At 44.5% G+C, this 72,089-nt stretch overlaps 1 long non-coding RNA gene across 1 annotated transcript in view; it reads left to right on the forward strand.

The window, feature by feature from the left end:
* LOC142578122 (uncharacterized) overlaps positions 1-1,890 on the forward strand; it is a 5,720-nt gene extending 3,830 nt beyond the window's left edge. The window contains exon 3 of the long non-coding RNA XR_012827177.1: positions 1,837-1,890. This is a non-coding gene — a long non-coding RNA (uncharacterized LOC142578122). The remainder of the gene's footprint in view (positions 1-1,836) is intronic.
* The last annotated feature ends 70,199 nt before the right edge of the window (positions 1,891-72,089 follow it).

Genomic DNA, 72,089 nt, shown 5'->3' on the forward strand with positions numbered 1-72,089 from the left:
CTTTCCTTGGAATCATGTCCTTAACCCCTAATGACCATCGGTTATCTTCCCAGCTCATTACATGTCCTGCCCATGCCCCCCAATTGTTTTTCTTGATTTCAACTAAGATGTCATTAACTCGCGTTTGTTGCCTCACCCAATCTGCTCTTTTATTATCTCTTGACGTTACACCAATCATTCTTTCCATAGTTTGCTACTTTCCGTTCGCTTTCCATTGCTATTTTCCATAGGGCTACTTTCCATTTAAGTAGCAACCTTGCCATAAAACTCCAGTTTTCTGCCCTGTACATGAGCTCGGGTGCTCCTTTCTGAACACATGTAAAAGGATAATTTGTTTTTCTCATCCATCAATGCACCGAATTTCACTAGGTTTATTGCATTTAAAAAAAAAACTTAAAATCTAGTGACTGTTGGTTTCGAATTTTCGATTTTGGTCGACAATATTTTTTAATATTCACAAAAATCAAAAATTTTCAGAGAAAGAAAGTATCATGTTTACAACTCCGTAACTGAGCAATGAAAAAAAGATATCACAATTATGTGAATTGCGTCTAATAGTGCTTCTATAGCGGAAAAAATTGGTATGTTATACATGAATCTCAAGAAATGTCATAATATGTAAATACAACCTTTACAGAACCCTTGTACACAACGTAACGAATTCACGTAAGACATCTATTGACAGAGAATTTGTCCGCTTTGAATGCTATAATAGATGCCGTTTGCAGAACCACGATATCTGTTCTTGATGCAGAGCTATTAATTTACAAGCGGCCTGCTATTTTTTTCCCGGCTTCCGAATTTTTGAAAATTGCTTTAACAGTATTCAGGGCCTAAATTGAAAATCCGTGACCAACAGTCACTAGAATTTACCTTTATCTTTGAAGTGCAACAAATTTCATTAAAATCGGTGCAGGGGTTATCTCACAGAAGCGTTTCTGCGTTTTACATGTATTTGAATAGGCCGCATCGGAGTTGGGTCCGAGCTGAAGCTTCCTCTTAAGTAGTTCCTTGAAGTAGACTCAGCGGCGATGTATATCGTAAAGCTAATGCTGGGAACTAAAATGAAAGGAGCGTAAAATGCACACGTGGAGTTTATGTAGATGAACGTGTTCAACCTGATTTGTTATGTGTAAACGTTTTCTTTACTATGTGCAATGCAGTGGCCGAACTGCAGCATATTTGGAGTTGCCTTCGGTAGAAGATTCTTCGGCTGGGAAATGTCTGACGCAAATCTAACGCCGGCGAAGCGGGCGTTGAGCAGTCGTGGGTTCTTCTGCCGCACCTTATGTTCCTGGCCTATGCAATAGAACGCCGAAGGTAAAAGCTTATTGCTAGCTTGTTTGCTACTCATTGCATCTACAATGTCTGTCGCGCCACAACGGGTATGAGGCCAATGATTGCGCAAACGCCCAGACCCAATAAGCAGAAAGAACTTTAACGCATACCGAAAAGATAAATAAAAAACATTTCACCAAAGTGACCAATAAGGTTTTGCGTTTCCACGCACAAGCCGTCTTATGAGTCTATGCCAATTTTTCTCACTCTTTTCCCTGTCGACCTAACATTACAAAGCACACGTTTGATACTGCGGTAAATTTCTACTGTGACAGAGGACAACCAACATTAAAGAAAATTGGAAAACATTTTGTAGCCAACAGCGTGTACAGTGAGCCGTCTTTGTATTTTCAGTAAAAACTGGAAGTTCCTAAACAGTCCCATGTGGCACAACTACAATCAGCTCTTTTCTTAGTAAAGTTCATGTCTTTTGCCAAGTAAAGCCACATAGAATGTGGCTTAATATAAGAATAAAATGTGTTTTCTTTTCCTCCACAGCACCGTCTGCACGCTCATGGGAAAAGATGGGAGAGGATTCGAGGTGTCCCATGCTCAGTCACCTCAGCCTGTCACTGACGCAGCGTCATAAATACAAAATTTGTGTCGCACATTTTACGTAAACAATACCCAGCAGACGTCACTGTCTTGCGACTTACTGCAAGAGCTCCCCTGTCACAAAGTTTTTCCAAGTGCAGCTGCTTCCTCTGCACGAAGTACTGAGGCAGATACACTGCCTGTTGCAGAAACACCGAAGTCGGCAACAAACTTGTAACAAATTTCTTGCATGTCGCAGGTTCACCACATCGCTCAACTTGTCTGGAGAAGTTTCTTCGAAATAAAAAAAAATTGTAAGCAAGCTCACAAAAAGGAAAAAGAATGACCTTGACGACTTCACGATATCTACACTTAGAACAAATCAGCAGCGGCTGAATGAATTAACGGCCGCTGCGGTGTCTCTACTAGTCAATAAACACTTCCTAATGAGTTTAAAGGGTCCTCGCGGTAAACACTATGGTCAGAAGGAGGAGGAGGTTAAGCTGCAGATTCATAGTTGAGGCAGCATTCCATGTGAAAGATGCAGTGTCCTGAAAAAAAACTATGTCAATGACACTTCATTGCAGCTGGTTGCTCATTTGGTGTTTTGTGCTTCGTGCAGATATCAGGACTCAAGGCGCTTTGTGTTGAGAGCCAGTTATAAAGTTATAAAGCAGTTTCGTTTTTATAAAGTTCTAAAGGAGCAAGTTATCTAAGTTATAAAGGAGTTTTGCGTTAAGTGCTGGTGATCTGACAATGCAGTGCTTTCTTTCAAGTGCTGGCGATTTCAGAACACAAGGCGCTTTGTGTGAGAGCAGCGGATCTCAGTCTTAGGGGTGTTGCGTGTTAACTGCTGGTGATCTGAGAATGCAAAGTGTTTTCTTTTAAGGGCAGGTGACCTCATAACTCAAGCTGCTTTCAGGAGATAAGATGCATTCTTATTCTATATTTGCTTGGGTTGCCACGTAACTGAACTTACCAATGAAGTTCAATGTAGGTTTCATTCCCTGTTGTTTTGTAAGCGTGTCTGAATGCTTCAGTCCCTGTCATTGTTTATTATATATAGGTTGTAAAATGTACTATCCCAACACTCAAACAACGTGCAGCGCGCGGTCATCTCAGTGAAATAAAGAATTATAAAAAAAAACAATTGTGTGTGCCGAATGTTTAACACCGCTGACATCACATTGCTTAAGAAATCCAGCCACTCTAAACAAGCGGTGAGCAAGATGACACTTTTTAATGAAGGCTTCCATCGAAGGATTGGCGCAGCCGGAGGGGTGCGAACACCTCGAATTTTTCATTTTTATTTACTTATACACACACATATACAAACACACGCACGAACATACATACAGAGTAGTGTCGCCATCGATTGCTCGAAATAAAATCCTGGCTGCGCACGTGGCTCGAACAGCTCGAAAATTCGCGTGCAAACGCGCATTACCTTGCAACAAAAAGTGGTGCATTGTTTTTCAGCATGCATATAAAGTTTACTCGAGCAGGCCGGAAGGCTAGAAATTTTTTAAAGGGTGTTCAAGGAAAACTTCGCACACGTGTGGTGAACAATTAGCTGAGCACTTTTTGGATGCCAAAATCAGATGAATAATCATGGCCGAGAAAAGTATCGTTCCTCCAGCTATGTCAGTGGCCGTTAACCATAACCATCATTCATCACTAACCGTCATTCACACCTGCTGCACGTTTTAGATATGTGCGGTGTAGACACGTACATTTAAACGCATTTCAAATGTTCACATACGCCCACTTCATACAAAGCTTATTTTTACGATTTATACCGCAAGCTTAAGAGCTGCTTCGTAGCAGCAAATATGCATGTGGAAAAAAATCCGAGGTGCGCGAGCTTCAAGATCAAATTTATTTTGTACAAGGGAGTGGATGAGCAATGGTTGGCGGAAGCAGGGGATGAGTGCTGGTTCTCGGAGCCTTGCGGGCAGAATTGAAAGCCAGTAGAAAGGCAACAAGTTATTAAGAATAACAGGTTATTTTTATTGTGCTAATCACATAAGATGGCAAACTTGCAAAGTAATTAGTCACTCATTGCTGCTTGTAATATGACAACGCATTTTTGTCTATCTCTTCATACTTCTCACGTTAATTTACTATGACAGATCGCTTACTAACGAACAAAAATAATTTCCCATTCCTCACATTGATTAAGGCTGATCGACCAAGCAACATGCTGCGGGCAGTAACTGCTCAAGCTATCACAGCTGTCTCATCAACGGGAGCGCACGATGTTTTCGCATACTACAAAAGATGAACGCGAGTACAATAATCGACCTCACATGAAAAGTGAGAACGCCGAGAAAAAAAAACAACAGCCCGGATGCAGCGGGAAAATTGTATCTGCTAGTATTTACTCTGTTTTGAAGACACTCTTATAGAGCCGCATAGACAGAGCAATCGTACAAGCTACAAAGCGAATTCGGCGAGTTGGGAAGTTAACATGCCTGCGTATATGCGCAGTGCAACACAGACGTGTCGCCCATTTTTTGTCCCGCATCTGTGTTGCGCTGCACACATAAACACAAAATTGCACAAGTGAACAACGTCTCATGTCAGGCGTACGCATTTCAGCGTGTACAGGAATGTTACCTGCTTTAGTGTAAACAAGGCGAACGCACCTCGCATATCCTGGTCCCTGCCGGAGCTGGCCGGTCTCGTCCGTCCTCACGGCACCTCGTGAAAAGCTTTCCTACCTTTCCTGCGATTTGTGCAGTTTGGTGCGCTGCACCCCATCATATTGGAATACAAGCGTCAAATTATGTGTTTCGTACCACTTCTCCAATGTTATTAACTTAATATCGTCGAATACCGCAGCTGCAGCCCGGAGCCGATCAGTGCAACGCATGATCGATGGTCCGCTGCTTGCAATTTCGATGGCACTTACAGAAACGAGTCGAGTCGGCGTGGCGTCCGTGAAGTTGCCTTCGCAGCGGCAAAGATGAAAATTTGACGTCATTTTTTCACCACGTGATAGCGCTCGGCGAATAGCGCTGCGAGTGGTGCCGGGAAAGTTATGCACAACTCTGCTTCCTAGGGGAACATGCAGAGGAACAATAGAGCTGACTGCGCGAGCGCGCCACTGCTCTTCGCAAGACGCGCCCCGAGTCACGTGATACGTTGTGGTCTCTCTAGCGCTCCTTTCTACCTGACATCTTGTTTCCCACGTATGCCGGTTTCATGAAATGTATTAACATAATAATTACCTGAAAAATGGTACTTTTTCTCCTCCAGCCATTTGACATCGTTGCTTGTTCATCGTCTGAAAGTTTGGGCATACGTGACTGCAAGAGCAACGCATACTTGGAAACACTGCTTCCGAAAACAAGCCAAGAAACGCCTTCTACACCGTCACCACCGCTGATCGCCACGTGTTCATGTCAGCTATCTGTGAGCACATGCTGCCTCATTAGCCCCCCCCCCCTTTTTTTTTATTACTGCCACTCCTCTCGGCAGTGCTTCTACGTCTCTGAGAGTAAGTGAAATAAAATCAAAAAGATATCGCTCCCGTGTAAAGGGAGGGACAAAAGCCGGCGGCACTCTGACATTTTTTTCTCATCCACATAAGCGTTCCCCAGCCTTGTTCGTTCTGTGTCGAGACAACAGTGTCAGCTTTCCAGCACGGCCGTGCCAGCCGGAGACGGGCGACACCGCAACCGCGTCGGAACGATCCGTGCGTTTGTTTTGTGAGCCATGTGAGCCATTTAGTCTGAATGCACGCGGTGATCACGGATTATGCGACGAGGGCCGGCGGTTTGCTCTTTAACGGTTTCTTTAGAAGCGAGATATGAGAACGAATACAACTGACTGGTTCGCATCAGCTCCTTTGTGCCCGTGGCTTTACCACACTTCTATTTTCAAGTCCCCAACACTTGCGTAGCTACTCCTCGTTGCTGCTATTCTCGTTCTATCTCCTTGCATTTATTTTTCTTCTCGCTTAGCGACACATCATCGGTATGCTTATTTTCTAGCGCGTTGCTGTGTTTCGTCATGAAATGAATCGATATTCGCCGCTCTTCCTGCGTAATGTTGAGTATTGTTTCCTGAAACATACCCACAACGAAACATCGAATAACTAAGTGAACACTTAAGTAAACAAGCATGCTAAATTCCAAGAATCACGCAAAAGAAAAAGTAGACAAAGGATGTTGCATCAGCCAAAAAAGAAAAAGGAAAAGAAAAACAGCGACGTGTTGTAAGACGAGAGATGCACGACAGCTACCACTCGAAGTTTTCAGACTGCATTGCTTACGGCGCGGAAGAATGCGTATTTTTTTTATATCTATTATTTTAAGGAACAACACGTGATTTGTTTAATAGTGAGCGATTTAAAGCTGTGAAAAGTTCCTAGCATCGCTCCCATGCTCATTTCTTACGATGATAAGGCCGCTTTTCGTAAAGCTGCCATTTCATGCAAAAGGGCACGTTTCTGTATCACGCCTTGCCTTTTTCTGAACCTTATACTTTCGTTACCGTTATAAAATGGCGCCTTTTAGCCTTAACATATGGTCGATTTGTCAATACGGGCATAAGCAAATTATATGGAGTGCACAACATACATATGCTTACGGCAATTTTCCTTTCACACACGAAGTGTCGGGAAAAAAGTATTATCCTGCGGGCCCTAACGGTTTTTCTGCATGCGAAACAAACAAAAAATAAGGCTGGGACAAGTGCCAGGATACAGTCATAGCACGGATAGTTGGCGCCCTTCACCTTTGCGGCACCCATCTGTACTGGAATGGTTTGCTTTTGTAAGTAGCGCATGTTTTCGTAAATTTATACACATGTCTTCATGTGAAGCAAATAAGGCATCTACTGTGGACGACTCAGGTTCATATCTGTAATGAAATGCTTTGCTTTTGTGCATTGTAGTGCATGGTTCGTAAATTCATGTACATTTCTACACGTGAAACAAGCACGGTTTGTACAGTGGCACTGGTTTCAGGACTGCGACCCAGGTTCATATCTATATTGGAGTGCTTTGTTTTTGTGCATTGCAGTGTGTTGTTTCGTTAATTCATATACATGTCTACACGTGAAGCAAGCAGGGTTTCTAAAGGCACTGGTTTCAGGACTGCGAATGGAGCTAAGGTTCTAATGAAAACTGTACTCTTGCTATGTCAAAAGACTTCTGATGGGACGCTGGCATCCTTACGTAACTTTCACTTGATTCTTCAAAGGGTAATTTGCATATGCTAAGGGCGTTGTAATAAAACAAATGTAAAATATCCGCAGCTCATGTCTTTATTACGAAATGTTGTTTTTTTGCCAATAAAAATTCCAGTCATTTTCTTTTTTAGCAAAATCTATTTCCTCGTCCGCTACGTCGCTAAATAGAGCACGAATGTATTACGTCGTAATGGCGTTACCGCTAAGCGCATTAAAAGAAAAGACTTCCTAAAGAACGTGACCACAGTGAAAACACCACTGTGTTTCTCCGACTCAATTTTCTAACACCCAAAAAAATATTATTCAATAACAATGATTTACAGGTAGCAATTACGTGTGAAGAACGCGTAGAAAATTTCGTCTATGTGTCGGAATTATCGGAAGGCCATATAGAAATTGGTGATGCAATATTTACAATGTATTTATTGAGTCGTTGATAGATTGAAACATTTATCAGAAAGGATGGCCTAGTTGCCTAGCATCTCGGAAAGGATCGGATAAAAGAAAGGACGTCCGCCTCCTTAACCTTGGACAGCACAGCGTGAATTCTTCTGGTGGCGTCTCCTTGCGTTGCGAGCCAGTCGTCGTACGACGCCACCCTTTGAGGTTGGGTGTGCTTGTCCCTGAGGCTGGCTGTGGCAGGAAAGCACAAGATCAGTTGTTTCATGTCGACGTTGGTTACAAGGCGGTTGGGCCATTCCACTTGTGTTCCTCCCGACTTGTTCAGAACATGCGGTCGAATAGGGGTTGTAGCTCTCGCCTTGAGTAAGAGAACCCAGGCTCCTCTGCCACGGCGAGTGCGAATGGGAGGAAGGACTCTAGGAGTGGGCGCCCGTAGTAGAGCTTACTCTCGTGGTTCAGTGATGCAGTCGGTGGTATGGCACAGTGATAGTACGGGGAGGTATGGGTGCGTTCCAGCAGTGATGGGCTCACGTCAATGCTGCGATGGCAATCCCCTATAATTTTCTCGCCGGAAGCCTCATGGGCCGCCAAGTTCCTCGCTCTGCTCAGGCTGATGCCTGGCGTGCAATGTGCGATAAAGCCTAGGCATTTGTTATCCCGCTTGTGGCAGAAGCTTGTTTTATGCGATGCGCTATTGTAGTCCCGTAGAATCGGGTGTTAACTTGCTTTAGGGTCTCTTGACTGTCAGTATAGAGGTGAACGATGGCTTTTTTTGCGCTCATAAAAGATTTGAATTGATTTTTCAATGGCTTGTAGGTCAAGCATGGTGGCGGTCCATTGAACAGAGCCGCTGTGGTACGCGGCGTGTGCTTGTCCGTTTTCTGTGCAATAAGCAGTAGCGGCATACATTTGACGGGAACCTTCGTCGTATTGTAGGAAAGCGTCAGTGTGCAATTTGGTTCCTTGAAGATGTCCTCGTGCGTCTATAAGTCTCTCGTTTGGCGGTGTGCCCTGCTTGCGCCTTTGTTGTTTGTGAGGATTGGTTTGGGTTCCATAACCTTGTTTATGTTCGAAGGACAAAGGAAGTTATTCAGCTCTGGCAGATGCAGGTTCGCGCCAGGCAATCCAGATAACAGTCGCTGGCAATTCCACGTGTTCCTCAGCCTTGATTCATTTACTGTAGGTTAAATGATACCGTACGTTTGAAGATGCCTGCGCAATTTGCCGCCACCATACTGAGGGAAGCTCGGTACGGCGTTGATTTCGCGTCTCCTTTGGATCACATCTCATCATCTGCTTGTGTGCGTCTGTGCAGAAGAGCAAAATGGCGGCACCTTTCTAGTTGTCCATTTCAATTCATGGGCGCCATGAGGAGCATTTCCTCGGGAGTTGACTATATTACATCTACAGCTAAACGTTTCAGACTTGCTAGTGTGCCATTCCACGTGCTCTTCTGCCTCGATTCGGTTAAGGTTTATTTATTTATTTATTTAATTAATTATTTATTTACAAAATACTGCAGGCCCAAGCTAGGGCCCATGCAGGAGGGGTATCAAAAAGGTTTACACAAGCACTGGTAAAAACATCAAACAGAAATCATCATAAATCATGAAGAGAGAGAAATAAATATTATATAAATAAAGGGGACACATAAATGAGCACCTTAGGGCCATGAAAACAATTTTGAACATTGCAACTTTAGGAAAAACAGGTCTTTGCAAAAAAATAACATCAAGAAAAGCGCTTCACGTTATGACGTCAATGCGTCGAATGACTCACGGTTTTGAAGCATACATAGCGGCAAAGCGTTCAACTCTGTAATCGTTCGTGCAAAAAATGAAAACTTGAATGTGTTAGTACGTGTTATAAACGGTGCTATCGATTCAGCATGACGATTTCGAGTCAGTCGTGACATCTGAGGTTGGATGTGCGAAGCAGCGTCTAATGCGAGATGGTTGTTTTTCAAGTGAAAAAGAAACTTTAATCTCAGAATTTTGCGACGTAGCTTAAGTTCCTCGATATTATTTATCCAGGTGCGTTGAAGGATGCGTTCACAGACGCCTGAACAATTTGGCGCTACCATACTTAGGGAGGCGGGGTAGGGCGTGGATTGCGCGTCTAGTTGGAATCATCTCATCGTCTGCGCATTGCGCGTGTGCGTCTGTGCAGAGTAACAACATGGCGGCGCCCTTGCAGTTGTCCATTTCAATTCATCGGCAAATTTGCTGCCACCATAGTGAGCGAAGCTCCGTAGGGCGTTGATTGCGCGTCTCCTTTGAATCACATTCCATCAGCTGCGCCGGTTCGCGTTTGCAGGGTAGCAACATGACAGCGCCCTTGTAGTTGTCGATGCAAATTCATTGGCGGCATGAGGAGCTATTCCTCTGCCGTTGATTATATTAACTCTGTGGCGAAGCGTTTCAGACTTCCTAGTGTGATAACCACCGCAGTAGAATTCTGGCTAGGGAGTTGGGCTACTGAGCTTTTTAGCTGTGTCCACGCGATATCCGTTTATTCTGACGTTCATTGATTCTATCGTTTTACCGGTATATTGTTTCTTACGGAAGCAACATTCAAGCATAATAATGACATCGGAACTAGTGCAAGTAAAGCTAGATTTCACTTCGTGTGTATAACTATATTTACGGTGCCCTTAATTTCAATGTCACTTTGAAAGTGCCCGCAGGTTTCGCACCATGGGTCACATGTTTTTATTACGGGGGAATGATGTTGAATGACTTTTCTGTGCACTGACATGTCCTTAAAGTTTCTGTTGGGGCAATTGGTCCCCCATGGTACAACCGGGAACAATATTCTCAGACGTCCTTTACTTGATAAAATGGGTTGGTATCTTCGTAGGATGTTGTTTGTATGGCAGGACATTACAGCATTTTGTTATAAAGGCTGGTGGTCAGCCAGGTTCTGGGGTGGGCTGTTATCTAATTCCGATTGCCTCACCAATCTTGATATGTCGTCATGGGCTCTATCGCGCAGAACTTGTGAAATGTTAATTTCTGCTAGCGTTGCTTTAACCTCATTAGGTGGTGGATATAATGGTTGTCTTCGTTTCAAATTCTTATCATTTGTTTTCTTTGTCCGACAAACTTTCCTTGGTTCCAGTGTCGCGGGGGATAACTGCTGTAGCCTAAATATTGCTTGCTATCTGTAGTATTCCGATAAAATGTCGCCTGTGTTCTGACTGCGCCTCTCTAAAACTGAATCAAAACAATCACAGCGTCTCAACGAGCTGGCTTCCCCGCGAGGAGTTCACAATTTGAAGAACTGCTCAGCGGTGTTCAATTCGACATTGATGCTTTCGCATTCACAACTCATAAGTGCTTAGGTATCTTCCGAGTTTTTTTAATATTCCTTGAGTGAGGGTACGACTACCTCTTGAATTGATACCACGCAATTACTTATATCATCATTAAAGATGAAAATTCTCGATTTGTCTGCGATAAAATTGAGGTCTAGTTGAGCCGTTGCATTGTAGCCTATATTCGTGAATCTGTAAATTTCTTGCATTGTTCGCGAGTAGCATCATGTCGTCCGCAAACATCAGCCCAGGGACCTTCTGTTGTACTTTTGGCTCATTACGGATGCAAGATAATTCGACACCTGATTCAATGCTTTCCAGTAGGCTTTCTATGCCCTTAGCTTAAAGCGTCAATAACAATGAAGACCTATGTCATCCTTCATTCAGCCCTCGGTAAATGTCTACTAGTTCATTGCATTTCCGGCTATGCCATACAATTTGTACAATGTTTTTTCATTATATCTCCCTCAACATATCTGCGAACTAGTCTTCTTTGGCATCGTGCTTTACGCGATCCCATAGCAATTCGCAGTCTACGTTGTCTTAAGGTTCCTGCATATTTCCAAATGCTATCCATAAGGGCCTATTAGGAGCTACCGGTATCTTTATGCATTGGTTTCAAAATTATAATATTCCTTTCTTTGTTTCTTCAACTTGCGACATTAAAATAATAGGTATTTATGCGACTACACCCCACCCCCTACAAAATGCCTTATAGTCGCTGTGTTCTTGTCGAATTTTCCGTAGGGTCTGAACCAAATTACTTGATGAAGAAGGATGCAACGGAAAATAAAATGGTGGCCTTTACTGCAGGATAATGCTGCTTCCGCACAAAATGAGTTCACAGCCGAAGGAATCATGTAAGTCTCCTTTCTTGTTTCCTCCTTTGAAAACGAGTGGCCTGACATTCTTCGTTTTTCACACTGCAGATAATGAAAAGAAAACGGTAAATACAAAATGCATACCGCTCAATAATAATATTTTAAGGTTATTGTCGTAGGATAGGAAGTAGCGAGAACGTCGAATCTGTTGAAATGGCGCTACTGCATTTGGCTTCACAGCGGATATCGGCATCTCCAATGATGAGGACACAGTGCAATTACAGATTTCATGCCAATAGTTTTGTAAGGGATGCCAAGTAACAGCCTCCCCAGCGTTGTCATCATTAGAACTGCAGGAACGGTAATATTTAGGTGAAAAGAACGAAAGAAACACCGCAAGAAGATATTTATTGTAAGCAGCGAAGGTGGCAATATTTAACAATAGAAGACGACCTCGCTCCACCAGGACTTCGCATGCTTCTAGAAATGTCATCTCGTTGCACGAATGGTAGTCACTATTGGGCGCCCGCGGTATGTAGTCTCCTTTCGTCCATGTTTTTTGCGCTAGCCTCAATTCAACATTGAATTGATAGGTTGCTAACAGCAGATGATAAGAAAGAAATTGAATACAGGAACACAAACATTTGCATTACACTTGCCCGCCCGTCGTTCTCCTTGCCCGATAGCTTCTATACGTCCTCGTCTCTATCATATTACTAAGGCGGTAAAGTTTGGCCAGTGAAGCACGCCTGTTTGGGGTCAGCGCAAAAACGACCACAAGATGGAGAATACAAGGCACAGAACCTTGTCACGAGGCCTCTTCTTTCTGCTGCCACCGTTTCTACCATATATTTCGAATGCGAGCATTTCGCTGGTCCCTGCGGCACAGCACTAACGAATGAAGAGCTTTCAGATAAGGTAATGTGTGCGCGATGCAAGCACTCGGGCGCAGATACAGTCCCGCGTAACGCGAGTGTGCGCCACGCAGGTGTAGTTACGCTACGATTGCGCAAAGCGGACACTGTTTGTTGTGTAGCGCCACCATGCAGTCTGCGTGAGTGGCGACACTTCGCTTGCTTTGGCATGGCCAGCGCCGGAAAGCATGTTGCATCTCGCGCTTGAGTCGCTTGACCAGAGTTCATCGCGCTCTAGCTTTACTGGCCGGCCTAAATTTCGGGTACAATGAAGAGGTTTCGCTGAGTTAGTGCTCTTGCAAAAAAAAATAATAATAAAGCGCTGGGTAGCCGCGACGGTGTGCGCATGCGCTGAGGCAGCAGCCCATTGCCACGCCGATGTGAGCCACGTGAAAGGCGCTGAACTGCACAAGGAACCAAATTTTCGGTGATCCTAGCGTAGTTGGCGTGACGTATCGGACCCCAGCGGCCGCTGCCTGGCACGAAGGAAACGCCGGCCTGTATCCAGCGCTTGAAGGCCCAGCCGTTGCGGCGGCGCTGCTTGCAAGCAACGCTCAGTGATGAACACGTAATGGAACGACGTAGTTTTTGCAGCGCCCGACCCACGAAATGTCAAGTGCGCCTCCTCGCGTCGTGTGCTTGCGGGGTCTGAAAGATCTTTTCAGATGGCTGGTGCACACGTAATGGCGCACCAGGCGTTCTACCTTGCGTCTCTTCGCTTTGTCGTTGTCATATGCCCAACCACGAAGTGCGATGTTCATTATGCCTCCTCTGATGCAGTGTGTTCGCATGCCACGGCGTGAAGGCTCGGCTGGAGCTATACTGACATTTTTTTTTAAGTTCCGAGACGAAGGAACACGGCCCCTGTTATTGGATGATGGAGTTTCGCGCCAATATTGCGACATAGATAGTCATTCGATGGTGAGTAAGGCTCGGCCCACGCTGGCTCCTTTTCTTACGGGACATATTTCGTTCCCGTCGAACGCCTTCTATGCTGCATCCCTTTTCCAAACATACTCGCGTGCAACTTGCAGAGTCGTGTCCTTGATGACCAATCCGAAATTCTTTGCAAGAGTGGAGCAGCCCAGTGCGCGGCTGCTCTGCTCGTGCGACAATCTAGGGACGGACCATTAGAATTACTTTTGAAGATACATTCTTCTTTAAATTTGTTCCTTTTATTTGTTAACACGTAGATACACTTTCAGGCCACGTGAAGTAACATGTTTAAAACCGAATACCCTATGGGAGGTTTTTATTATTTTGTCCGACTTGTGCAACCTATGCTTATTCGCGATTTTTCTTCGGTGCACATGGCACATAACTCCAGAATGTCTGGGACACGAATAAATTAGAGAGTATTTTGTCAACTCCAAATACCCATTTTAATGCCGTGTCATTGATGTTTTCAACTGCCTAGCATTTTCAATAGATATCATATCGGCAAAGGTTCCAAAAAACGGAATGTTTCTGTCTTTGACGCATGTTCTGTAGTACTGGGACAGAAGAGGTCTTTAGTACGAAATTATATATTATCGTAGGTTAGTGAGGTCTAGCGTTCACCTCCGTTTGAACAGAGAAAGAGTAAACTTGGTCAAGAAGAAACAGGTCAACCTTGAAGCAGTAAGGGTAAAAGCAGAGAAATTCAGGCTGGTTCTTTCAAACAAATATGCAGCCTTAGAACAGAGGGACGAAGATGACAAAGAGTTAATGAATGAAACCGTAACTAGGCTGGCTTCAGAGGCAGCAATTGATGTGGGAGGCAAGGCACGAAGGTAACCTGTAAGCAAGCTTTCCCATGTAACTAAGGAAATAATAAAGAAACGATAAAGAATGACAGTGTCCAATTCAAGAGATAAGATAGAATTCGCGGAAATGTGAACACTGATCAACAAGGCCAAAATAAGTGATATTCGAAACTATATCGTGAGAAAGAGTGAAGCTGTAAAACGTGAATGCAGCCTAAAATCAGTGAGAAGGAAACTTGGCATAGGACAGACCGAGACGTGTACCGTGAAAGATAAGTAGGGTAATATCGTCAGCAATCTCGAAGGTATAGCAAAAGTAGCGGAAGAATTTCATATTGACCTGTACGGTGCCCAGAGGAGCCAGGATACCTACATTAGAAATAGTAATGAACAGGATACAGCAACAAGGTACTGGGTACCAAGACGACGAGAGGTAACATTTGAATAATTAGGTTTATTAGCTTGGCATTCACTTTAAGTTTACACTGTACACATATTTACGCACAAAACGACATGATAGCCGTCGTCGACGGCTTGCCTGACCAGCGTGGTCTCCTGTGGTGAAGTGGCACCGTAGTCCGCTATCTCTTCGCTCACCCCAAAACTACTCAGACCCTTTCCTTAAGTTAGTTTTCACTGCATCCAAAGGACCCGCGTACCAGCGGGAGGCGGAGACTTCTCCTACTCCGATCAATCAGGCAAGCCGACAGGATCCAATAGAAGCCAGAGTTTAACCGGCCAAAATTGGTCGCGAACACACTCTGCCCACATAACAAAATCGACCATGACTAAAAAAGGTTTGCCAACCCTACACAGCGGACCGTGAGACAACCGCGCGACATGTGCATGAAGTGGCTGCCAGGTACGGCGGCGTCGGCCGGGCGAGAGAACAGGGCCGAGGCGCCGTCGCGGTCATTCCCGCACAAATTCTCCCTCGCATCGACGAACACACAACAGTTACGGAAAGAAAGAAGGCGCCCGCGGTATACTTTCTTCGCGACGTCAGTCTAAAAGGCATGAACGAAATAATTTATACGAAGTGGACCGGAACATCCTAGTCAACAGTCTGCGTCTTCCCTTCACTTTTATTTCTGATTAGACCCTCGCAATATATTGCCCCTATATTGTTATTATATATATATATATATATATATATATATATATATATATATATATATATATATATATATATATATATATATATATATAATATAAAGAGAGCGAGAGCAACTTTATCTCTCTTTTTAGGGGTGGTCGGAACCCCTCAATCAAGGGCCCCACTTGACTCTGCCGCCTGACTTAGCTAACGAAGGACTTTTGTCTTTTCAAGTGGGAACGGGTGAGCTGTGCCTCCCACTGCTCCATTGTGTTATTGTTATTTGATCTGTGCGGCGCTTAGTGCAATCCCAGGTTACATGTTTTAGGGTGGGTATGCCACCGCACCACTTGCAGGGGGCCCTATAGCGAATGGAATACATGACGTTTAACAGTTTAAGATGGGGGAATACCCCAGTCTGTATTTTCCGCCAATCGGTTAAGTTGCCGGTGAGGCGGCGGGTATTTTCGGTGGACTCCGCGCTGATGAGGAAGGGTGCCTTTCGCATTTAAATTGATGGGTTTTCAAGAGGAATAGTGCCAGTGGTTAGGGTTATAAAAGGACGCCTTCGGCTCGGTTGGTGCACCTTCGAGCTAACACGTTAGCTTGTTCGTTCCCATGTACACCCGTGGTTCCCGGGCACCAGAGTAGGCGATGACGGTGGTTGAAAGATTTGGGAATTATCGCGATGCTAGCCGGGGCTGTCACTTGCCCCTTGAGAAATATGCGACGTGTCTCCTGGGAGTCCGTGACCGCAACCGAGACCGTTTTCGAACGCTCTGCGTGAGCGAGAGCGATCTGCACTGATTAAGCGCCGAGCATTTTCATGCTTAAGCGCGGGCGTTCTGTGCTCTCTTTGACTGCCCCGGCTGACGTGGTAGCGGACTTCGCGCGTGATTTCGGCTGAGGCGGGGAATGCGCCGTGCCCGACACGGTTATTCGCTTCCGGCCGATCGCGTTCACGACTGCCAGGGCGTACCTTTTGTAGCGCTGCCCGGTCACCTCTGCACATGCAGCTGCGTCCGTGTAGTACGTATAGTACCTGTGGTTATTAGAGTACATCGATTGGAGATGTTGAGCGCGAGCTTTGCGCCTTTCGTGGTTTTGCTGCATGTTTTTGGGAATCGGAGCTATTGTAATTTTGGATCTCAAGAAAGCAGGGAGAGGTGCGGTCTATTCGGTGATGAAAATTGGGTATGCTGGGATATTTAATCCAACCAATATTGTCCTAACAGTTTTTGTGAAGCTGAGGCGTTCCCTCTGTCGCATCAGAGTGGCTTGCTGAGTTGATCGAAAATATTCTGTACTCCCAATGCTCCGTGCAGGTACATTTAGGCAGGCCCAGGGCCGTCTTGAATACAGTTCGAATATTCGTGTTCGCCTGCCTCTCCTCTTCCCGCTTCAGGATTTGGCGAGGTAAGCCATACGCGACTCGACCAATTACTAAGGCCCGTACGAGCCTAGGGTATCGTCTTCTCACATGCCCACCTTTCAATACGTCGCTCGACGTATCATTTGATCTATGTAGTTGGTTGTGGATTCGGGAGTTTTGGAAGTCTGTACTGCATGCTCTCCCGTCGCTCTGAAGCCACAAACCCAGGACTACTATCGCGGATACCGCTCGGACTGTGTGGCCCTCAACCACAATGTTAATCGACCCCCTGGATTCGTAGCCCTTCGCCTGTATACGGATGACCTCGGAAATTTAGTGCACCCAATTCAGCCCGCTTCCTCGGGAAATATTCTCCACCGCTAATACTGCGCTTTGAAGCGTATATTCTGTATCCCTTAAGGAACCTCTGCTCGCCCAAATTATGATGTTCCCCGCGTGGAGCGTGTCACCTAGGTCGGGTATCCGATCCAGATCACGTGGTTAGCGACACATCGCCATATTGAAGAGCAGAGACGATATTATCGCTCCTTGAGATGTTCCTTTGCTAGGCATTTTAAATATCTCCGATGTGACTTTGTCAATAGTGATGCGGTCCTCGCGGTTGGAAAGAAACGCCCTTGTTTAATTGTAGGTGCACTCGCCGCAACCGGCAAGTTCGAGTTCCTTGAGTATTATGGCGTGAGACGTTGTAGAAGGCTCCTTTGAGGTCCACTACTATCGCTTGTGTCTCGTCGCCGTGCGGTACTTAGATTTTCGTCTCTATATAGGAGAAACGCGTCTTGACATGATAAACCCGTGCAATGTCCTATCATGCAGTCGCGGAACCAGTTGAACTCTTCCAGGTATTGGTGCAGTCTGCTATGGATAACCCTCTCATAGATCTTTCTCAGGCAGGACTTAAGAGATAGCGGCGGAGTGCATCAAACGAGGGATTCTTTTTTGGGTTCGGGATCTTGATTATTTTAGCCAATTTCCATTCTTGGTGCTGGTCACCCTTGACCCAGTACTCGCTGTTGAAATTCTTGGTTATTTTAGCTAGGGCCACCGAATCAATGTTTCGAATCATTGAATTTGTGATCGAGTGTGGGCGCGGTGCCGAGTTCGTAACTGCTGCTTGCGCCACCTAGTACACGTATGCGGGTTTTATTTCTTCGTCTAACTTAGGGTTGGCTTCTCCCACGTATGGTGCATGGCGATCCTCTCGCGCGTAAGCGTCCTATGTATTTTTTCTGAAGGGCGTCGAGTTGTAGTTCTTGTCATGTACCCTCGAAGCTTGTTGGTATTCTCTGCACGCGTGCTCATCGGGTCTAGCATGCTCAGTAGCGTTGGAGTAAGGTTGTTGTTTGAGCTGGCAATAACAAAATTTATTGAATTGACAAAGACTAGAAATGCGGCAATAGAGGGAAAGAGAGGAAAATGGCGACTGTAGCTTGTGAGATGATACACTTATAATGTATGAGTATGAGCGACGAAAGAAACGAGCGGCTCTGTTTTCCACGGCTTCTAATGAATCAATGAGGTATACGTGTCGTAGATTTCAAATGGCGGATGCATACTCGAGTTTTGGTCTCATCGATGATTGGTTAGCAATTTTACATTCACAGTAGCGTCGCGAAGATGACGCTTGAGGAAGCCCAGTTTTTTTTTCTTCCGCAAATGAGATTACGTTTGTTACAGGCCTACGCCACGATAGATGTTTACTGATAGTGATGCCTAGATTTGAATAGAACCGGAAAGTATAGGACCGGAAAAGTTTGACAGGAGAATGAAATACCGTGTATGTGAATAAAAGCGGTTGACGATGGCAATGAAAAGACGTGAGCTTGTATATAGTGGGATTAAGGGTTTCCAACCGAAGATTACGCCATGGTAGAAAACATTAAGGTTGTCCTGGAGGAATTCCCGAGCAGTACTATTAGTAACTGGGGTATAAATGACGGAATTGTTCGCGAACAGGCGAACACAAGACGGCACAATCTGCGGCAAATAATTACTATATGTTGTAGCGTTCACGGCAACAGAAATGACATAATCTAAGTGAGACGGGTGCCATCCGCCATTTTATTGCAACTTCTTCCTTTTCACTTCTCCCCTAGCCCCTTTCTTCGTCTTCTGTCATGCGTCCAGCGCAGACCGCTGCATATGTTAGAAATAGGAGGGGTCCGAGCAGAGTTCCTTACGGAACACCTGATGTTCCCGGTGATCTGTTTGAGGAGTCGTTAGTAATGACAAGACTGTGAGCGCTTCGTGAGGAATACCGTTTTCCATGCGATAATATCTGGCTGTAAGTCAACTTTTGAAAGCGTTAGGAGTAGGCGTTTGTGCGGTACGTTATCGAATGCTTTGGCAAAGTTCCGAAAGTTGGCATCAGTGGGTTACTTATTATCAGGATTAGAATGGAGACTGTGAAGAAAGATGGCAAGCTGCGTATCGCACGACAAGCCTTTTTGAAATCCATGTTGGGATGGAGCGAAAAGATTCGTCGAATTTAGATGCTCCATACACTGAGAGTAGATGACGAGCTCCATGAGTTTACAAGAGATGGTAGTTAGGGAAATGGGTGGGTAGTGGAGCAGGAAATTTTTGTCACATGATTTGAACTCTGGGACGAGCTTTCCTATGCTCCATTTTCTGGGATACCCGTGACGAGTGACTGAGCAAACAACACAGAAATCAGACGAAATGTTCTTGGTATTCTTTAAAAATTTTGCATTAATTTCGTCGGTTCCAAATGATGATGAAACGCTTAATTTGTCGATTATACACGAAACGAATTTTTCAAGAGAACTGATGGTTCGTATAGCCGACACAGTAGTCGAAGGCAACGAAGGAAGTGCTTCTTCATGTTCACTTGTGAATATCGATAGAAATGCCCTGTTGAAAATGTTGGCACAAAAAGCATTGTAGACAGTGTCACCGTTATGGTTGGTTAGGTTATCCTTGGTTATCGTTTTGGGTAAACCTTGGCGAAGAAAGGAACGTTTCGTGCACCGAACCGAAAATATGTATACATCTTCAGTCGCATAGTAAGTTTTCCACGCAACGGAACCCGCCCTAAAATTTGGTACGCGGAAGAGCCACTGTTTCTTGTTTTTAATCTCTTGAGAGAGAGAGAGAGTGAGAGAATGAAGAGGAAAGGCAGGGAGGTTTACCAGATATGAGTTTGCGGTTTCCTACACTACACTGGGGATGGGGGATAGGGGTTAGAAAGATGACAGAGAGGAAAACGCAAAAAAAAGAAAAAAATTACTCACACGTGGAGACGCACACACAAAAGGCGTTCCAGTTAAAGTCGTTCACACAGGCCGGTAGATCGCAAAAAGCGCAATAGCGCTTGCACGGCCTTCTTCTGTGACGGTAGGTCCTTTCGATGTTGTAGAATTCTTGTTTCGGATAGCGGTTGGTCGTCTAGTTGGTCAAGTTCGTGGCGAAGGCATGCCCTCCGTGGACGGTACTGCTGGCAGGCGCACAGAATATGGCCAATTGATTCTTCATGGCCGCAGTGGTCACAGGTTGGGCTGTCGGTCATCCATATGTGGAATGCATAGGCTTTGGTAAAGGCAATTCCCAACCAAAGTCGATATGATGGCGCTCGAAGCTGTGATGGCGCTCGAAGACTTAGTGTAGGATCAAGTGAGTACAGTCGCGTATTTCCTAAATGTGGCTCATTCCATTGCGACGCGGTGAACTGCCGAGCAAGTAGGCGGAGCTTCCGTGCGGCGTCAGTTCGAGAAAGAGGAATTGGGACGTGGCGCTCCTCAGTATGGGTTCAGCGGGCAGCCTGATCCGCCCGTTCATTGCCCTTAATCCCGCAGTGACTTCGAAGCAACTGAAAGGTTATTTAATGGCCTGCATTACTTATATGTTGTAACCTCTCTGTAATATGGAATATTAGTTGTTCGTGCGGTCCGCGTCGTGAAGGTGACAGTAGAAACTGCAGTGCCGCCTTCGAGTCACAGAATCCCTTGAGTTTTTTCGTTAACTAAGGAATCTCGCCATCAGCGTTCATGGTGCAGCTTGAGATATACCTATTCGTTAGACTACTAATTTTAAGTTTGAAGGTTGACCAATTATCGTGAGTTGTGTTCTTACGGCAGTGAATTTTGAAATCTGGGAAAAAGAGATTTAACTGATCATTTCTTGCTATGTAGTCAGGCATATGACGTATTCTTATATTTTGGAAACGCTCCTTCACTCAGGAGTAATGTTGAATGCGGCGTGAGTTACCTTATGGTCTATGATTTCTCTAAGGCAAGTAATCGAAGCTAAAATCTTAGGGTGTCTAGTTAAAATGATATCTAGAATATTTTATGATGTCTCTGTGACGCGTGTTGGCTTGCTTATTATTTGGCAGTAACTAAAGTTAAGACATAGGTTGACAAATTCGCGGATTCCTGAGGTAGCAAATCATGAGGTAGATAGTGCCAGCTAATAGATTCATAGTTAGTCACCAAAAGGAAGAATTCGCGCGTTGAGATAGTTTGATGTTGTTCGTAACAAAACATTGTTCAGTTTGCGGGAGAAGTGGAGACTATCATGAGGCGGTGGATAGCAGGCACCAGTTAGTGTGGTTATTGGCGCAGAGCAGCATAAGAGCCACAAAACCTCAAGGTCCAACGAGATATTAACGACTAAGAATGGTAGTTCAATTAAAACACCTCTCCTGCGAGAACCGAGGCGGTAATTGTGGAAAAGACAAAAATTCAGTAAATTGCGTAAAACATCGCAATCCCATATGGTTATGTTGAGCCACATTTCAACTAGCACGAGTATGTTACTGTTAGATGATGATACGAGATAGGATGTAAGCTGTCGTTTCCGAAGGCAGCTCCGTGTGTTTGTAAAAATTATCCAAAACCAAGACCTGTTTGGTGTTTGGTTCTCGGACGAAAATTGGAACGTGGGCACTTTGGAGACTGACGAGCTATGCGATTTGTTTAATTGATTCAGACGCGTCGTCATAGAAAAAGCGCTTGGGAGCAATACGCAGCGTCGTATACCGGAGCAAAAATCTTGAAGTTTTCTATCGTAAAGGCAACGAATTGCTCATGAATGTCTTGAACACTGTGAGAATAATCTTTGCCAATGGTAAAGTGGGGTTCTTTTTCTTTAAATGTTGGCTCGTTGTAAAGAGGAGCGTCTTTGGTCTTGAATCATGTGAATTTGGCAATGATAGGATGTTGGTGGTCAGGGGTATGACGACCGAGTTTGTGGGGGCGTTCGATACCTTTAGGATACAAAGTTAGTTGGATGTGCTGAAGACCGTTATCGACGATAACCTTTTCAGATTCGGCAAATGCTCCAAAGGGTATTATTCAAGGAGACCATAAAAATTAGGTTATTTCTGCCTGAGCCCTTTTCAGCGTCGTCAAGACGAAGCTCTAGGTAGTGGGCCAAACACTCTGTGTGCTTAGCGGTAGACTGAAATGTCTTAACCTCGGTCTGAATTATGGGCGGAGCCTGGTAATGTTCTTGAAATGCCGTGAGGCGAGTGTTGAAGTCTGATATCGCTCTCTGTACGGAAACCGTGCGTCCCTTGATTTCTTGCAATTCATTGATTGGTGTTCTCTGGCCAGCAGAGAGCTTTTTCCATTAATCAAAAGCATTATCCAACTTGTCAGGTTCAGGGTCTATTTCGATGTCACGAGCAAGTAGTAACGAAGACTGTACACTGTGACAGCATTCGGTAGCAGCAGGAATCAAGCATGAATGGCTTGTCAGTTATATCAGGAAGTTATTACAGGATTTCTTAGTAAAAAGTTTGTGCAGCTGACTAAGTGGGGTGTTGAAGAAAGCCGGATTTAATAAGTGTGCCGTGGCACAGCCGCCGAGCCAAAAGATTGCTGTAGGCGATTGCTGGTCGTTTCTGTGTAGCTGGGTGAATGACGTTGTCGATAGAACTTCCGAATTCGTGTCGAGGATCCAGCGGGTCGAGCGCACTGGGCAGGCAGAGGCTGGAGGCACTGTAGAAAGGTGGATGCAAGTCGGCGGCGTTGCAAGAAAACTTGACTGGAGCCTAGGGAGTGCTTCGGGTTAAGATAGTGTCCAGGTACACGGCCAGCAGAAGGCAAGTGAAGGCAGGGAATGGCATCTACATGATCAAGGAAGTGGAAATGGACAACTATGCTCTGGCAAAGGCGCCGACCACAGGCGCCTTTGAGGCGAGCGTTCTAACGTTCGCGGGACCTGACACTCCGCCATACCTCTGGCAGTACCGAGCGTAGTACCGATGCACCTTGCATAAGAAGACCGTGCCTTTCTGCGGGGTATGCTACGAAGTGGGACACTGCGGCACAGCCTGCCCACGAACGGGAACGTGACGCTGCCATGAGTGCGGGATGCGAGACCCGACGGAAGGCCACTCCGTGCAACCACGGGTGTGCGAGGGCGAGCTTCGTGGTTCTTTTTTCTTTCCCCAGCACTGCTTGTGTCGCCGATGTAGTGCATGGATGGATGACTGCCATGAGCATCCCTTTTTGAACGGGGCGGTGGGTTGCGCCACCAAGGTCCTTTAAATATATAGCGTAATCTCCTATCAACGTTAAAAGAAAGGAACAAGAAATTAAAAAAAAAGAAATGTTATGCAGATTCCACGCACTGTGGGAGTCGATGTAAGCGAAGGTTTCTGTGCTGCTTGCTTCGATTGACGATAACTAGCGGTGATGGTTAATATTTTCAAAGTTTAGTCCAATACGAGAGTGGCGAGCTGATGTTGGACGTAACCTTGCGTACACCACTGCTGTTTATCTGCATGATACACAGAATGCACAGGAAGAGGTCCTTGCATGAGGATTTGTTATAAGCCATGCTTCATAACCTCTGTGAGGGTTGAGCATGCCACGTTGCATGGTGGCAGAATTGCTAAACTTTAATTGAATTATGGTGCTGTACGTGTCAAAACTACAATCGGATCATGAGGCACGCCGCAGCGGCAGACTCCGCATTTATGTTGACACGGTGCTGATCATTAACCTGTCCTTAACGTGTACCTAACCGAGTGTTTTATTTTCGAATTGCGACTGCCGCGGTCTGGATCAAACCCGTGACCTCGAGCAATGCCATAGCCGCAAAGCTACAGCGGCGGGCACAGCACCGTTCATTTGACGTGCGACCGCTTCTGTAGCGTCGCTTAGACACAGCAGAGTACTTCACTTAATGCGGCTCTGCTTACGCACGCCCTGCGTAAGCTTTCCGTTTGACAAATTTTCATGGTGTTAATTTTCAGAAATTGCAGAAGCTTAGTGTAACGTACATAGAACTTAAATTTATCTAGCTGCTGGAGGGCTAAGCATGAGGTCGCAGGATCGAGTCCCGGCCACGGCGGCTGCATTTTGACGGGGGTGAAATGAGAAAACACTCGTGTGCTTAGATTTAGCTGCACGTTAAAGGACCCCAGGTGGTCCAATTATTCCGGAGTCCCGCACTGAAGATTGTGCCTTCGGTATGTTAAAACCACATACTATTTAAATTTATCCGGTTTGCCCGCAACCCTTTCGTGTCTACAGCAGTAGCGTTTCCTTGCCTTCTCGCGTCGCCCTCCTCCTCCCCCTATTAATGTATAGGAGTTGAGAGAGAAGAGTGGTAAGACTGTTATTCACTTGCTTCGCTACTGCGTCGGTTCAACCTAATCTATCCCTCTTCTCCCCTTCCTCTCTACCATTTCTATTGAGCTTCCCTCTGGACTAGCACGTTGGTTCAACGGCAAGCGCTACAGTTTATGGTATACTGTTGCTGGGGGGCCACACAAAATTATAGCTGTCAAGACGCCTATGTGGCGATGCCCAGCGAGCTTCAGAGAACATTGTGCACATGTAACGCGATGGAAAGGTCCAAAATGCTTTCTCGCGTTGTCTTTCCTCTCTGTCGCGTATGCACACGCTCTCAACGCCCCCCCCCCCCCGCCCCCCCCCCGCCCATGACCGGGCTTTCCAGACGCCACCGCCTCAGCAGCAGCAGCTAGAAAGCGGAAGAGGCAAAGAAAGCACCACTTGAAAAACCTACGGAGAATTCTGATCCCCTTAAGTTATTAACACAGAATCAAAAGCAAACTTTCTCCGTGGATGCGCAGAGGCCAGCGCCATCTGGTGATGGTGCGAGGGAACCTTGTGGTGTGCGTGCTCCACTTTGTTTGGTTGGCCTATTCGGCAAGAAAGCAGCCAGGCCTCAGCCATGGTCATGAAACCCGGCGTGGTTCGCTAAAAAAAATTTCGTTTTTAAAAGGCACGGCTCATAGCATGCTCACAGCTGTAAATATATGCGGAGCCTCATGGCGACGCTGACAGCGAAAGTTCACTTGGAGTGTCCATTAATTCACTATAGCAATAATAAAAAGAACTTGGTAAGTTAACCAGCGTAAGTAAAAAACGCAGTCTTTAGTTGCCCACATCACCGAATTTTTGTTTTGTGTGGTGGACATTCAGCCTATTGCAAGGGGCATTTGGATATCTCCGTGTGCACATGTACACTAAGAAACATTTCATTGAAGTGACTTAAACACGCCTGCCCGCGAATAAGCGAACTATTTTGAAGGCCACCTTGGGCGTCTGCGGTGCTTTAAACAATGCTAGGCCCCTTATTCTTTTATTTCTTTATTATTTTATTTATTAGTTACTTCCATCGCCCCGTAGTGCATTAGAGCAGCGAGGTTACAAACTTGAATGAATACATCAACAAATTATTTCAACGCTTGCAAAAAGGCATCATTTTCGGTGATGTATACAATGCTCGATGACAAACTGTTCCAATCTCGAACAGTTCTAACAAAAAAGAATAGCGGAAGACCTCACCCTTACAAGGAAAATTCCCTGACCTTCAAACAGTGGTCAGGTCGCTTAGTGTGGGGCCTGGATACATTGTTATTGTTATATTTTTATTATGTATTGGGAAGTCGCTTACTGAACTCAAATTTGTGTAAAGAAACTAAACCTGCCATTCTTTTTCCTTTTTAGGGCAAGTGCGCTAATTAACTTTATTTTTCCGGGACCAACGAAAGCACTTTTCTCGGCGCCAACGAAAGTAGTCTTGTCGGCGCCAACGAAAGCTACAACTATGCAAATTTGACCATACTAAGCAGTAAGTCCTTGCCTCGACCTAAATGTTTGACAGTCACGACCAAGTGAACTCTCACTCGGGTGAACTTCAAGAAACCCAAGGAATTCGTTCACTTAAGAGAAAGTTCAATCACCTGAATATTCCCTAAAATATGGAACAGCATAGGGCGCAGCAGACATCGTATCAGAAGTGTGAAATGGTATTTATGGAGGTATTTAAATCAATATATAAGAAGTGTGTAACAGTTACATTGTTGCCTATTTCATTTCGAAAAGAAATCTGTAATTTCATTTGCCCTGATGCTCTTAAATCAAGAGGTAACAAAGCGGCCCACAAAGTCTTCTTTTGTGCATTTTCTCTGGCACAGCCTATTCGCAAAAGTCTCCCAACTTTCCAAGGTGCGATTTGGGTTCGGCGGGTATCGGTTACGCCAGACTACAGAGCTTAAAACTTCATTGAGCTGATTTAAAAAATGAGCCCGAATCCACTGATTAAGTTCGCTCAACTGAAATATTCCCTAATCAGAAATACGCTTAACTGAAAGATTTTTACTTGAACGCATAAAAAAACTGCCAAGGCTTTTCTGAAAGTTCGTTATTCTGAAATATTGGTTAATCCGACCTTCGTGGAATTAAAGTTTACTATATTAGACACAAAGTATGCGGCACAGTGGCAGCGCTAACCAGCGATATTTGGCTCAAAATAAAGGTCGGACAACGGGGTGAACTGCTATAACTTTTGCCAACGGCAAGAATCTATTCTAGTATGCGTTACTCGGAACCAAGAGCGCTAGCCTATACCTTAAAATTTCCACTGCAATTTCAAGCGCACAATCAAGTCACATATTAAATTACCTGCAATAGAAGCAGGATAGGCGAGCGAATGTTTCTATTGTCGTCAGGTGAGTTCAAATGGCAAAGTTACAATATATGTATATAAAAGAGATTCGTTCTTTTTCCGTAGAACCGATCGTAACGCTAGTAAAAACAGATCGTAATAGCCGAAAAGAAAAATACACCTTTTATTCAACCCAATGGGTTTGTCGTGAAATGCTGCAAACAGAACCCGTTATCAGGTTTAATCCTGGTGTAACGGGGTGTTTGTACTATTTGATGAAGGTGTTTAGAAATCCAGACTCCTAGTCTTTACTGAATTGCAATTACCGTATCTTTGCAATCGACACGACACTTTTGCACTTTCATTTATTCTTTTAATTCGTAAGCATTCTTTGGCGAGTACCCGAGCCCGTCACGCGAAAAGTGTAATGCCCTGTATCTGCACAAAACGAGTTAAGAGATTTAATTGTTATACTAGTGTAACTGTAGATGTTTCGCAGCTTTATAGCGATATGAAACAAAAAATAGCAATATTGATCAGAGCTAGTACCACAGGGACACAAACGACTCCATGGAAAGTGATAACGGAAGCTTATAGGAGGGGGCGGCCCAACTATGGGGGGCCTACTTCAAATTTGGGCTAGGATCAATCCTACATTCGGGGTGACCGAACTGAAATTACGGGTGGGTCAGCTTGAAATTTGGGCATGGGCGAATTTAAATTTGCGGGCCACCCAACTGAAATTTGGGAGTGCGCCAACTTGAAATTGGGGACTGGGTCAATTGGAAATTTCGGGGAGGGCAACTTGAAATTTAGGGCTGGGGCAACTTGAAATATGGGCATGGGCAAAATTAAATTTAGGTATGGGCCAAGCGAAGTTTCGGAGTGCGCCAACTTAAATTTCGTGGTCGGTAAACTTGTAATTTAGGGATGCGCAAAACAAAAGTTAGTGAGTGGGTCAACTTGAAATTTGGGATTCGGCCAACTGAAACTGAGGGGTGGGCGAACTTAACTTTCAAGATGGGCCAACGTAAAATTTCGGTGAGGTCTAACTGAAATCTGGGTGTAGGCTTGCGTATACTTAGACAAGTCCAGTCGAGCTTCTGGATACACTTTGTGAAAGCCCAAGTAACCTTTTTTTCAGAGAACCTTGCTGAACGAACCTAAATCTTTTTTACGCGCATGGGAAGATTGCGTCTACGCTTGCGAAGCGGTCTACGTAGGCTCCGCATGTCAAATCGGCAAGATGTTGTTTGTCGCCGTGAGGGAAGCGAGCGCCAGAGGAGGAAGGCGCCTGAAGCTAGAGCGGAGAATCACCGCGCCCGCGCCCTCTCAGTTCGTGCTTCGATGCCGCTGTGCTCACTGTTCGCGGCGTCTCTTCTTTGCATGTGTGATATAGGCTCTTCCTGTGGCACAACAGGCACCGCACCGTGAAAATCAATGTAGCCTACGTGACCGCGTTCGCGCCCTTTCCGTTTGTACTTCGACGCCGCGGTGCTCGCTGTGCATGTGGGCGGCGTCCATATGGTTGCACGCCACCCGCGTTTGCGAAGTGGCACGTCACCGACTTTTATTTTCTTCAGCTGGAACTCTGGGCGAGTCTGGATAAGTTTTGATAGTGTGGGTCGTAGTTCCACTAGACCTTGTCATTCGATTGCAATTACCATTTCGTAGAGGCAAGTGTCTCTACATAACAAGCACTTAATGATGGCAATAACAAAAATGACGGAATGTCAGATGCTATCATGCTGTGAATTACAGGGCTTCCGCATACGATCTACGTTGGCGTGTTCTTTTGAGGGCAAGTAGTACTCATTGTATATTCTTCTACCTGAAGCGCTTCGAAAAGCATAAGTGCGCAACCAGTTCCCCGGTGCAGCACCTGCTTGAACAAGAAAAAATCGACATACAGAAGCAGGTTCTATTAGCTGTAATCATCAAGGCTCTCTGTAGAGCAGTAACACTGACTATAAGCATGGTGACATCCGTAATGGGTGCCACGAACTAGTCACCTGTAGAGATTTCATACGAAAAATGGGCCCTGCAGATTTGGGTGTTAATCATCACACAAAGAAAGTAGAGGAACTTCATGATGGGCACTGCTGGGGAAACTAATGAGAGAGGAACAAGGAGAAAGAAAATATGCAGATAATGCCCGAATGCACGCGAAGCTTTAGTAGAGCGGGTAATTACATACTTTACAACTAAGCTTGACACATACAATTCTGTTTACGTTTTTGTGCGACGTATGATGTCAAGAATTGCATGCGTTTCGCCACCACCGAGGTCACAATATTCTCATCCAATCTGGATGACACAATGGTGATTACAGGTGTACGCACAGAGAAGTACGGCGCTCATCAAGCTAAATCTTAGAGATTCTGTACTTCTTGTGTCACAATGGCACATGCCTATTCTGGGCGCTCGCTGTGGCACCCATAAAATGGATGAATGAAAATAAAGGAAATAAAGGAATATGTTATATATTACCACGTTTGGGCTAGGTAGACAAAAGAGGCAAGCACGCGAGCTTTAGCGGACTCGTATCCAGGAGGATCCGAAGGCGATGAACACAGCCGTATGCTTGATTTACTAAATATGCTGTTATTGTAATACGTGTCCTCGTTTCCTCTTTTCATTCCACTGTTACAATACAATTCATCACGTTATTAACAGGTAGGGGTGCTTTATATACGTATGTGAGTTGACATTACATGTCCAGGCTTTATATTGGAGTTTACTGTTTTTTACGCGTTAAAGCGTTCGGCGTTTATCGCTTTCGTAATAAACGACGGAAACTTCTGCAATTCTCTCGATCAATTAAAAAATAAGGTGACCACTTCCGCCTAACGTTCGAGAAGCTGCATATCACTAATGATACTTATGTGCGGGATGTCGCGGGTAGCCGTGCTGTGCCAGTTCGTCATCCCACCACACTATGACATGTGCCGAATGAGAAGTCATGTTCTTCAGAGACTGCGTCATTTTCGCCTAATGTGTGTCCTAATTTAAAGAGTAATACCGATTTCCTGTTCACAAACATTAGAAGTGTTCTTTCCAAAACTGTCGCCCTTTCTGCGCTCGTAGATTCTACGTGCGCCTAACTTCTAGTATTGACTGAAACTTGGCTGGACGATACCATTCCGGATGATAACAATCATCTGAATGATCTGAATTTTTCTTTTTTCGGTGTGATAGGAAAAATGGAAAAGGGGTGGGTGTCCTTATAGCCACAAAGAAACAATTATCTGCTGTTCCTCTGGCTGTTGCTACTGTCCTTGAATGTGTATGGATATGGTGTAAATTCGAAGTTACTGATGTTATTATTGGTGCTTTCTACCGGCCACCCGATATGTCCGACGGACTTGCTGGTGAATTCCAGAGTATACTCAGCGATTTACATGAGCGTTTTCCTAACGCTATTTTCCTCGTATTTGGCGACTTTAATTTTCCAAACATTCAATGGCCCACTCTCTGTGTTAATTTCAGTGATAAAGAAGCCCACATCTTTCCCCATTCCTGCTTGGATTTCTTTCTCTTGCTCAACTTATTATTAGTCCTACCCATCGCTCCGCTACCACGGCAAATATATTTGATCTTGTCCTAACAAATAACCCGGGCGTTCTTTCTGATATAATGCATTTAAATGGTTTATCCGATCACATCCGATGACGATATTATTACCGGGTGCATCACGCATCCATTTACTGAAAAGAAAACTACCACTAAGCGAATTTGATGCTACAATCGCGCAAATTTTGACATGATTAAGTCTGAACTACACACCCTCTCTGAGAACTTCGTGGCTCGGTATTCAGCACGCACAATTGAAGTAAAATGGCTGTCGTTCAAAACCACCTTGTCTCCCCTTGTTGATAAGTGTGTGCCAATCATCACCACCACCATGCGACAGCAAAAAAATTCACCTTGGTTCACACATCGTCTTCCTCGTCTTAATAATAAGAAAAAACGTTTGTAGCGCCAAGCAATCACCACAGGTCTCCTGTCATCATAGAACAAGTACCAGCATTGAGACAAAGAGTATCAGCCCCTGCTTAGAACCACCCGCTGTAATTTCTTCAGTCACGACCAGTCTACTATGTTAATCAATAATTTTCATACATTCTGGTGCATCATCAATCCGAGTTCCTATCCTGATATAGTAATAATTTATGCTGGCGGACAACCAGTCACTGAAACTGAGTGTTCGCACTTTCGGAACGATGCACTTTCATCAGTGTTCACCAATAAGGATATAACTACCTCGCCAATATTAGAGCCATTGCCTAACATTCCCATGCCAGAAATTGTCATCAGTGAATCTGGTATCCTTGCCGTGTTGAATAACCTCAAAATTGCTATTAGCTTGGTTTCAATAATAAGATACTTAAAAACGCTTCTCTAAACATTTTGCAAGTGTTATCAACCCTGTTTTCACAATAATTATCATCTGGCATTATTCCTCATGACTGGCGAATAGCCAAAGTGATACCAATATTTTAATCGGGTGATCGCTCTGTTCCATTTAACTCTCGTCCTGTCTCATTACCTTGCAACATATGTAAACTTCTCGAGCACGTCATACATACACAAGTAATCAACTACCTACAAGACCATGACATCATGTTTAAAAATCAGCATGGTTTTCGCAGGGGTTATTTATGCGACGATCATATCACCGGATTTACTAACGATATATTTTCCGCAGTTAACAAAGGATAACAAGTTGACGCAGTGTTTCTTGACTTCTCTAAAGCTTTTGATCGCGTTCCTGATCACAAGCATATAATCAAATTAACACACTTAAATATTCACCCAAACGTTCTTGCATGGATCAAAGATTTCCTCTCCAACAGACAACAATTCACCTGTGCTAACGGCTGTAACTCTTCTTCCTTTCCATTAACATCTGGAGTCGATCCCCCAGGGCAGCGTACTTGGTCCCCTACTTTTGTTAATTTTTAATAATGATCTACCCAAATGTGTCTCATCTCGAATTCGATAATTCGCAGATGATTGTGTTATATATTGTAATATTAATAATAACCCTGACCGCCTTTCTCTGCAAACTGATCTTGATGCGTTGACTGCTTGGTGCTGCTCGTAACTAATGTCTTTAAATACGTCTAAAACCAAACTAATGTCATTTAGCAACTATTCGACTTGATTTAATACCGCCTACTTTCTCAATAATGATAGCGCAGAACTTGCGCCAACTTACAAGTATCTTGGCCTTCATCTCCAGTTTGACTTCGCTTGGCATTACCATATTAACACCGTCTTAGCACTAGCTAACCGAGCATTCGGTCTTCTTAAGCGTAACCTCAAGCACGCACCTTCACATTTAAAAAAAATTTGCTTATATTAGGCTGATCTGCCCGAAAAATGAATATGCTTCTGCCATATGGGATCCCGATCAAGCATACATAATCAACAACATTGAATCTCTGCAAAACCATGCTGTTCGCTTCATCTTTTCCGATTATTCACGCTTCACCAGCGTCACATCGTCAAAACAACGCGCCGAGTTGGAATCACTATCACGTCAACGCCAGTTTGCTCGCCTAACCTTATTTCGTAAACTTTATAACCATTCCACGCTTCACGATGATTTCTTTTCACCACCCCCTGCAGTTTCCCCGCGCCGTAACCACGCTAACAAAGTATAACGCATAATGCGCCGCTCATCGATCTACGCAAAATCATTTATTCCTAGCACAATAATAGAGTGGAATAACCTATCATCACGCATAGCTACTGAAGTTAACTTATCTTTTCAAACCTTGTTGCAAGAAAATGGTTAGTCGTAGCAGATTAGTTATTACGTATTGTTATATGCACATATTAACATATTATGTAAAATGTTCTTGTGTTTTCATGACTAAGTGCGAACACCCCTTGTTCACATCTATTTATTTATGTTCCTAGTGGGCGCGTTTATTTCAGGTTGTTTTATTTCTTGTGTATATTTCATGTTTGTACCCCCCCTATGTACCGTATTTACTCGATTCTAAGCACACCCTTTTTTCACGATCGCGATGCCCAAAGCGAGGGTGAGGGGGGGGTGCTTAGATTCGAAAAATCTAAAATGACCCCCCCTCCCTCTTTTCGCTGCGACATCACGACGAGATGGGTGCGAGAAATAACATTTTATTTTGCACACATTCAAAAGAAAAATCGGTGCAGACAGTAAACCCACCGCTTGTGTAGGATGCTGAGTCACTATCACTGCCACTCGAGTTCGTCGCACCGCTTGAACCGCTGCTCTCGTTATGCCACTGCAGGTCGTCTTCCGTTCCGTCGAAGTTGTTTGTGATCGAGCACTTCTTAAATGATTTGACCACAACGTCCACTTGGACCCTCTTCCACGCGTCCGAAATCCACTTTGCGATGGTTGATGGCGACGCTTTCCGCAGCTTTCCCGTCGGCGTCTTCTTCCGGTCAGGGTTTCGCACCCGCTCTTCCTACTCCTGTCGGAGATTGGCTGTGAAGGGCTTGTTGACTGAAACGTCGAGGGGTTGCAGCACTGGCGTCTTGCCTCACGGAATCACAACCACGTGGCTATTGATGTTCGGAACCTCCCTGCCTTTCCCCTTTCCTCTCTCTCTCTCTGCGGGGTCAGGTTGCCGCGAAACGCGCCCTATAGAAGCATCAACCGCGTGCCTGCAGGTCTGCCGAGCAATGATTCCAGAGTGAGCAAGCGCGTTTGGGGGCCTTGGCTAGGCGCTCTTCCTAACAAATAGGGGGGGTGGGGGGCTGCTTAGATTCGGATGCAAACTTTCTTCCTAACTTTTTCGCGAAAATAGAGGCGGGGTGCTTAGAATGGGGGGGTGCTTAGAATCGCGAAAATACGGTAATACCTTCGCATGAGGGCCCTTAGGGGTAATGTAAATAAAATAAATAAAAATAAAATTTAAAAGAGGTGCACCTATTCAGACTTTTTATTACCCCCTTCACGGGTGATTACATTCGGTGCACATATAATTTTTGTATATATATTCACGACTTCTGGGTGAATATTCGAAAGTCTGAATGCAGATCGAATACTACGCGCCAACATTTAGTACTCATATTTAAACAAGGAACTACTCGCCAATCTGTAAATGTCAAACTAATGAAAAATGTCGCAATAAGGCACTTTTTAATTCTAGTTACTGTTATGCATTTGCTAAAGAATGCCTCGGAAATTATCCGAATTGTCACATCAACGAAAGTTTTCGAAGCAATGCAGAAACAAAGTGGGTAATGGAAGCTTTGATTTCAGCTTCGCTGTGGAAGTTTGCATGACGTGTGATTTTTGCTTGTAGTCTGTCATTAAAAATTGTGCTAGTCTAGCTATGTAGTAGTGATGTCATCGACGATGCAAATTGATGTGAAGGGTTCTTCCTATGGGCCCTGTTACGCGTGCCTGCAGCATAAATGTCTCTCAGATTTTGTTTTTAGAGCTTACTTTTGTCGGCGACCATTCCTTGGGCCATTTTTTTAAACTAGTCATACAAAAGCAATTTGGAGAGCCTGTTTGACGCCACACCTTTATTGTGTTGGAGCGCCTCTTCATATTATTTAAATACCTAGTTATCTTATGTTTAAAACTAATTTGGCTCTGACTGTTGTCCTTTTTTTGTACTAGTGAGTACAGGTGTGGTACGTAATATTACCTAAACATATATTCCTGCTTTGAATATATGCCTATGTATTTGACGTTTTGGCATTCAATTCGGTATTAAATACATAATATTCCTGTTCAATTCGTATTCGAAAAAGGTGATTTTTGCCCACCCCCAATGTGCACAAACACATCCAACGAGATTTAGAGTGATCCAACAAGCGGCCTCGCGAAACCCTGGATGGTAGGCAAACAAAGCTTCGCCTTAGAAATCAAGATTTAGTTTTAGGTTGCGAAAGCATCGTACAAGGATTGTAAAATGACATATCGCCAGGTGACGGGCAGCGGTAACGAGCCAATGCACATTCTAAATATAGCGAGTTTCCACCGCCGGCCACGCGGATGGATCGTTCTTGTTAGAGATTTAATGATCTTAAAGCAACGGCGAGAACATCACTATCACATACACGGCTAGCGGACAAGCCAACAAAGCGCCGAAACTGAGAGCGATGTTTTTTAGCGACCACCTGAGTTCACGAAATCAAAATGGCCGCTAAGCCCGGCCTTACGCGCGCACCCGTACCACGGCAAGAAACTCATCGTCGTGTTTTCTCAAGGAAGAACGTGGGAAATGTGACATATTACCGCCCGTAAAATGAACTTACAGTCCTAGGTCGAGCAGTATCAGGCAGCGCGACCCGATGTACGTGTACATCAGTAGAGACGGGGTTGTTGCTGACTTCTATGCACAAAACTGACCTGTGGCCAGAAAGCTCTGGTCGGCACGAGTCACTGCTTGCTCCAGCGTGCAGTTCCCGGAAACGTGCCCTCAAACTCCCTAAAAAGTGTTGGCCGCAATATATCCGCCGCGCCTAGTACATGCGGGCGCAAGACCCGAACCAGCCCCGTGGACACGGGCAGCGGCGGCAGCAATCGTTTGCTCAAGGAGTCGCAGGTTCCCGATTTATACGTTCAAGTGCACGCCATGGACTGCGACTCTCCAGAGCGTCACAACCGGATGGTTACGGTGATAATACATCACGACAGGAGGCGGCGTACCTGCACCATGAATAGTGATTGCCTGAGCTCGTTGGTTGTGCATACCAGAATTGGTTTCCAGAAGAACTTCTGACACGGACAGGAAGAGACGACGACACACGCTGGAATACCAACTGAATAGCTGATAGCTGAATAGCTGATAGTCCAGTGTGTGTGGTCGTTTCTTCCTGTCCGTGTCAAAACGTTCTGCTGGAAGCCAATTCTGCTTTGCCATGACTTGACCACGGGACCGTGATTTTTCCTGGAGACAGCCATGGATGAAATGGAGAACATTACACGCAAGAAGAGGCGGGAGAGGCGAGGAGGAGAATATGATGACATTCCATTTTATGGATTTATTGCTCTTGTGCACGGCGACATCTTCATCAGATGACAGCTTATACAGCTTTTGCAGTTTTCTTGAACGTCCTTGCGTTGTCGGAATAGATAACCTGGAGAAATCCTTAATAATTATGGGGGTTTACGTGCCAAAACCACTTTCTGATTATGAGGCACGCCGTATAGTGGAGGACTCCGGTAATTTCGACCACCTGGGGTTCTTTAACGTGCACCTAAATCTAAGTACACGGGTGTTTTTGCATTTCGCCCCCATCGAAATGCGGCCGCCGTGGCCGGGATTCGATCCCGCGACATCGTGCTCAACAGCCTAACACCATAGCCACTTAGCAACCACGGCGGGTTGGAAAAATCCTCGAGACATATGTTGTTACGCGTAGAATTTGCATCCTACTATAAACCACTCCCATTTAGCACATTCTTAATCTCATATAACCAACAACATATTAACGTCGCTTTTCTGAGTAGCGGTCTGCACTGCACTCTAAAATAATTTACAACCCTAAAAGTGAAAAAGGGTGTAAAGTGTTTCTAACTCACACCCTTATGATGTGATTTATGTAACTGACACCCTAAGGGTGTGAGTTTTAGACACATTTACACCCTTTTTCATACTTACGGGTGTAAATTATTTTACATTGTGGAGTATTTAGCTCAAGAACATCAATATCGAGAAGAGTCTTTGACCCCTTATGTGACAAGGCTTCCCTCTTGCTTGATCTTGCAAGAGCGAACTCGTCTATCCGGCTCTTCAATTCAGTTACTCTTGCGATTTGCCAGATTTGACAGGACATGTTCCCAGCGTGTAGAAGCACGACATTGCCTTCTTTAACTTTCTTATTGCCGCATTTTTTAGACGTGTGTGCAGACCGGAGTTGGACAGGTGCTTGTATGTCCATTTCTTTACTAAAGTCTTTGGTCAGCCGCTTTCAACACGCCGCTTTCACGGGGTCCCTTAAAATTAAATTATAGTGTTCCAGGTACCAAAACCACGATTTAATTATGAGGCACGGTCTAGTGAGGACACGGGAATGATGTGGACCACCATGGCTTCTTTAACTTGCGGCTCATTCTAAGCACACGGGTGTTTTCGCATTTTTCGCCATGGAAATACGGCGTCCGTTGCCGGGATTCGATCCCGCGAGCTCGCGCTTATCCGCCCAACACCGTAGCCACTAAGCAACCACGGCGGGTGGCAACCTTTCGGCGCAGTTACGTTTGCTCACGTAGCGACGCGTTCATTGCTCTCCTCAGCTGGCTGCTTGGCCTCCGTATATACAATGGATGTGCATGACGCCGGTGCAGCTCAGCATACGTTTCTTGCTTGGAATATCGCAAAGGACGACTGGGTGGACGACACGAAACTTTGACCTCAAAGCCACTCTTTTTGGGGCTCTCGAGCTCAACGGAGCAGAATTTAAGCAGTCGCTGTAGCTCGGTGGTGTGATGAGCATTGTCATCGGTAGAAATTGCCACTTGTGTCGCGCAGCCTCTTTGAAACAGCACGACCATGTCATGCGACAACGCCCTAGGAATTGGCGAGAATCAGATGTGTGCGTTAAGAGACAAAGCCGGCAATATCATTACTAGTGTGGATGAGATAGTTCAGGTGGCTGAGGAGTTCTATAGAGATTTTTACAGTACCAGTGGCACCCACGACGATATTGGAAGAGAGAATAGTCTAGAGGAATTCGAAATCCCACAGGTAATGCCGGAAGAAGTGAAGAAAGCTTTGGGAGCTATGCAAAGGGGGAACGCAACTGGGGAGGATCAGGTAACAGCAGATTTGTTGAATGATGGTGGGCAGATTGTTCTATAGAAACTGGCCACCCTGTATACGCAATGCCTCATGACTTCGAGCGTAACGGAATCTTGGAAAAACGCTAACATAATTCTAATCCATAAGAAAGGGGACGCCAACGACTTGAAAAATTATAGACCGATCAGCTTACTGTCCGTTGCCTACAAAGTATTTACTAAGGTAATTGCAAATAGATTTAGGAGCACCTTATACTTCCGTCAACCAAAGGGCCAGGCAGGATTCCGCAACAGCAACTCAATAATAGGCAATATTCACACTATCAATCAGGTGATAGAAAAATGGGCTGAATATAACCAACCTTTATATATACCTTTCATTGATTAAGAGAAAGCTTTTGATTCAGTCGAAATCTCAGCAGTCATGGAGGCAGTGCGGAGTCAGGGTGTGGACGAGCCGTATGTAAAAATTCTGAAACATATCTATACACTCTAAAAATTGTAACACCCTTAAGGGTGTAAATGACTTGTCCCATGGGTGACACCCTTTTTGTATGTATTGCTACACCCCAAGCAAAGAAGGGATGCAAATTAACACCTTACAGAAGAAGGGGTGTTAATATGACGTCACCTCGCTTATGGGTGTAAAACAAACAACACCCTTTCTATATGGGGTGTAACACAGACACCACCCTTTCAATATGGGTGTAGCATGGACAACACCCTTCCAAAAGGGTGTTATCCCTGCAAGTATTTTAGCGTTCACTACAGCCATGTAGTTAATGGGCAGACTAGCTGTTGTGAATGCTGCCTAGCCTTAGCTATGGTACTACCTTGTTCAGTATGAGCCAGAATCTGTGAGGCGTCGTCATATTGCGCTTCTGGTCCGTCATGTGGTAGCATAACGTGCGACCCTTTCAGGCAAACAATTTAAGGTTTCGCCATTGCAGCAAGGCACACACGCCATGCTTTTCGTAATCTTCCTCTGCAGTGATAGTACACTGCCGGCAGGATGCAGAGCGCAATAACAATGCGCGCTGCACTAAGAACACAGGATCTCCCGCACCTTGGTGCACCAGTACTTATAACCCCGTGGAAACAGCACACAGCCAAAAGCATGGTTACATGCATTTCATAAATAATTAAAAACCTCCACTTTTCTTGGTCAAAAATTTTCGCAACACCAGCTCGACCAGGAGGGAAAGACGCCACAGCTCGTTGTTGTAGCTCATATTGAATGCAATAGAGCGCAAGCAATGCATGGATTGGCGACGGTAACAAGTGCACTACTACAGAAGCATACGTTTGCCTGTCAAGCAGTTTTTTGCCGTTTTAAGCACACATTTTATACCTCTATTCATCAAAGTTGTCATTTATCTCCACGGGGTGCTTCTACTAGTACTTTCACGCATACGACTTAAAGGTAGCACTGAAAGCCAAAGAACAAAGTGCTTCCACGTCGAATAATGTTTCAGCATTTACGAACAAAACAGCATGTGTAGCTGTGCATGCTGTTCAATACATAAGCATGCACTATTTCCTGAAATATATGTATGCTCCATTTACTGCCAGTGACCTGCTTATATCCAATAATTTAGTTTATTTTTCACTATGTGCTTGCATTGAATATTCCACAGGCATTGTAAGTAAAGCTACCAGAACAACAATCAGCTAGTCTAAGGTTACCTAATTGAACAAAATCATTGTAAAATTTGTGACGAAATGTCAGAAGAAAAGTATTTATTTCATTAAAGAGAAATGGTTACATAATAATGTTTGCACATTTTAAAAGTAGCAAGGAAGATAAGGAGTAAAACCATACCAATACAAAGACATAAGCACCGAATAATGGCACAGGCTTGCTCAATTAAATTTTAAGCACAAGAGTTTTTTAAAATAACCTGACTACGAACTATTACATGTTTTCATTCGAAAAGCACTGCATCGTATTTTAAAACACAAAAATAACCGGTCACATAAGGAAGAACAAGTCTGAGTGTGTCTTTAACACATGGATAGAAAGTTGGGCGAGTTGGTACAGTAACATGATCTTGGATTGTAGCGCGAAGTGACACGGACACAGACTAGAAGCAGACAGGATAAACACTAACTGTCAACAAAATTTTTATTGAAACGAAGAACATATATATATATATATATATATATAGGTGACTGCAAAAAACCGCAGCACATCTAAACGAATATTCAATACAGAGTAGTAACATGAAGACGACAAACAAAAGACATCAGCCATCAACTGCGTGGCAAATCTGACTGCAAGCTATTCTCTTATCAAGTATACCTGTAGGCATTGCGACCAATGTGCTCCCAAGATGTATGAGGCATTAGTCATTGCAGAGTTGTAAGGACATGACAATCCTAGGATGATTATGTTCTTGAGGCTTTTTTTCCCACTTTCCATCGTTTGAAATGTGTATACTTTAGTCATGAAAACAAAAATGCTACAACTGGCGCGTGATAAGTTTTGCGTCTTATTTCCTAGCAGCTCATTGAAACGAGCCACGATGGGAAATTCAAATGACATTACCTCATCAGACATTCAAATTTCTTAAACACAAACAAAACCAGATAGGCATTAGAGTGAGCATCACTTAAATACATTACACAGGTTTAAAGTTATTGCACCACTTTGTGCCAGGTAAAAATGTTAGAAACATCAAAAATGTTAAGATTCTACGGCCAACCGTGAAAACTAAATAGAAAAATCATTAAGCTTTGTTAAACGGGTACAGGAGCTTTACAACTGGCCGTCTTGGTGATGGACAAGCAGATAGATGAACAGCCATTCCACTGAGACGAGAATGTTGAGGGCTTCGCAAGGAAGTCTGCGAGACACTGCAGAGTAGTTCTTGGTCCACATAAAGGAGGTTGCTTGCATACACATCTGGGCCACCATACTGAATACATGGTGTTACCGGAACCTTTTCCCCCTGCACTGTGGTAAAAAAGCATGGTTAAGTTTCTACGATATTTAATATGCAAAAAAAGAGGTGAGGCATGCAGACAGGACACGAGAATAGAGAAGTGAACACGAACACGCAAAACATGAAAAATTTTATTAAATTGTTTTATTAGATAAAGTTTTTATACTGTGTTTCATTCATTATGAGGGTTCATAACCGCAACATATTTATTATATAAGCAGGTGAAATTATCAGCTTGGTCAGTTTGCACAAGGTCGTTTGAGGCAAGAAATCGAGTTTCACAAACACAACCTCAACATTCTTGATTGAAAAAGGAACACCTCAGATGACATGCAGTCCTGTGAGTGGGAATTGCACAGTTCAAGAAAAACAAATTAAAACTGTCAGACGGATCCTGAAAAACGAATAAGCACCTACTACTGCAAAAAGCGAATTAATTGATAGGTTTTAGTAGCACAAGGGCATCTCTGGCCAATGAGCGCCAAGTCTATACTGCAAAAGATAAACTTAGTGCATCTTTACAAAGCAAATATATAAAGATGACTAATGCCTCTCTGCACTACAGTTGCTTTGCTCTAGAGTGAAGTCATTTTAATGCATGCACACGTACATACACACGCTACACCCAAGTGTAACAGCTGCAGAATTAAAATTGGGCAGCAACAAAGTCGCAACCTTTAACCATTGATCCCAAGCTGTACTAGTGACTGGAGGTAGTACCAATAACGCCAATGACGAGTCGCACTCTTTCTGACCGATGTTATGCTGCTCTTATTGCCAAAGATGAGTTACAGTCGGCATTTAGGGAAAGCTGCCCTCAAGAGCAGCTCTTATTTTTGTGTTATTTCTAACCAGAGACCAATGAAGTAATATATTTTTAGAATGAGAATGACACCGAAAAATTGAGTACGTAAAAAATTTGGTGCATTTTTCCGAAATTAACTTGAGGGTTAACGGCTAAAGCGGCAATCCAGAAACTAGAACAAGTTTCGACATGTTTACTACCAGTGAATGCTAGAAAATATGTTGGAATTCTGTAGTTTTGTCCAACAATGCAAGAGGGATTCTTAATAACTGAGGAAATAAATGGAAAAGTATCATGAAGTATATTTCGTGAATGTAATGCAGAATCACTCAACTTCTGTTACTATATAATCTCCACTTGATTAACCTGCACTTTCTGAACTAGTTCAGGAGGTGCTGCATTTCACTACTCATTCCACCAGTTCAACGTGGCAGCAACTGCACGTTGTGATTTGTTTTGCTTAGTGCAGGCTTTGTACAGGGCGAGTTCACAGCATTCCCTGCACTTGGCCGAAAGGTAGTGCATGTTTACGCAGCAGGTGTGGTGCCGCTTCTGCACGAGCGAGGTGCAGAAATCAGTTTCATATAGTAATTACTAGAGGGAACTCTGACGTTAGTGTCCACAGGAGATCAAACAAGAACGGCTGTACCAGCATGGAAATAATGGGAAGTACATGGATTTGCCTAAACTTTGTCTGTTTGGCTTCAAACGGCTTTGTGACTTTGTAAACTTGTCATTTTCAACAATATACTGTGTAATAAATAAATAAACATTAAAATCGTCCGACGACAGGATTCAGACACAGGAACTCTAGAACAGAAGTCTGATATTGAAACCATTAAGCCACGGAGGCATGTAACGACAAGCGAGTGCAACGCCTTGATGAATTTATCGCGGGCATACCAGTGCCTTGAGACGCTTGGCGCCTTTCGATTTGGCCACCTGGACAAGCTCAATCGTTGCAATTAATAGCAATTGTGCGTGTTGGCGCCGTCTTCTGCACTTCGAAGAGTATAGACATAGACTGCGCTGAAATTTACAATAAGATTTATATAGCGTATAATATACGAAGCCACAAGAACGTCTGAATTCACAAGCACGAATATCAGACAAATCCATGTGCTTCCCATCATTCCCATGGTGGTACGAATGCAGCGCCAGAGTTCCCTCTAGTAATTACTGTAACAAACTCTATGGCAGAAATAACCGAAGTGCCTCGCATTTTGTTCTGGAGTAATAAAGTAAGTTTTGCTGGTCCCATAAATCTTACTGGTCATTATTTCCAAGTTTTAGTGCAGTCACATGTCTAGTAGGCAATTGTGGTATTTTGCATAAACATTGCAAAGCCAACTGTGATGAATGTTCACTCTGGTAAATTGTTTATGATCGAGTAGCATAGACTACTGAAGCAATCACTGGAAGGCAAGTGAAGTAATTTTCTTATTAGCAGCCTTTAAACAGCATTCGAGCATATGACACATGCACCTCAGATATGCAGATATTTCCTTGACTCAGCAAGAAGCGATGCTTCATGTTCCACGAGGCTACTTCTATCAAAGCAGTATTGGTGCTCTCTAAAAAGAATTCCAATGCAGATGATCCAAATATTTTTCAGGGGCAACAGTTATGACTGAAATCATGCTAGATTAGTTTTTTTAAACACATGCTGAGACCATGTTAGAAGTGCTTCTTAATATCCTCCTATTTATTAGACTAGTCCTATATCTGTACACAAAGGCTACTAATTAGGTCCCATGCTATATCATCATCTTAACAAAAACTTCACTTAATAATACACATGCTGTGATAAGATTTGAGACCACATTGTGATGCTGAACAAGGTGAATTCATTATTTTTAAAATGAAGTTCCTGTTCTTCCAAACGAGAAGAAAGGATACTGAGGGTCAAAATTTTTCTGAATCACAGCTGGAAGATGCCAGGGAAGGCACGTGGAAACGTATTTGTAATTTTCTATTTAAATGTGGAAATGATACAGGGAAATGAGAATGGTAAAAAAAACAACCAGGCATGGGGGGAGAACGAACCTACAGCCTTTGCATTAGGCATGCGATGCACTAACCACTGTGCCACCGAGGCAGCATTCAACCGTCCACTATGGCCCCTCAGATTGTCGAAGCTCGAACACGGCCGTAGTACCACAGTGGTTAGTATATCACATGCGTAATGTGAAGGTTATGGGTCCGTTCCCCACCCACAGGTGGATATCTTTTAATCCACTTTCACTTACCTAGAATTTATCATTTCCATACTTCATATAAAAAACTTAAAACATGTTCCAGTATGCTTTCCTTGGCCTCATTATCTGCTGGCTTCTTCCAGTTCGGTTACTTCCAACACTTATACATATTCTAATTTGGCAAGTAAACAGTTTTGCATGATGCTGGAATGCAATATAAAGCATCATTGCAGGATCATGTTATGTAGAATGCCTTACATTGCCCAGGCAAGGTGTATTAATGTCAATCTGAAAAAAAAACAATTCCCACTCTACGCAGAAATGCTGTGTACTGCTGTGTGCAACAGGGTTTAACGAAATCAACTTGTTCAGAAATAAAGCCACCAAACAACGAGGAAATATGAAAACTAGATGAAAATTTGTGCAGTTGCATGTTAAAAATTTAGCACAGCAACAGATGAAGACATAATGAAGGAAGCGCGAGGATGGTTTATTTTGGACACACGAGGCAACATACTTGAAAGATGCATATGAGCTTACACGTGGTGAAATATTGTTTATGTAGCAGCTAAACTACGAACAGGCCTAGAACACACTGATACAAGGTGTCGAGCATGTAAATCTTATCATGCCCTTAAGTCAAACAAACATGGCTATTTCTCGTGATTCGCTACACATGGCTGGCTCACACAACTTAGCCACTTCTATATATGCCTTGTAATTACCAGGTGGTCTGTATGACATGTGCAAGCTTTAAATATGTACAAGTGCCACGTAGCTGGACAGCACCAAGGTAATGTCGTTTGCCATCGTTTTGAGGAAGTGAAACCAATTCTTGCATTTTTCCTAATTAGGTAATTAGTTATTAAAGATTATTTAACTGCTGAATTATATTCAACGCAAAAGTGTCAGTGCGAAAATTGTAGAGCATCCTGAAAAATTCCCAATCCAGCTTTCTACTGCTCAATAGGTGCAACAAATTTTTTTTTCAGGCTTGAAAGAAGCCAGTGAACACATGCAAGAAGTGCCGTGCAACTAACCGCTCGTGCACCTGAACACCATTTGGCTCCTTCTTTCATGCTTGAAAAGAACTTTTTGAAAATAATATTTTAGAAATTGATTAATTATTGTTGACTATGTTTTAGGCAAAATGCATGAAATAGTGTGACTGCCACTTCGATTTTCGGCGACACGAATTGACTTCATTTTCATGTCCAAATCCAGCTATACATGGTGCGTGTTTTGAGCTGGTTCTGTAATTTAGGCTGGTTTGGACTAATTGAAGCTTCGTGCCCTAATAATGGAGTCCGCCTAAAAAGAAATTGGCACATAAACGGTCGCTGTCAGTACTCCATACTCCTTTAACTTAGTGCAAAGTGCTTGTGAGCCAAGAAGTTGGTAGTTCTAAGCAATCTAGATACTTAGGGCTGCTGACAGTGTGTTTGGAGTAGCCAGCGCATGTAAAATGTGAGAAGACTAGAAGCTCGACCTGCAATAAAGTCCTGATAACGCTGGTGAACGATGCTGAAACCAAGGATCGACAAACGAGCCGGGTAGACACGTGGGCGATGTCAATACAATGTTTCTTGAAGCTATATAGATATGATCGCATGGCTGAGGATTTTGCAGATAAGCAAGCCAATCACGATTACACTCTGCTAGCACTGGTAGGAACGCCAGTGAGCACAGCAGGCTAGTCATCACAGCGGTCATTCACTGGAAAAAGCAAAGAACAAGGCAGATTCGAGTTTAAAAGCACCAAGAACCGGCACACCAACGGTACACGGAAGTCATTAGGCCTATTGACTGACAGCTCGCTGCGACATGTGTGCCCGTGTCAACTCAGACATTATCTGTTCGGAAGCAGAGAATTACCGTAATTTGTTTTCTCCACGCGGCACCTTAACGAATACGCGAAAATATTATCTGGTACTTCCCCTGGGAAGTCATCATAGGCTTGCTTCTCAAGCTCTTCGCGGTGCAAATGTGTTTACCGATAAGGACCACATTTCGGGGAATTTTGTTTCTTTTGCCAAACTTCAGCACAAGCGATGATTGCGCTACAAGAAACTCTAGCAAGAGTGACTATGTAAACATGAATTCACATTTCCAGCGAAGGACTGCCGTTTAATAGCCGGATGCTTTCATAGCAGATGCCGGATTCGAGCCTCTTTTTCTATGGATATTGGCATAAATTTCAAACATTCTGTCTTTGCCAACTGCGTGGAATGATTGATGCCGTGTAAACGCAGCACCAGAAAGTATTTGGTTCCGACTGAAATGTTCTGGCGGTTTCTACTGTTTTATTCCTTCAGTTTATTTGTAAAATGGCGCACACGCTGCCTAATGCGTTTCTAGAACGACCACCGAACACTTTTATTCACTCAAAGGTGCGACACTGAACTATAAAAGTAAAAAAAAACGAAATTGTGTCAAATTTAATGATAGGTTTAGTACCAGGGACCAAGAAGACACACCAAAACAGAGCAGAGAATTCAAAAAGGATTACGCATTATGAGTTAACGTTACGTTCTGTAGATTCGGCTGTTACAGTTTTTTCGCTTTTTCTTGTCCTTTTCGCTCCTCAAACACCATCTGTGAAACAAGAGTAATGAACCATCCAGATAATGTTCGTTTTGTCTTTTACAAAAGCCTGCACTGCGTTGTTGACTGGTCTATGTAGCGCCACAAATACAAGCAAAAAAGAATTGAATGGTTGCCACCTTATAGCGATCACTAGTGAAACGACTACATGTAGCTTATAGTCATTAGGGCTAATATCTTGCAGCGTACGTATACCAGGTTTTCGTGCGAAGAGGTTAAACAATATTTAAAAAATCACCTGTGGCTCATAGAGCGATTAGAATCCGTGAGCTTGTCTACTCGAAGCGGTGAACATTACTTGCCCTAGAAATCGAAATGCCTAATCGAGTAAATAACTAAATATCACTAATCATATTTATATTTATATTGGCGGTATATTGGCAAATTGCGAATTGCATCGAGTGAGCTTGAAAGCCATATGCGCTTAGAGCAAATACCAAGGATTACGCCGTTGTCCAGATATGTGCAGTCGAACTTAAGGTGAAAAATGCACTCTTGCCACACTTATTTCTTTAGGAAATCGTCATATTATGCATAGAAACACAAAAGTGATTTGGGCGTCCATAACTTTGGTCGCCATGGTATATTATGGAACTGCTGCGATTCTGGACCGTCGTTCCTCGTTAAGTTGGTACAGCTTGCAAAATCACCAGCTGCAATTAGTAAATAGCAATATGTGCTGTAAAGTAATTGTTCACAAGTTGCATTAGTGATTTATTTTTTTCTTATCAATTGATTTAGTACATACTGCGTACCATTGGGTCCAATTAGAGGGGCAATAGAAAGCGTAAAAAGAATAGCTAACAAATCAAGAACAAGGCGGTATATAATATATATTTGTCAGTGTTTGTAAACCATCTTTCCAGTCTGATAATTTTCGGAAAAAAAGAACTAAGTTTAGACATATCACTTCGACCATAATAGGGAGTTGCGAGTCAGGATGATACTGTCTTGTGTGCCGTGTTAGTGCAGGCCTTATGTAAATGAGTGATTTAATCTCAGGCTTCTTGTTGAGAAGGAAGGAAAGGAATTTTTTGGAGTAGGTATAGAACTTTTTAAGATAATTTCAGAGGGAGAGTCCAGCCTTGCGAATTTATGAAATATAAACCTAACTGCCTTTATATCTCTTCAAAATGTGTGATATTTCACATCGTATAAGGATTCAATAATGCACATGCTTGCTGCACCTTTGGTGTAAAAAATGAAAAATAACATGGTAATTTCACACTAAAAGGGGCATTTTTCAGTTTGTGTTTCAAGAAACAGTCTGCGGAAAGCAGAACAAATATAATTAATGTGCATGTTCCACGAGAAAGAGGAAGTGAAAGTAACATGCAAGTATTTGTAGTTGTTAGTCTACAACTACAACGTTAATTATTCGAATATACATGTAGTTTTCTCGTGCAGATAATGCCCGCCTGTTTGTGAGATCCTGCTCAAAGCCTAGAAATGTGCTATCTCCGGCAAGTGATCTTTAAAAATAGGCTGAAGCATTCGCTGCAAACCCGGTATAGTCAGGGGCTAATCCTGTAGCTCATACTGTCCCTTGTGACGTACATAAGAAATAAGGCAGGCAGACGTAAAAGAGTAAGTCATGATAAAATATAGCTGTACGAAAGGATAAAAAGTTGGCAGTACCTAAACCGAACAATAACTACCTTTAGCGCTTAGTATGGCCCGTGGGATTATATTGAAGCACTAAAAGTGTGCCGGGAACTTTTTCCTGAAAATATTACATCAACCTGGGAGAAAGCTGTTCAGAAAAAGAAAGAAAATACTACTACCAATAGTGCGTACAAGAACCACACGGGTGAGATTAATTGGGCCACTGAGCTGCGAATCTCTTTGCAATTTGTTGGGAGGAGCCCCACGTACGTGCTCGCGCGAGCGAACGCGATTGGCGCGCAGCGAAGCACATGCGTGAGGCTCCTCGCAAGGGCTTGCACATAAAAAACCCGAAAATAACAGAAAAAGTAAAAAATGTTCAAAAACTACGCATCTGCAGCCATATGATACAGTGTGTTTGTTCCTAAGGGTTAAAACTTGCTTTATTCAAGACTAAGCCGATATAAAAAAAAGTTGCGCATAATTGCGGTGGAAAAATACCGAGCTGCGCTGTGTATGGTACGGATGGCAAAGGAGCAAGTCCAACTGAACGGCATCGAGGAATTAACGAGTGTGAACGAAGGCACAGCATTCACGGCTATGTATGGAACGGATGTCATAGAGGCCAGACGTGACCTACTGTCGGTGGAGCCGCAGCCTTACGGCAAGCGCGCTCATGCTACGTTGCAGAAGCTCCATCGATGCCCTGGGATCCCTACGTAAATTTCTCGTTTCATCCCAACGGTCACTGAGAAAATACAAAAGGTGATCAAGCAATTTTTACGTAAAGCGTTCGCAGCGTATGCCTTTGTATCGATGTCTTCGTTTTCCTCTTTCAATATTGAGAGTCTTGTCTTTCCTATTTGCAAAGTATATTTCGGAATCCAACGTGGCGTTTTATCGCACACTAAGATGTGACATCGTAACCATTTTAGCGTTAAACACATTATAGTAAACCTGGGCGAAAGAAAAGCGGCAACCACAAGGACACCGTCGAATTGCTACCTCCGGTGTTTTGTCAAGCTAAACAAGACGAAAACAATATGCGAAAACTAGCATTTACACAAGCACGTCCCAATGGGCAATATGCCTATGTGCGTACATACCCAAGCCAACGGGAGGGTTCCGCAGCACTATGAAAAAGCAGGTGGGGTTTCCAAAGACCAGAGCGCTTGCAAACTCCTGATCTACACCATTACAATACGCTCTAGGAAACTAGGCTAATTTTTTATTGCCATAGCGTTAAGGGCCCCGTGGTCGCAGAAAATCAGGCCTGGGCGTTTGACGCTCGGCGGCCCGCTTCCAGTGTCGACGGCGGTTTCTGGAATAACCATTCCGAATCTCTCATACCCAAACACGCAGACCCAACAACGCAGGCCCTCCGTGTAGAGCAAACATGTTTATAATCTAATTGAATTCTCAAGGTAAAATGCCCCAGAAAATCGTAAAGTACCACTTACACTCAATCTACAGACATGATGGCGTTTTATTCTTTTTTTGAATATTAGAGAAAACATATATGTGTTAGGCGCAAACTGAAACACTAACACCTTTTCACTTGGTAGCGTTTTCCAGCTGCCGTTTGAGGTTTGTCTTGTACTCGCGGACAACTCTCTGTGGCAATGAAGGGAAAGCTATGGGAGCGCGGCTGCTGCACATGCGTTTTCGCACTAAGCAACCCGGCAGTGTTTGACAGTGTTTTAGTTGCTGGCAGCAAATGCTAAATCGACGGAGCTTCCACGTGCGACGGTTTCACGTTTTCCCAGATGCGGAAGGAAAAACGCCGCAATATAAGTAAACCTTCACGCTCACTGGTGCGTTCCGTATTATTTAACTGTTGCTAATAAGGTCTCTATGTTTTCTCTTCCTTAGCCTAAACGTACGTGTATTACAACGCGGGACTCTACTCGGAAGCCCTCTCACTTGCGCACGCTTTCCCTCCATAGCTCTACGTTCATAGGAACAGAAAGTTGCCCGCAAGTATACTAGGTCCCTTCCGTTCCTCGCACACCATCGAAAAAATAATAAAAAAAATACCCACACTACATTCGCCTTTGCGTATAGCTCGCCGCCAGCGTTCCCTGGTAAACATTGCGGTTACATAAGCTGCGGTTAACAGGAAGCGTAAGAAGCATTCAGCGATGTTTTATGCTATCCCTTACCACTCTTAAAGGTGAATCCTGAGTGTCCACTTAATTTTCATAAATGTTAAGCCGGCCGTTTATACTACGCGGCGGTAACTGCACCTTCATTCCATGGCAACCAATAATAACTTTTTATTTTTAATACATTATTTGAACATACGTTCCCGATTTCTACATCACTACACATCAAACCGCAGCGCATCTAACACTAGAGCGAAAGAGACAGCCTTTTTCACAATAAAATATTGAGTATATTTTTTCACGCAGTTTACTAATCAGGACGAAGTGAGCGAAAATATGCATTCCGAATTTCGATAACACTTACGTATTTACGAAAGAAGCCATCTGATCACACTCGGCTGCACCCGACCACCGTAAGGATGACACTTTGGGCACACTGCTTATTAGAGTCATAGACGTCACGACTCGCTAATTTGAGATAATTCTGAACACTCAGCTAGTCTCGAACAACGCGAAACTTAAGCTGAGACTTCTCGTGCGCTTGCCAGCGCGTGCTCTCTCCTGGGTGATCCTTCCTATAAGCCTTGGCAGAAACCGCTTCGTATTGCTAGCGTCTGAGGCCCAAACAATGAAACGTTCCTTTCCTTCATGCGCTTCCTAACCTTACGTGAGGCCTCCTCACAGCGGAGGGCCGATGGAGGAAGCAAGCGTACTCTGAAAGCTCCCTTCACCCGTCCTCACGTAAGGAGCGGTTTCCGCATGCCTGGGTTCGAGATTATCTCTTAAAAGCTTTACGCGAGCACCATTATTCAATAAAAAATGTTGTATCGTCGCGCAATCGTTAAATTGAAGAGCTGATATAGAGAAGCGTGGACGCTTTCTTCTAGTTTTGTTTACTAAACTTTAAAAAAGTTGCGCATTACAGTGCAAAACTTGATGTGCTCCATCAACGCTGGCACGCCGGCGTCGTGCAACGCCTAGCAACGCCTAGCAACGCTTTCATGCCGCACGCGTGAATGAAACGAACATGCCTGGCAAGACGTACCGTGCTCGCGCTTCTCCGCAGGTGGACGACAGCGCGCATGCGCAAGCAAAGGTCACGTGGTTAAGCAGTGAGATGAAGGGCTCGTTAAGGGCCAGGAGCGGCGTAAGGACGCATGAAGGTAGCTTAGGAGCTACCTTACGCTGAGGAAGCACTAAGGAAGCCTTCATCGAGGGCCCCTCATTAAGGAAGCTTTCAGAGTGACATAAGGTAGCCTCACCGCAATGAAGGCTTCCTTACTGAGGTAAGGAAGATTTCATTGTTTGGCCCTGAAACTGCGCACTTTAGACGTCACTAATATCTGTCGGTCAAGTTGGTACATGTGAAAGCCTGTTGGAAGCGTGTAGCACGGCCAGACTAGCGTAGCCAGATTTGAGCACATCTACTCGAGCTCGCCCTTCAGCCCTGTCGCGCACATAGGAGACGTTGTGCACTACTGTTAGCCACTACAGCTGCATGAGGCTGCGTCTGCTCTGTAGCGCCGCTACCCGAGTTGGCGCGGAGTGCCGGCACGAACCCTCTCTCTCGATTACAGAGATCAATCGTTTGCTCTGATCGGTGTCTGTGGGTGACGTGGATATATCTGAAAGGCGGGCTGGAAACTTGATCGAGCGCCAACATCTGAATGGAACCGGTTGTATGGTTGCCGAGTTCCACACCTTCCATGTGCGACGCCATCATGTTCGAATCTCGTTACCTTAGGAGCCCTTTCAAGGCGATCCGTAGTGCGGCATCTATGGCTAAGCCGTGGTGCGTGCTGCCAACGTACTCACACAGGCGAGCATAGTGACTACACTACGTTCGACCCTCGGCAGTTGCGCACTGGCCGTAGTGATTAGTGATGAAGAAAATGGGTTGCTCGTGCCAATTTCTGCGATAAAACAGGCTCGTGTAGCAATTGGGCACACTGAATCACAGGAAACAAATGAGATACCATGACCACAACCATGGGTTTAGGGACAACATTGGAATTTCGCTCGTCACATGGGTCAAAATCAAAAGTAGCGGCATCTGCGTGAACATCAAAAATGAAGCTTAACCTGCGTGTCACGGTCACGTTCACACGATGGGACGTCGTGGGCAGTATCCCCCTCCCCTGTAGCCTTGCAAGGCATTGAAGAAAGAGGTGGGGCACCATGCAGAGGATCACAAGTGATCTCTGATTGCCCAAAACCGTCTTCTATTGAACCCATTGCCGTGTTCTTTTTTTGCTCCTAAGTGTCTCTGAAATATAATATTTAACGTCAACTACATGTCCCGACATCAATATAAACGTTTGTAGAACCTATAGGTAGCTTATGCATCAGCAAGCTCTTGCAACACCTCCTGACTTTCGGGCGCAAAAATAATCGTAGTTTGACTAGGCAAGCATAAATCAACAAAGATATGGCTACAATGCTTCGTTTTAGGTTGGGAAAACCGATGCGCCTGGAGGCCATGGGTGTTTGCGCTAAGAGATAAACTGAAAAAAAAAGAAGTCTTTCACAGTGAATGAATTTACCTTTCCAAAGTCGGTCCCGTAACCAAGAACTTTATCCCCAACTTAATAGTTTTTTTGATTGGGGTATACAGGCGCTAGGTGGCATGCCGGAAGAAAAGGAGCCATACGTCAAACACCGTGAATGTTGTTAAATAGAGCATGCTATTGTTGCAGCAACTGCACTTAGGTGAGTCGATTCATCTTGATGCCCAATGCCTCAGCCGTTTTTTTGTCAAAGTGTAAATGGCTGGTGCTTTCTTTAAACAGACATTTGCAGTCATTCAGTGATAGTTCTGCTGCATGCATTTTTTAGCATGGCCCATCATGCTCCCTTTTTGTACCTACTAGTTTTCGTTCTTGTTCTTTTTCCTAAGTGAAATAGACCCTCTGGGGAATCGGTCATGAATCGGGCGTGAGAAAACTGGCAGCCGCCGTGTTCTTCCTCTGCCGGCTTCCATGTACGGGGCGGGCGCATGTGTCTCGTGCTTCGTGCTGATCGATTAGACGAAGACGAAGCAGAATGAAAAAAGGTAGATTTAAGGCTCCTGTCATCTGAACGTTTCTGACGTCTCTCGCTCTTTGACTCGCACAATGTTTTCCTGTACCTAATCTCAGTCCCTGTAGCGTGGTGGGCCCGACGTAATTGTAAGGCGATCGCGATTTCAAAGCAAGGCTACGAACAAGAGTCCGACTACCAGTGCAGAGGGCCACGCCACGTTAAGGATTCAACTACCGTTATTTGGCTACAAAATCGCTGGCTACAAAATCGCAAGGCTATCGCTGCCTTCTGCTTTTCTCCTCACGCTTTGGCTATACTCTGCTACTGCGCTTTCCGCCACATGCTTTTACTGTAGCCTCCTCTACCGCTTTCATCCTCGCGCTCTCTTCGCTATCGCCTTCTTTCATTCCCTGCTGCACTCAAGTGCACTGCTGCACTGACTGCTGCACCCAAAAAGTCATGGCATTTGATCATGTTTGTGTTAACACCAGACAATGAATGTGCTCGATTAAGAAAAAGACGCAGCACGAAATTGCTCGCTGAGAAGACGGATAAACATAAACTACGACGCAACCTGAGACATTATGGTGTTGAAATATCCAAGAATATGGAAGAAAAGAAAAGAAAAAGAGATTGCATCGTCGTGACCGCACATCACAAGTCACGGTAGGCCTAGAAGTCCCTAGTTATATCAAGTTATTTTTAGAACAGCTCTGATAGCATTCCCGCAACAACGGTTCGTTGCGTACTGTTAAATGCTCACATGCAGTGACATGCAGCTCATGGCACTGTGCGAAAACGCGCTCCCAGCGTAAGCGAAAACTTAGGCGCCTAAATGGACGCAGACGCGCAGTTGGTCGCGGCGGACCCGTGCGCTCGCTGCATTGGGGCTTCATAATGTTATGCTCCACTTGGTTATACAGGCAGGCAGCTGTGAAATCTTATTTCGCATAGTTCGGTCTCAGCGAGAGCGTATCTTTCACGCAAGAAGCTGGTTCGGGGGATTCCATGGCGACGATGCTTCTTCGGTACGCATTCTACAAAGAGACAGCGACCGCAAACCATTCCGTGCTTTGTGTTTGCCCTATACTAATCTTTTGACAGTAAAATACTTCGCTCGTTTAGAAAAATACTTCAGAGGGGCTCTAGAAGTGCTCCCACGTGGTGTTTTCGCTGCCAGTCAAACCTAACTAAGAGGAGCATATGGCGTTATCGGTCATACCATACAAGCGAAGCGCTTCCAAAAGATGGCGGATCCGTAAGCCCTGGCACTGAATAGGAGACTGCGCAGTTGAGTTCGTTTCTATCGGACTTCGTGAAATGCCCATTGTAGCAATTTCGCTGAACGAAGCAGTCATGAGTTGGAAATAAATAACATGTTCTTGCAGAAATAAAAGGCGTACGAAACCGCGAAAATGTTAAAGTTCCGACGCACGACATAGAATTTGTGTGATATACTAAGGTAAATGCACTGTAACTAAATCCGAAATGTCCAATTCGTTTTTTACTTGATTCCCCAAGTTCGTGCCAGAACGCAATGAAATGTTTATTGTTAGGCACCGCAACACATACAAGGCATGCCGAAATGCAAACTCGATTAGATTTCGGATAATAACGCAGTTATTATTTGACGTTTTGGCTATTCCTTTTTCTTTTTAAAGACGAAGGCTTTCTTGGTGACTTACCCCCACATTTCCGTGTGGGCTATGTGTGTTTCTAACCGCTTTCGTAGGCCGATTACCGATATCGGGCAGTATCAATCAGACTTTTACTTCCTGAATCAGATGAATCAATTAGTTGTAGTCAATTACGTTCTTTCTTGGTTATTTTGTAATTTAGCAATTGTTTTGTTTCAGTTGCTTTTCTTCAACCATCAATTACATGCACCAAGTTACATTTTCTGACAAAACACACTTAATATCCGACGGAGCTTTGAGTGCTTAAATTTGGCGGGAGTTAGTTCACCAAATGGTGCAAATAAAGGAGGGTTAAGAAAAGTTCGTTGCTGAAAACACGTGCATAAGTTACTCCATTTCCAGAACGAGCATCCTGCGGCTTTCCATTCCTTTTATCTCTCTGTATCTCAGATACGATAAGATGACCGGAGTATGGTAGCGTTGCAAATCTGCTAAGCGCTCCTGGAAGCCCGACATCAGCTTTCTGCACATAATAAATATCTCACTTTCTTTCTCGGAAGCGTTTCCAAGCGGCCTTCATTGATGGTAAGAGCTGCTACTCCTTACTTATTTACCGCTTAGCGCATTCTGTGAGAACTTGATGTCGAGAGATGTCTTTGCCTTTGAACGTGTGTCTTTATATATGTCTGATGTACACCAGACGCAGATACGCTATTTTTGCGATTGCAACGTACAGGGAATTTTATAGGGTTTATTATTATGCAGGTTCATGATCAACTAGATCACACATTAGGCCCCCTCTTCACGGAACGTGATCATATGCACCCGTCGGTTACAAGTAGAAGTATCAATGGCTGCCGAGTAACGGGCATTGGGAGCATAATTTCCAGCATGCCCTGCTTACACTGTTATTTAGGTCATAGCATAATGTGGCCAATAAACAACGAGACAACAATGTATGTGGTTTCAGGCAATTGATGAATATATTTTAAAAAAAACGGCGCAAGTCTAAGCCACGCGGTTTCTTAAGATTTGACCGACATGCATGTGAACAGGAACGTCTCTAGCGAATTTCACTGACATCTGTTGAACTCGAGAAAGGTAAACGATTAAGTCCGGTATGATGAATGAAGTTCACTATTCAGCAGTGGTGGTCTCTATAGGACATAGGAGCTATTGTATACTTAAAATTAGTTTTTTTCTTTCTCGTCGTTAACGCCTTGCATCAGCTATTCGAAATTGTCTCAATATACAGAAGGCACACAGTTCGCTTTTTGTAAAGGAAAACAGCCTATATGGTAGCATATTATTTTCTAACAAATGTACTTAAGGAAGCGCTGGTGCCTTGCACAGTTAATTATGAATAACTGCCTGTAAAATACTGAAGCATTTATTAGTTATACATATCAGATAACTTCATCAAACGATTAGACCCTTGTCTTGACAGTGAAATTGAAGCGGTAACTAGCCCTACTTACGCGGTGCCCCACACGAAACATTCCATTCAATTGACCTGAGTTGCACCTAAAAGTGCTCTAAGAAGGCTGCATCGAGTAATGCAAGACAAAGTCAAGCGGAACACCTTTGTTCTTATAGACAGATTACGAGGACGAATACACAGAAAGTAGTGCTGGTCTCGCAATTTCTACTAAGCGCACCAGCACTGACATTGACCTTTAGAATTTTTGCAATAGAGGGTTGAGCCCACAAACGAATAGATAAGAAGGAATTGCTACAGATATGCTATTTCTCTAGATAATTTCAAATCACTGATTGCACGTTTCCGCAAGAAAATATGTTATTATCTCCACTGCTTTGCCTCAGAATAAAATTCGTTCCTTCCGCTTGAAACATGTGGAATATTGGCGGACGTAGTTCTGACATAATGGCGCCAAATAACACCAATTTTATATCCCTACTTTATTTAAGTGCAGTAGGAACAGTATATGGAATACTTTGCAGATTTAAGCTATCGTGTTCTTTGGCGAGCTCGAAAGAATAGACCTGATTATTTTCTGTTAGGGAATTATTTTCTAAAAATGATAGGTTTGCGCAAGTTTTCCGTTCGTCCGCTAAGTGAAGAAAAAAAAAATACTGCGCTGTGCATTCTAACGCCTTTTCTTCATAAGAAAAACACTGAAAAGGAGACAGGGTTCGGTTTTAAGAGACAGCCGTAGCACAGGTAGTTGACATCCCGTTCATTAGTGGATAACCTTGCGACACCACTCTGTAATTTAATCGTTTACTTCTGAATGTATGTCAACCAAGTGCTATAAGCTGCCATATCTAACCTGCCGCACTCCCAAGTAAATTCGTATACATGTTTCCGCGTTAAACAAAGGTCACACTGTTTAGAAAAAGTTCTATGGCGATATTTACCAGGCTACTTCCAACTTAGCGACACCATTCTGTAATTTAATCGTTTACTTCTGAATTTATGCCAATCAAGTGCTATAAGCTGCCGTATCTAACCTGCCCTACTCCTAAGTAAATTCGTATACATGTTTTCGCGTTAAACAATTAAACAAAAGTCACAGTGTTTAGAACAAGTTCTATGGCGCTACCAACCGGCACACTGCCAATGGAGACACCGCCTATCATAAACTGCACTCTTACTTCGTAAGAAAACCACCGTCGCGGTTCAAGGATCTTTGTAAACCTTTCTCTTCATTTCACAAATGATAATGTCCATATGCAGAAGCCGACCGAATATTACTGAGTAAAATATGGGCCGCACACGTTTTCATTTTAACATTTCGTAATTTGCTATTGGAGAATGCTAGCAGTAATTCTTTTTTCACTGCAATATATCTTCTTATCTACTATGCAGCTTGATAGGGCAAAAAAAGCCGCGTTCAGATTACGGGCGCAACGTACGGATTGTACACACGGATTGTAAGCGTAAACACACAAAGCGCAAGTACTTTGTTTACACTACGGTCGTCTTGAGCTGAAAGTAGGCAAAATTTGTAACCAGGACTGGGCGTTAATGTTGGAGTAACCGCTACTTTGACGACAAGCACAGATACGATTGTTACGAAGCCGCCAATGCGCGAAGCAGTTTCGGTTAACACCTTCCGGTCACGCGGCTTTCGGCCTCCCCAGATTCCTCTATTAGAAAACCGGCGAGCTGGCGATGCCATCGGACCCTGCTGCGTAATGGCCTGGGATTTTGCGCATGCGCACGTGTGTCTGTTGCTGCGGGTGCTTTGTGAAGTGATGTGCAGTGTGGAAGAGTCTTCGCCCTGCAGCGATGAGCTGCTGATCGAAGAAGTGCGACAAAGGCCGTTAATTTACCATCAGCACCTCAAAACGTATCGTTACAGCAGGTTCCAGAACGACACCTGGCTTGATGTAGCGAATAAATTGAAACAATGTGGTAAGTGTTATTTGGTTTCTTTTTTTGGACGTATGCGTCGATACGTGCATCAGTCAAAGGCTGCGTTCGTCTAGCGAAGTGCAATTTCCGCTCCGAGCAACCTTTGAAAATGTTTTCGGCGGTGCACGGCTGGTTCTCGCAGCCCCGCCAATACGTCGGCGTACCCTCAAGTATAGTGCCTTTAATGGCGCCTCCGTTGTCTTTCCGCTGTCATACTCGGAGCCGGGAAACCCTAAAAAAGGTTCACGGCTAACTTCTACAGTGACGAGCAGTTATTACTCGAAATAAAACCGCAGCGTTAGGCGTGCCTGCAAGCAACTTGACAGAATGTTGCACGGCTAATTGCATCATTTAACGTTTCCTTTTCAATGCTAAAGCAGAAAATGCGCATTAAGGGCCACCTATTAGCTTATGTAAGATATAATGTCATTAGTAGTTGGTTTACACGCAGTCATAGAAAAGTCCAGGAAATTTCTTTTGCGACGGTTCAGCTTGGTGGCGAAAGCAAACATACTTTACGTAAGTACGGAGGTATCATCGAACGAAAGGTTCTTTGAATTCTTGTATCTAAAGATGCAGTCAGTGCTGCACATACAGATAGCGAGTCGGTCACAATAACAGCTAATGGGTCGTTTTGGAGAAGTTTTCATAACGCTAATATAATCGCTAATAATTCTGCTTAATATATTGGTGTGAAATCGGGAAGGCGAAGCGAGTAAGACCATTGTAAAGATTGAGAGAAGATCGCCACTACCGCCTTCTCATTGCACACAGAGGCGTCAGTGGCTATTACATTTTCAGGGGTTAATTGGTGTAGGTGGTTGTGTAAGATATTAATTAAATCTCGCCTTGGTAACAGTTTAGCATGATTCGGAAATATGTCCTCGAACTCAATTTTGGGTCCGTTAAATCTTTATTTGAATGAGAAACTTGGCGTATGGACACATCCAATTGTTGTAACTGTGCTTGCACAAATAATATCTGAGGACTGTGGAATTTTGACCACGATACCTGAAAAAACTCAGATGGTTCAGTGATAAAAGCATATTGCGTACGCCTTTTTGAAAACTCATAAATTTTTAAATATGTCTGAACCGTAAGCATGCGGATACTGCAATCTAGGGTGGGTATCTCGGCTTCCTGATATAAAACAGGGTTGGCAACAAATCTAGGAAGCCCGAGGCATGACCGTAGAGCTTCTCTTTCTAAAAGTGTGAGAGGTTTAATTTTGTAGGTGGGGCCACCGGAAAATATTACCCAGCCAAATTCCAATATGGGCCGAACATACAGTTCATAAATAAGCAGTAAGGTATCCCTGGGTAGTCCAGAGCGGTGGTGGCTGAGCCGACGAAGCATAGCTACGGCTCGTTCTGCCTTTGTTTTAATATGTTCAATGTGACTACGCCAGGTCAGTTTGCCATTGCAAATAACACCAAGGTACCTGACTTCGTCAACTTGAGGAATGATTTCCTGTCGGTATTGCAAAGATATATGCACTTTCGCAGTTAACGGGAAGACTAAGACCGCACTTTTGCTAATATTTAATGACATACTTAATCTCTCTAGCCATGTCTCCAGCATTCCTGAGTAATTTTGCAACGACTGTTGTAGAGAATGTATATTGCTTGCGGAGGAAAAAAATGCGATATCGTACGCATAAACATAAACATGTACTTCCGGGGACGAAGGAATGGTGCTTAGCAAAATGTTAAATAATATAGGGGAAAGAACGGAACCCTGTGGTACACCTCCTGTCTGCTTGTGTTTAGACGTCGAAATACCGTGTTGGTAACAATAAATTCTCTATCCCTTATAAATTCACAGATCCAAGCGGTTACATATTTTGGAAAATTCGTAGAGTGAAGCTTATCGAATGCAATGCAATGTTCTGCAGAGTCGTATGCTTTTGCTAAATCTAGCGTCACCAAAGCTGCGTACTCTCGTTTGCGACGAGCAAGTTTAATGCGGCTCTCTAAATCTACATGGGCGCACCATATGGAGTGGCCCGGACGAAATCCAATCTGACAAGGACTGAGAAGGCTATAATCCTGCATAAGATTTGTTATACGGCCATGAAGAACCCTTTCTATTAATTTAACCACATTTGGGGAAAGAGAAATTGGTCTTATGTTTTCTAAGTCAAGTCCGGATGATTTTTTTCTTTAATAGTTGGATAATTTTAGCTACTCTCCACTCTCTTGGAACCCATGAATTCTTGAGAGAAAAATTTATTATGTTTAGTAGGTCCTGAGGCGCATAATCAAATAATACTTTTAACACTCCTGTTGTAATTTCATCTGGACCGGGGGCAGACGCCGGCAAAGAATTAATAATGCCTTCAACTCTGTCGCTGTTACTGCTACAAAGTCGTCCATGAGGGGCGGTTTCTTTAGTCCTCTCGGCAATTGATGTGTGAAACGTCGCGCAAGTCCTTGTGCAATTTTCTCAAGTGATTCTGATAATTCTTTTGTTGATAGAACGACAGATTCGATGTTCACGGGGGCCGGTATAGCTTTGCGAGATCGAAGAAATTTAAACAGTGCTTTTTTATTGCTAGACATCGAAAGGTATGTGTAATGCCTGGAATCGTAATCCTCCTTAGCTTTTGAGACTGTTCGTTTAAATGAGGTAGCTATATATGTATAATCCGCCCAATTAACAGGGCACTGGTTGTATAAAAGCTTTTTCCATGCAGCTTTTATACGTCTAAAATCTCGTTCGCACTCAGAATTCCACCAGTGACAATATGATCCATCCTTATAAGATTTCACAGGAAATTTAGCTTTCTTGGATGACTGTTTTAGTATTGCACATAGGCTCATTGCTTTAATATCCATCTCCATGCCCTCCTGGGCTTGTAAAGCTGATTTTAAAGCATTTTTAAAATTTTGCGTAGTGAACAAAAGTACGCATATTATTATTTAAACTTGTTAACGGAGTAAGCAGTTCAAAATTATAGGAAGGTGATCACTGTTAGTTCCGGAATCTACAGTCTTCCAGGAGGTAACTGTCATGCTTGGGGAAGCAAACGTAAGATCTAGGGCAGATCGCGACTGACCACGCACGAAAGCATGTGCCATCGAATTTAAGCAGGCGAAATGATTCATTAAGACCCAATCCCACTCGGAACTTGCGTTCGGAAGCCCCACAATACATGATGAGAATTAAAATCTCCCGCTAGTATGATGTTCTTCTGACTGCGAGCAATAGGGGTATCTAGATAACGGGTATCTTGTACTCCAGCGGGGAAGTACGCGGTAATTATAGAAAAAGGTGTGCAACCAGGTAGTATTATATCCAGTGCTAGGATCTCACAGTCTGGGGACATTATCTTGTATGCTGTAGTAGCTATATGGCAGATTTTTGATGGGACAGACAGCACTAAACCACCACCTCTGCACGGCGCACTTCTTCTTCCTTAGACTTGCACTTTCGTGTTGTAAGCGAAGGTTACGAATGGCACGACGGAATCCCACATCCTATGCTTGACGTCGACATAATTGCCAACAAGCCAGGGAGGGTATTCTCTAGCCGCTCCGTAAGACCATTCGCGAGCAGGTGGTAGACAGTTGTCCTCCTGTGGCTTGTCTGGCTGTATTACACAATGTCTTGCGTGAACTTCGCTGTAAAGGTCGTTCCTTTGTCGGTGATGAGATCTACTGGAGCGCCATGTCGCTGCAAGATGTTCTGCACGAAGAATCATGGCACTTCGGCTCCGCTACCTTTGGGCAGAGCTTTCGTTTCAGCGAAGCGGGTTATGTAGTCCGCCGCCTCGACGATCTACTTATTTCCTGGTGTTGACGTCAGAAAGGGACCAAACAAGTCCATCACAATGTGCTGTAATGGTTGGCAGGGATGCTCGATCAGCTGCAGTAATCCCGCTGGCCTTGTCGGCGGTGCCTTGCATCGTTATCAGTTTCGGCATTTCTTGACGTAGCGGGCGACGTCGGCGGTCAGACGCGGTCAGTTATACTTTTCCTGTATCCTCGATAGCGTCTGGGAAAATCCGAGCTGCCGAACGGTCAGATCGTGGTGTAGGGCGTGCAGTACTTCTGGACGCAGCGCTGAGGGAACCGCAAGAAGGTAGTTGGCACGGACTGATCAGCAGTTCTTTTTTACGAATAGGTTGTATTGATGCGAGAACGAAGACAATCCTTGCCTAAATGCTTAAGGGACAACGTCAGTGTTCCCTTCCAAATACTCAACGAGGCTTTTTAGCTCCGGGTCTGCTCGTTGCTGTTCAGCGATGTCTTCCGCGCTTATTATTCCAAGGAAGCCGTCGTGATCTTCTTCATATTGCGGCGGCGGGTCAATGGGGGCGCGTGATAGGCAATCAGCCTCACATTATCTTCATCCGGACTTGTAGACTACAGTGATGTCATATTCTTGCAGTCTGAGGATCCACGGCGCCAGACCTCTTGAAGATTCCTTTCAATTTGTTAGCCAATATAACGCGTCATGAGCACTGACGACTTTGAATGACTTTCCATATAGAGAATTGCGGAATTTCGCTGTAGCCCAAATGATGGCAAGGCATTTCTTTTCGGCCGTAGAATATTTGCCTTCCGCTTTTGACAGCGACAGGCTAGCGTAAACTATCACCCGTTCGAGTCCGTCTTTGCTCTAGACTAGGACGGCACCGAGGCCTAGGCTACTGGCGTCAGTGTGGATTTCGGTATCCGCGTCCTCGTCGAAGTGGGCAAGTACCGGCGGCGACTGCATGCGTCGCTTAAGTTCTTGAAGTGCGTTGGCCTGCTGCGTTTACCAGTTGAATTCGACATCACATTCACTTAGAAGTGTCAGCGGCTGAGCTATGCGTGAAGAGTCCTTGACAAAACGCCTGTAGTAGGCCCACATGCCAGAAATCCACGCACTACCTTCTTGTCGATGGGCTGCTGCAACTTTGTATGACAGCTGTTTTCTGCGGGTCGGGGCAGGCTCCAGATTTGTTAATGACATGGCGTAGGAACAGCAGTTAATTGTAAGCGTAATGGCACTTTTCCGGCTTGAGAGTGAGGCCTGACGACTTGGTGGCCTCTAGTACTGTCGCAAGCCGCCTAAACTGCTCGTTGAAATTTCCGGTAGAGACGACGACGTCATCCAAGTAGATAAAAGAGGTCTGCCACTTAAAACCTGCTAAAACTGTGTCCATCACACACTGGAATGTTGTTGGCGCCGAGCACAGACCGAATAGCATTACCTTGAACTCGTAGAGGCCGTCTGTAGTGATAATGGCGGATTTTTCTCTACCCTCTCGTCGACTTCTATTTGCCAGCTAGTCTTGAGATCCAGCGACAAGAAGTTCTGCGCGTTGCAGAGCCGATACAATGCGTCATCTTTTCGTGGCAGGTGGTATACGTCCTTCTTTGTGATCTTGTTCAGTCGACGCGATAATCGACGCAAAAACGTAGGCTTCCGTCCTTTTCTTTCATCAAGACAACAGGAGATGCATACTGGCTTTTCAATGGATGATGTCGTAGAGCATTTCGTGGACTCGTTGCTTTATAGCTTAGCGTTCTCGCGTAGAAACTTTGTAAGGGCTTTGGCGGAGTGGTCGAGCGCACTCTTCCGTTATTATGCGACTCTTTGCGACTGGTCTATGTGGAGTCCTCGATGACGTCGGTAAGCAGTCTTTGCATTGTCGGAGAACACTTGTGAGCTGTTGCTGCTTACTTGTGGAGAGACTTGGACTTATGTCGACATATGGTTCGGGAACTATGGTTGTCGAGGTAGATGAGGTAGAATTCAAGACGACAAACACATTGCTGGTTTCCAGAATTCCCTCGATGTATGCGATCGTCGTGCCCTTGTTCATGTGCATGAACTCCTGGCCGAAGTTTGTCACCATTACTTTCCTTTCCTTCCGTGCAGGTGAGCGACCCCTCTTACGACGCAAATTTAATGGTTGGTCGCCCTCGATGATACCTTCTACATCTGCGGGTGTTTTTGGGTGCCGACATAAATAACAATGCTTGAGCGGGGTGGAATGCTGACTTGATCTTCGAGTAGACTCAAGTCGTGGTGATATGACAGCCCTCCGGTGGTATCGTTTGATCTTCCGGAAGCGTTAACGACTTCGAATTCAGCTCAATGATTGCGCCGTGTGAGTTCATTAAGTGCATACCGAGAATAACGTCGCCTGAACACTTTTGGAGGATAACGAAGGTGGCAGAGTAAGTCCGGTCATGAACTGTAATTCTTGCTGTGCAGATTCCAGTCGGCGTATTATGTGTCCTCCAGCTGTCCGGATTTGAAGCCTTCCCATGCAGTCTTAACTTTCTTCAAATGGGTGGCAAGAGGTCCCCTCATTCCGGAGTGGTCGGCTCCTGTGTCTACTAAGGCCGTGACTGCATGGCCATCGAGAAGCATGTCGAGGTCACTGGTTATGTCTCGGCGTCGGATCGCGGCTGCGTCGCTTTGATCTGTGGCTTGTACGTCGCGGAATCCGGTCCTTGGTCGGTGCGTTCTTTGCTTCCAGGCTTCGTCGGGAAGGCGGCGTGTCGTTATTATGTCGTCGGGTTAGTCTATTTGGCGTCGTCGTCGGCGGCGGACGATCTTCGTCATTTCGACGAGCAGCAACCACACCTCCATTGGTTGCTGCTTTTCGTTTTCAGGATATGGGCTTGCAGACCGGCCCCGGGCTGGCCCAGTGTATGGACGACGCTGCGGCGACAGGTAGCGGCCTGGTGACGGCGAACGAGACGGTCGTCGGGGGCTCCACTGAGTAGCAGCGAGGAAGTCGGCGATATTACCAAGGGGTTCATCTTCCTAAGGGCGCTGTGCGTTGACTGCGAACACTTGCAGTCCCATGTCGCGGTAAGGACATAGGCGGTAGATGTGGCCGGCTTCTCCGCAGTGATAGCAGAGCGGAAGGTGGTCGGAGGCGCGCCAAATTCCCGTTTTCCTCGCATAACGGCGCTGGGCGACGGGTGGGCGTGCTGGCGGTGGCGGTGGTGGACGACGAAATTCTGGCGTTACAGGGCCCTGGCGCGGTCACCGAGGGGGACCTTTACATGGCAATATTGCATGAACTCTAAGCAGCAATGCTATGTTCTTTTACCCATCAACTTACTTATGAACTGACATCCCCAAATACCTCAGAATAGGTCCCCCGTTTGATGTACGCTTGGAAAATTTCTTTCACAAGGACCAAGAACAGCGGATGCACTCTTGCGAGAAGTGCACAAATCGAAAAAAAAAAACGCACGAGCGCTTTCGAAACTATGTGCGTACACATGGCACACGCACGAACGCGGTGTCTGTCGATTTCGAGGCCGCGCAGCTTGGATACTAGCACCAGTCACAAACCACAAAAAATAGTGACTACCTGTAATAACAGGATATTTTACGGGAAGGGGATTCGTGACTCACGAATGTAGTATCCACTAGTGATTATACAGAGTATATGCTGTATCCGATCGCGAACTACAGAAACTATAACAAGGACAAAGCGATAAGCAGCGAAAGATATTGCTAGCATTTCGAGGCGCTGAAGAAAATTGTATTCACCCGTCTCATATTGAACACAGAGTTCCTCTTAAGACCGCGAAATACCAGTCACGTGGGAAAAAAGGGTCCAAAACACAATCGAAGCTGAATCGCAAGCGATAACAGTACCGTGTGGTTCACGCAATATTCTACGAGCACGCTGTGGGCCACGGCAAGGAAATACAACGGGCACTTCACCTCATCTCTTGCACTACCCTACTCGTAACGAACATTAACAAAGAGCCCGTTTGTCAGTTCTCTTGTCTGCAGCAGTCTTGTTAAACGGAAAACTGAAACACCATAGTGACGGCTGTCTAGAGGATATTGTTGTTGTTGTTGTAGCCTGTGATGCGTGTGGCTCCTACCCACGATGGAGGATTGGCCAAGAAATGAGTGGATATTGGCAATGTGCCCAGAGAAGGCATGGCCGCCTTTCTTCGCATCCTAAAAAACTTGCTAGTTTTACGCATGACGGCCTATCCCGAGGCCAGGCACCCAAAAGCAACATTTCGTCTCTAACTTTTATCTTGATACCGCTCTTAACGCCTTAATTACAACGTCACTGAAAAGGCGCCTCACAGAGCCATAGTGACATCACAATGAGCTAGAAGAGCAAATTAGTGCCCTTCACTCAGCGCTCGCGAATAAAAACTCAGCTGCTCTCGAAATTCAAATAATACAAACAAATCACTGCACATACAGCGCCAAGTAAGACAACAAAGCACAATACGGAACTATGCATAGTCCACTTTCACACGGCAGCCATAGTGGCAGCCACGGCAGCCTTGGTCATGTCGCTGATGTGGAGACGGTATCGTGTCCAGGGTTGCCAGATGTTCCCAACAAAAAACAGTCGAGTGATCTCAAACTGTAGTAAAAAAATAGCCAAACCCAACCCTATTTTCTGGTAAGCGAGAAGTAGCGAAAAACATAGCCAAGACGTTTGATGATGTTGTGCCGGTGTCTTTTAGATGGTGTCCGAATCTCTCCGCGTATTTTTCCGGCTCTAAAGTTACTTCCGCCGCATGAAACCAACACAACACGGTCCTCAAGATCTTCGTAAATAATCCTAGAGAGAGCTGCCACTCCGACGCGGGTTTAGTCACCACTTAGTGTTATAATAAACCGAAGAATTTCTTTTACGATTTACTCATGGCGTTATTAGTATTTACTGAGCCACGTTTTGAGCTAACTTTAGCTCACGCCTCTCTTTACCCGCGGTATAATTCTGTAAGACACGGACAAAATATTTCCAGCTCCAACTTCGAGGATCAGGTTCGGCTTCTCACGATCGAGTGCTCAAAAGGCGGCCTAAACTCAAGGTAGTAAAATAGGGGTCCCTTTCCTACGGGATGGAATTATAAGATACGCATGTTATTTCTCTCCCGCTCTCTCTCTTTCTCTCTCAGTTTACTCGAAAGCAGATCGACCCTGAGTTAGCAAGCGCTGCTGCTTGGAGGCACATTGAACTCGGGTGAAAACCTGAAACCTTCCATGCTTTTTCTTGTGCGAAGAAGCGGCAGTTGTGACTAGAATTCGTCTTTGAGTGGCAACAAACTGAACGACCTGCTGGCACGTAACAGAAGAGGCGAATTTAAATTTATAGTTTTAATTGCCACCTCGATTACGGCGCTGGAAATAATACAGGTAGTATTAGTATCGAAACGAGTTGAACTGCGCAATGTATAAAAAGGGATTCGCTGACAAGATTCTGCAACGAAAAACCTGCACGCAAGTTTCTCTGAATACAGGCACGAAGGCGTGTGTGGCCAAGTTTTCGATGGTAGCTGTCTACCGTAATTCAAATGCGATTTAAAAAAATAAGGCAATATAATACCACCAGGGCAATATAATACCACAAAATCTATTTTATGGGTTGCGCATGCTGTCATGAAGTCAAGTGCAAATTAAAACCCTTTGTCTAACATTTTTAAGCACTACATCTCGGAACAGGAAGTCAGTAGAACACTATATATACCCTTACAAACTGGAAAGAGCTATTTGCCCAACCAACACTGCGATGTGGGCAAACATAAAATATGGAGGTAACAGTACCACAAACACTTCTGTATATCGAACGCAATTTTCTTTCTTTTTATCACAGCTCGAAAACACACGGGAGCAAAGTGCAATAGTAAGACGAACAACGAGGAATTACCATGGCAATAAAATACATGCATACAATAAGTAAGCCATAATCTCAATTACTTTTACGCAGGTAGTTTAAAGGGAAAATAATTGCCGTAGGAGTACTGTATGAAAATCGACGAGTTCTCATCCTGACACTGGAAAGACAATTACTCACCGATGTTTGGCGAGTTTTATTTCCAAATTTACTGTGAACGAACATTCTTCTCATATATCTACAGAACGAATCACTGTAATAATATACAACGTTCTAAAAACATAATGACACAATCGCAACTTTCACGTAATACAAAGCTGCTTCACTAAAACAAAGAACGAAAACAAAAACAATGCGTAGAGTCCCAGTTGATTCTTCTTACTTTGGAGGTTTACGCAAATGCATTATATATACAATCTAGCCCCGTTTGAGTTAGCTCCCACTGTCACCTGGACCATATCGAACTGCGAAGTTGAAACGGGACGGAAACTGTTCACCTGGCTGAAAATTTTTGCAGCAGTCCCCACTCTCTGCTAGGCCTCACTTAACGCAGTGTCTCGTTCGACGTGCGGTTTCTCAGATCACTCTTTGTCATCGAAACCTGGCTGAGCAACACGCTTTCGACGGCCGCGTTCGAAACAGGCAGCGCAAGTGGGGACAAAACGAGCTCAGACAGCAGGTGGAACGTTGGATTTCCGGCACTGATTTTTTGCCCTCCTGATGCTAGCCCACAGTTTGGCGATACTTGGTGATACTGGAGCAGAATAGGCTACTGCGCTTCGCTGAGCATGTACAGTGTCGCTTCCTGGCTGCGGAGTGCCCCGGCGGCTACCGTGTGCGCGCTCTACACACGGGTGACGCGCCCTGTACATAAATACCCGAGCCGCCGCGTTTCTCGTTTAAAGCGAGTTGTGGATTTTCCCGTAAAGTTACTCGGTTACTATATAACACGCTCATTGGCGGAACAACCAAGCAATTTGCTTTTGAGGTACCGTTGATAAACATTGAAGGAGCACGAGTGAAAATGACGCGTAACCACATGCGTACGTACACTTGAGCTGCTGTGAAAGTCCACACATTAGTTGGCTGTAAAGCAGCCGCCAAGGAACACGTACTTGACAGCTGTGAGCCCCACTGTTTACCTAGCTCAATCGCGCGTAAACTGGCAGCACATGGCGTCGAGCCCAAAACAAGAAGAAGAGAGCTTAACGCTCGAATGACGTATAAACATGGCAGCCATGACTTAACGCCATCCTCCCAGCGCCGACATTGCTTAAAGACGTAGCTTTCGAAATTGTCTACATATCTTTGTAGAAGCAATGAGCTTTGGGTTTTCATAAACCAATGTTTTCGAGTTTTGTTGGTGACGTTGTCCTCGGGACTCGGAAGTCGTTAAGACAAAAATAGCCCAAATATAGCCATGCAGCCAACTCGGGATTTTCGACTCCAACCCGCATAAGAAGTAGCCCAATTTGGATATTAATAGCCCAACGTGGGAACGCTCATCGTATCGCAACCTTTCGTAAGGTTGCATTGTGTTGACGGGCTTTTGAAGCGCCACGGTGTGAGAGCTCGCATGGGGCGCACGTCGGCATGTTGTGCGCGTTGTGCGTTTCTGTTTATGGACTTTGAATCATATCGCGCAGAGCCAGATGCCGCCCTTTCTTCCATTGTTTTTTCACGCGCTGGCTCGCTTACTCGATGAGCCCCTCCATCTCAAACAAGAGCAGTGAGCTGGCAGTTTCCGGATGTGCATTTCGCAGGCCTTCCATTTCGGACGCCGTCAGCGCGGCATCACTGTGGTTAGACGATCGGCGCGTCTCACCACGCGCGATCACACCAAGCTATGCACCCAAGCGTGCCGAGCCCATACCGTTGAATCCCATGAATATAAAGCGAACAGCTTACTGTCTCCGGCTGTTTCTATGGTTGTTAAGAGGTCAATGGTTGGTCGTAAGGACTGTTGATGTGCAAGGAAGACGTTCGTTCGTTCTTTTGCTCTCTCGCCAACTATGTTTTGCTCCCTCTATCTCTCTTGTTCTTGCGTTCGATTGCTCATTCGGGCTATTCGCTTGTAATGACATTCATCAAGGGTTGTTTCTGCACATTGTTTTTGTATACATTGTGCCCAAAGTAGAATTTACCGAAACACTTTCTGCAGTGCACCGTTCCGGATGTACCAAGGCATTCCTTCAGTGCTATAGAAAGTGATGTTCGCTCTTCAACTCGAGCCCTTTATTCATGAAAAATAAAAAAAAGCCTTATAAGTACACCGCATGAGAATGCTTACAAAATGGAACAGGGAAAAAATTAACATGTGATCGGTAAAATACATCTCATTGTGTAAGAAACTGTGAAACGAAAACGCGTAAAAAGTAAACAAATCAATTAGGTCGTTAGGTCGGGCACTACGCTCAGTGAGCAGCAGCTCTTTGAATTTGCTGCGTATCCTTCAATACCTACGTGCGATGGCAAATGGTTCCATTCTACGATAGTCCGCGGTATGAATGAATTTGCAAAACGGTGAGTGACATATCGGTCGTTTCACATTTGCACTAGTGGTCATGACAAACAAAATACTGCAGGGCGCTAAAAGAAATCGTCAGAAAGAATTGAATGATGGTAACGTTTATGAACAGGCCGCCATTGGAACCTGAACCTGGCACCGTTTAACGTTACAACGTTATCTAGTGAGGCAAGTCTAGCAGCGCTATTGGAGGAACTAGAGGGCAGTACATGGGATATAATAAGATTCAGTCAAGTTAGGACAAAAGAAGCATATATAGTTCTAAAAAGCGGGCACGTCCTGCGCTACGGAAGCTTAGCGGAGGGACGAGAACTGGGAGTCGGATTCCTGATTAATAAAGATATAGCTGGTAACATACAGGAATTCTACAGAATAAACGAGAGGGTGGCATGTCTTGTTGTGAAACGTAATAAGAAGTACAAATTGAAGGCCGTACAGGTCTACGCCCCTACATCGAGTCATGATGACCAGGAAGCCGAAAGCTTCTATGAAGACGTGAAATCGGCGATGGGTAAAGTCAAAACAAAATACTGATGGGTGACTTCAATGCCAAGGTAGGCAAGAAGCATGGTGGAGACAAGTCAGTGGGGGAATATGGCGTAGGCTCTATCAATAGCAGCGAGTTATTAGCACAGTTTGCACAACAGAATAATGTGCGGATAATGAATATCTTCGTCCCCAAGCGGGATAGCCGAAAGTCGACGTGGAGGAGCCCGAATAGCGAGAATATAAATGAAATAGACCTTACACTCTGCGCTAACCCTGGTATCATACAAGATGTGGCCGTGCTCGGCAAGGTGCGCTGCAGTGACCATAGGATGGTAAGAACTCCAATTAGCGTAGACTTGAGGGGGGAACGGAAGGAGCTGGTACATAAGAAGGCGATCAATGAGTTAGCGGTAAGAGGGAAAATAGAGGAATTCTGGCTCAGACTACAAAAGAGGTATTTGGCTTTAACTCAGGAAGAGGACCTTAGTGTTGCAGCAATGAACGACAATCTTATGGGCATCATTAAGGAGTCTGCAATAAAAATCGGTGGTAACTACGTGAGACAGGATACCAGTAAGTTATGACAGGAGACGGGAGATCTGATCAAAAAACGCCAATGTATGAAAGCATCTAAACCTGCAGCTAGAATAGAAGTGGCAGAATTTTCCAAATTAATCAACAAGCGTAAGACAGCTGGCATAAGGAAGTATAGTATTGACACGTGTACTTGTGTTTATCGGGCGACCACGTTTCGCCGCCTACCAAATGTTGTCGCACAGCGCGGGACGCGCCTGCATGTATCCCAAGTTTCTGGAAAGTTATCGATGCTTCTATGCGCTGTCTGTTGTCGCCGAACCTTGTGTTATCTGAGAACTTTGTGGAAGGCACGCGGGTACCAGCGATTAGTCTGTAACATTCGAGGACTGCTGTATAAAACGACGCGCTTCACCCGCTGATCGGATTTTCGACGATCGTCGACCGTGTTCGCCGCTATCGTTGTGCTATAAGTGTAGCCTGTTTTGTGGGCGCAGGTTGACCCAACAAAAATTAGTTTTGTCGTTCACAGTATTGCTACTGTGTTCTTCAACGTCACCACCACGTGACAATATGGACAGAATGGAACACGCTCTCAGGAACGGAGGAAGCCTAAAAGCAGTGAAGAAGAAACTAGGAATAGGGAAGAATCAGATGTATGCGCTAAGAGACAAAGCCGGCAATATGATTACTAATATGGATGAGATAGCTCAAGTGGCTGAGTTCTATAGAGATTTATACAGTACCAGTGGCACCCACGATGACAATGGAAGAAAGAATAGTCTAGAGGAATTTGAAATCCCACAAGCAACGCCGGAAGAAGTAATGAAAGCCTTGGGAGCTATGCAAAGGGAAAAGGCAGCTGGGGAGGATCAGGTAACAGCAGACTCGTTGAAGGACGGTGGGCAAATTGTTCTAGAAGAACTGGCCACCCTGTATACGCAATGCCTCGTGACCTCGAGCGTACCGGAATCTTGGAAGAACGCTAACATAATCCTAATCCATAAGAAAGGGGACGCGAAGGACTTGAAACATTATAGAGCGATCAGTTTACAGTCCGTTGCCTACAAAGTATTTACTAAGGTAATCGCAAATAGAATCAGGAACACCTTAGACTTCTGTCAATCAAAGGACCAGGCAGGATTCTGCAAGGCTGCTCAACAATAAACCATATTCACACTATCAGTCAGGTGACAGAGAAATATGCGGAATATAACCAACC

This window comes from Dermacentor variabilis, chromosome 4 (assembly GCF_050947875.1).
Source record: "Dermacentor variabilis isolate Ectoservices chromosome 4, ASM5094787v1, whole genome shotgun sequence".
NCBI lineage: Eukaryota > Metazoa > Arthropoda > Arachnida > Ixodida > Ixodidae > Dermacentor > Dermacentor variabilis.